The sequence below is a fragment of the Adiantum capillus-veneris genome, chromosome 1 (assembly GCF_014529385.1).
Source record: "Adiantum capillus-veneris isolate H3 chromosome 1, ASM1452938v2, whole genome shotgun sequence".
Classification (NCBI taxonomy): Eukaryota; Viridiplantae; Streptophyta; class Polypodiopsida; order Polypodiales; family Pteridaceae; genus Adiantum; species Adiantum capillus-veneris.
This window is the reverse complement of record NC_140931.1, coordinates 46,759,195-46,831,283: the sequence shown is the minus strand read 5'-3', so window position 1 is coordinate 46,831,283 and position 72,089 is coordinate 46,759,195. Positions and strand designations below refer to the sequence as shown.

Here is a 72,089-nt window from a genome sequence, read left to right as displayed (position 1 = left end):
TCTCTTATTTGGGAAAATGGAATTCTAAGAGACACAAGACGGCGCTCTATAGCATTCAATTGTGAAACATTCTCCATAGTTCAATTGAAAACTAGCAACCCTTGCATGCAAAAAGGTGGAATTTGTTGACATTTCAATGCCCGCTTGCAAGCAACACATGCATGAGAGTCCATGTACGAAGTAGTGACAAGGACTCTCAACTCCTTCAAGAGAAGCAAGTCACCGTCTGATAATAGCCTCAAATTCTTATGAAAAAACAAACCATTGCAAGAGGCACATGGATAGCATGGAACATCTAGAATTTTTCTTGCGTAAAGAGTTGCTCGTGATTTTGACACCCTCACGTCACTGCTTGTTTGTAAACTCGGGTCTTTCCACATTTTATAAACCTTAGTTAAAATTTGCTTGCTTGAGAATGAATAAGGATAGGACGCTTGAAAGAGTTGAACAATATCTTTAGCACTTGCAAATGGATTCTCGTTAATCAACGTGGTCAAGCAAGCAATGTCATCTTTGCTCCAAACACAACGTGGCTATTTAAAATTCTTCGACGACATAGGAAGCCATACACATTTTGGTTCAGAAATAATGGAAGCAAGTGAAGGTATTGCAGATGTGGATTCTATGCTTATGCCTTCACAAAAAACAAATTTGATAAACTTCTTATTTTGGAAGACATGGACAACACATGTCACATTAAATTGTCGGCAAAACAAGATAACCAAGTGCATGCTCAAGAGCCGAGACGTTCCTCATGTATGTATCAAAGTGTTCAAGTGGTCATGCAATGTGGTGCTATCAACAACACTATTTGTCCATGGTGCAATCCATACAACTCGTGTTTCATTTTTATTGTTAGCAAGGTCAAGCATTATAAGGTCAAGAAGATGTTTTTCCAATTCAATGAGAGACATATAACAATTGAAGAGACAAATCAAAGCTTGCAAAACATCATTGTTACTATTATATGTAGACCAAAAATTTGGCAAAACATAAAGCTTTTTGTCATTTACAAAAAAGGATGAAGGATAGGCAGCCATACTACCGTTCTTCAAGCAAAAGGTTAGGAGGAAAGATACAATTTAGGGTGCCTTGTAATCAATCACAAAACCGTGCTTGTCTATAGAGTATGTTCCAGCTTTGCTAAAGGCAACAAGAGATGATTTCAAGTCTAACAAATTCTCATAAAACAGGCTGAGAAAAGGCTTGGGAAAATTTAGAACTACATCCACGATATTTCCTTGCAGAATTACTTGTACAGCTTCTCCATTTTGCAAACAGATTTTAGCTTGAAGAGAAGGCAACTTCACAATCTACACAGGCTTTCCCCGCGAGTAACAAAAGGGGTTGCAAATTTGACGACTAACATTTCTGCCTTTGCAAGAGTCACACACATATTCCACCTCCAAACTGTTGATGTTAACAATCTCCAAAGTTCCAAAGACCTACAAACCATTATGAGATTACAACTTGCAAGCAATGCTCACGCAAATAGATCTAGTTAAAGTAGATTACCTTCTTCCCAAATCCCATACTAGTGACTTGTTTTGAGAGATGCTACGAGAAAACACTCTTTAGATTTTTTGGCAATGCACAAATAAGAGTTGCGTCCCCCACAGATAATATGCTTGATGCTGATTTGAAGACGTTGATGTTGTGCGCAACACATGAAAAAGAACCCTTGGTTTTCAAAGCATCAACCATGAGATGATAATCGACACACCTGGAAGGAACAAATAGCAACTGCACAAATAATCCAGATTAGAGATAAGACTTAAGATATCAAGGCAAAATAGATCAAATTGATGAGTCACACTTGCTCTATCACTGGATGCAGGGCCATCTACGATGGTTAAACGATAACTATCACCACCATCGGACCTTGTGGAGGTCTCAACCTTCACAACAGTGAATGCGATAGTGGGAGCGAACTCAATCACTGCCTTATCAGTAAGCAACTCCTTAATTCTATGTTCACGGTAAATATGTACACAGCAATCAAATCTTTTAGCTTTTACAACAGTAGTGGCAGCATTTGCATAGAGATCCCACAAGCTAGTACCTCCATCTTTCCACACTTTTCTCTTGACATACGCCCCCTCAATACGCTGTCGTGCAGCTCTGCTGCCATGTAGAGAAACAGAGCAGACAAATGCAAGCTAAGCTTCTTTGAAGCCTACACATTTAATGGTCAATGATCAGGGCTTGTTAACAGGCCAAGTTTAATGATTAATGTATGCCAGATGCGGCTTTAAAAGGCCAATTGATACCTTAATGATTCCAGAAATGACTATTCTTGAAGTGATCACAGATGGGAGTTTATGATCTAGAACTGTAGTGCTTAAAGTGCTCTACTGGCCTGTCTTTACGGCTCGTCGATTGGAGCTACGATGAAGAAGTTATGGCATATTGAAGTTTGAGTCGATTGCAGATCCGTACTGGATTGGGCAACTGCAAGATCTGTACCGGATTGGGCAACTGCAACTGAGGTGACAAAAATAAAATGAATGCATGGGCTTGAAGTGCTCACTTTGTGGAGCACGTCGGTCTTTTCAGAGCAGTGATCGGAGTCTCGGTCGCCAAGATATTAGCCGTTAAAGATTCACCGGGGGCCGGCTTCGTACCAGTTCGGTCCGCTCGATTGGAGTGCAGCAAAGTAAGTGTTCGAAGAGAATCTTGTCCAAAATATTATCTCTGACAGTGCATTGATAGCAGCTACATGTACGTCAAATGTGGTGTATGTACGTCTCATTAAGTACAAAAACTGCTTGAAGAGCTTCATGTGATCTCATGGAAAGCATTGATTGCGGGATTGACCCCGAGGGGAGAGAATCCCTCATGAGACTGTTGACAAGGACTGCTCGAAAGAGATGTCGTGCTTGGCAGTGATTTGGCCGACATGTATGCTAAATGTGATGCCCTTACAAAGGCTATGGCCGCCTATACTCACAATTCAAATGGCCGCCCAAGGGCCACAACCTTGGCCGCCCACTTAGTAAACTAAGGGCTTTAGTGTGTAAGGGAAAAATAAAAAGCAAAGCATGGCGGGCAAGCAGACAGCGAGGGGCGCAGGGGGTGAGATGATGCTTGTAGCGCCTTCCCTGAGGCTCAGACAGGCACGCTCCTGAAGCGGAAACTCCTTGACATCCCAGGGCGACCACTTTCGGAGCCTGTCACAGCAAATTTCATGCTAGTCGAACCCCGGCCCTGCCACTTCATAAATAGGACTCCCACGCCATGTCACTGACGGCGCCGTCGTTGTGCAGGTTGTTGGTAAGTGAGACCGGGTGAGTAAAGAGAAAAAAATATAGGGTTACGAGGGGGGAGCAAGAGAGGCATGAGGAGGATATCAATTAGGAGAAAAAGAAACGATCTCTCTCTCCCTCTCTCTCTCTCTCTCGTTTGTGTTGGGGACAACACGGCAAGGAAGGCTCTCTCTCTCTCTCTCTCTCTCTCTCTCTCTCTCTCTCTCTCTCTCTCTCTCGTTTTCACAAGGGGCAAGCCAAGGCGAGGAGGAAGAAGTCAAGCAAGCGGAGCTTGAGAAGAGCTTGTCGAGGCAAGCAAGCAAAGCAAGGGAGGAAGCTTGTCGAGGCAAGCAAGTGGGTCGAGAAGAGCTTGTAGAGGCAAGCAAGCGAAGCAAGAGAGGCATGAGGAGGATCTCGATTAGGAGGAAAAGAAACGATCTCTCTCTCCCGCTCTCTCTCTCTCGTTCGTGTTGGGGACGACACGGCAACGAAGGCTTTTTCTCTCTCTCTCTCTCGAGTTTTCACAAGGGGCAAGCCAAGGCGAGGAGGAAGAAGGCAAGCAAGCGGATCTTGAGAAGAGCTTGTCGAGGCAAGCAAGCAAAGCAAGGGAGGAAGCTTGTCGAGGCAAGCAAGTAGGTCAAGAAGAGCATGTCGAGGCAAGCAAGCAAAGCAAGGGAGGAAGCTTGTCGAGGCAAGCAAGTAGGTCGAGAAGAAGCTTGTCCAAGCAAGCAAGCTTGACCAAGGCAAAGATCTCTCAAACTCTCTTTCGATCTCGTTCTTGAAGCTAAGCAAGGAAGAGCTTGGACAACTACAAACCCCTAAGCTATCGGGGCGAGTTTGGAAGATCTCTTAAGGGAAAGTGAAGGAGTAAAACTGAGGAATCTGTGAAGGGGGTGAAGACCGAGAAAGACGAGGGGGGGGGGGGGGGATGTTGAAAGATCTCTCTCAATTTTTCTCTCAATTAAGCATAAAAAGGACGACAGAGGCGATCAGAGGATGCTACATAGAGATAGCTTGCAGAGAATTTGGCAATAATTGAAGCATAAAGATTTAGGCAATGAGTAGAATTAGGTACATGAGACAGATAAAGCGACAAAAGGGAATCTCATCACCGACAATAGTCTGAAGGTTGATTAAGCATTGTATTAAGTCCGGTGTCGTTAACGGCCCGGTTAATCCGGTAAACGGGAGCTTAAACTCCTAGTTAGCAGATGATCCAAGTGACGGTGCTGTTAACAGCCCGCCTTGGCTAAGAATTCAATTGTACTCAAATCTTTAATCAATTAATTGAAGGGTACGGTGATTTCCAGATTCAGTTGCATCTATTTCTCTCATTCTCTCTCTTTCACACCTCTCACAGCCAGAGGCCCGGCGCCTGCCCGGCTCACGTAGCGAACACTCATTGACAAACACTTCTGTGACAACAAAGGTGACAGTGTTCTTGGACTCTCTGTCTATTAAGTCAGCCTTCAAATGTTGCGCATAGCTAGCTTTAGGTATTTTATAAGTACCATACTTGCATAACACTTTTCCCTCAAATGCAAAACGAAAGGTAATAGCAGCAGAAAGCTCTGATATGGAAAAAACCCTAAGAGAAGGCACTAATGCCAATTGCGAGCCAAAGTTGTCACTTATTGGTTCATCACTCTCCTTTGGTGCGACAAAAGCGGAGCTCGAGTCATGAGGCTGTACAGAGAGGCCTGTGACATAAATATGTTATTCACAACCTTAAACAAGCTTCAAATCATGGACATAATAGAAATACATTACCACGTGCATAGCTTAGAGCTTTTCTTAAGGCTTTAGAAGGGGATGACCTCTTCAACTTTGGAGCAAGATTTTTCAAAAGCTTTGGGGACAAATTGGATTTGAAAGAAGGAGAGAAATGTGTTTCAGGTAAATCTAACAAACCAGAGGAAGCAGGAAGGTCTATCGTAGCTTGCACACCCTCTTTACCCACATTAGAACACTCAAGGTCATCTTCAAAATCAAAAGCAAGTTCCTCCTTATTCAAGTTAGGATCGGTAAGAATGTATTATAAGTTTCGAGCAAGAAATCAAGGCAAAACGTGTAACAATAGCTCAAAACTCAATAGAGACGAGTTCAAAAGGCCCTAACCAGACATTGGATGATCCATGGAGACCTGGTATGTAGGTAGAGCTAAGACTTGATAGTACAAGTCCAAAAAAGGGAGAGCTGAAGTGAGGAAACAACAACACAGCAGAAATATCCCAGCACGTTATCAGGAAGACCAGAGGAGCAGAAAACGCCTTGCAAACTCTATATATAGCTGGATGGCTAGAGGCTTTTATAAAGAATGCAAACGTGATGGATATTAAGAAAATAAGTTGGACAATCATAAGCTAAATATCCAGGTCTTAAAAGCGGATCTCTAGAGAGAGAAGGCTACAATTCAGGTATTTTAAAAGCCACTTTCTAGTGAGAGAAGATAATAATAAACAAAATTGGCAAATCGAGGCAAACAAGTTTCTTCTTTATGGTGGGTGACAGCTGGCACCAAGATATGTGAGAATATCCAAGCTAAAAACAAAAGCCGATAAGATTTTTCACTGTTAACAAGGCATTTATCAGACATACAGAAAGATATAATACATCAAGGACCAAACTCGATTTAAAAATATAAACCCAAGCTCAATCAAAACACCATATGGTCACTTTCATATCCGCAACGAACCCACAGCAGAAACAACAATCCAAAATATTGTTCAAAAATAATAACAAGAAAATAGAAACTGCTTCTTCAAAATATTATCCGTTCAAATAAAGCTAGCTCAGGGCTAGACTTTTCCGAGTATCACAACTTCTATCTGCAGTGACGCAGACCTGCATATGCCATACACCAAAACTGAAGGCTGCAAATGAACACCAAATTACATTTCTATATAGCATGCCAAATCACAAACGCCAGAAACTTGTTACAAAATTCACAGAAAAACCAGAGCATGTTAAGCATAACACAAACCATACACAAATTTCACCCAGCAGCTAGCTTGCACGACATCGAATATATAAACAGTGTTAATTGACAGATATGAATGTGAGACTTTCACAAAAAAAATCCATATTACATCAACAAGCAGCAGACAGAGTAAGAAACATAGATACTCCAATCCTGTTTATTCTGCCAGCAACCTGGAAAAGGTACAGATAACCCTCCATCCAGAAAAGAACCCAATATTTGCAATAATAATCTGTATACAATCATAGAACAAAAACGAAGCGAAAGTTGCACCATCTTGAAAGATTTCCATCCACATGATTTCTGCTGTTCCCGCGCATTGTAGCTGATACCCAGCAATTCACTGCCAATATACAAACATGTATACATTCAGATGCTCAAACCTTTTAGCAACAACCAAAAAGGACTTAAACAACCACCTGCATCAGCCTATTTCACATGATTTCCGCTATCTAACAGAGCCGGCACCGTCCTCCTCACGGGTAGAATACATCAGACGAGTAGAGGTCAAGCATGACATGCCTCCCATCGCATGGAACAATGGGGCACCATTCTTCTCACGGGTAGCACACATCAGGACGATAGAGGGCAGGCATGAATCGGGCCGAAGCAGCATTCTTCAGAGACAGTGCTTCGACAGAGGGCAAGCATAAATTGGCCGGAAGCAGCGAGTCGCAGCACCAACAACAGTGCTTCGGGAACAAAACAGGGGCGAAACCATCGCTGTCCACATGGCAAACCAAAAGTAATGCAGACACAGAGGTCTCGCAAAGCGGGAGTAGGCGAGCGAAACGAGGACTCCAGTTATGACCTTGAGGCTACCTTGCATTTTTCACATTCAATGAGGGATTTCCATTACATAAGTGTAGTAGAGCGGCTAGAGCCTAGAAGGCAAGTAGATATGGCTATCTCCATTGGGAGCTTTAGTTGGGATACGTGCACTTAGAGTAAATACATACATAAAAGGTGTAGGGCCGTAGGCCACAAACGAAACCATAATGAACCTTTTGAACTAGAGATCTGTCTTGAGAATATAGCATGAATCACTAGGCTTGTAAAAGAGTAAGCAAACATTGGGAGTTTTGAGTAGCTAAGGGAATAGTTTTGGAGGAATAAATAGAAGAGTCCATGCAATAAAGTATGTTTTTATTTTGATCATATAATTGCCTAGGGTTGACTTTTTAGACGGGCACACGCCTTTCCAATTTCAAGGTCTTCAATAATAATTTTTAAATAGTTTAATATATGTTGTAAATGGTAGCGCACATTTTTACCCACAAAGGAGGGGCAAACATCGTGCTTGACATGTTATCCCTTAAAATAAAAACAAGAAAAGAGCACAAAAGCACCTTTATGAGTACTCCTTACAAATGCTAGCAAAGCCTTTAATCATGCCCAAACTTGCTTGTTAATACCACCCAACTAGGTCACGTGGTTTTCCCTACGCTCACCATCCTATTCAATCATGCGCCTCTTTGTGATTTTAATGAGAGATGCTATGGTTGGGTTCAGGCGGTGCGGAGGAAGTCGAGAGATCAAGATTTGTCTTCGAGCCTGTTGCTCACATGAGCTGCAAGTAAAGAGGTAAATCACTAATGACTCATGAAAATATTTCATTGGTTTGCAGTTAAATGCTAGCCTTGCTAGCTGCACACAATGCATCATCTTTGTTGAAGTTTGTCTTCTTCTTCGTGGCACTTCGTTCTTTCGGGGGGGGGGAGGGGTCCCTCTCCATAGGTTTTGTTCAACTTATCTTCCTTTTATTTACCCCTTGTCGGACACTCAGTCCTTAACTGAGATGTATCTCACAACCCCCTCGCTTCGAAGAACTCTCTATAATGTTTTGTTTGCAGTCCCATAGGTCATATCTGACCTTCGTGGATGATAATTGATCTCTCTCTCTCTCTCTCTCTCTCTCTCTCTCTCTCTCTCTCTCTCTCTCTCTGTGTGTGTGTGTGTGTGTGTGTGCAATGAAAAATCCTACTTTCTTCGCCATTGCCGATCCCCTCCCCCCCCAAGGTGTGAGGGGCAGCCTTGCAAGGGGGGTGTTAAGCATAAGTTTTATTGGTGTTGTACCAACATTGATGTTGTTGATAGACATACAATTATCAGGTGGAAATCCAAAGTGTTGCCTACATGACAAATCACATGGTGTTGATAACAATGCCATATGCCCACATGATTCATTACATTTAGAGGTTGATGGTGTGAGCATAAATGGTGATGACAATCATATGTGCCTAGCAGAGGTACCACGCAACCTTGTTGTTGATGTTTGTGAGCCATTAATATGACATGAGAATCTGATGAGCAGAATCTTTGCGTTCAAAAGAGAGAGGCATGATTGCGATCTTGAATTTCAGCAAGGCTAATTGCAATCTCAGGGAAGGCACGTCGACGCGCCCTCTTCCAAGTAATAAATTTGCAGCAATCTCAGGGAGGGCATGTGGACATGCCCTCCTCCAAACAATAAATTTACAATTGGAAAGTCCAATCTCAAGGAGGGCAAGGCGACATGCGCTCATCCAATGATGAAATATGGAAAGGAAAATATCAAAATTTCTTAAAGGAAACGTTGAGGTGTCCTTACAATGATGTTAACCACCGGCGTCCACTTCTAGTGGTCATGGGCCAAGCTTGTCGGTCCAATAGGAAAAGGGTTAGAGTGATCGGCGATGAGAGGTGCACTCTAACTGGAACATTCAAGGGTTAGTTGGCTAAGCATGGGCGCCCAAGTGTGAATGGGTGAGCTCATATAAAAGTCACCTAAACCTAAAAATCACTTATTCTCTCATTTGTGCAATTGAAAAGTGCTCTTGCTCCATCTCCATCTTCTTCTTCATCTCCTTGTGTGTGTGTGTGTGTGTGTGCGTGAGAGAGAGAGAGAGAGAGTGAGAGAGCATTGCGACAGCATGGCAACGGTGAGGTGGTTGAGCGTGGCACGACAGTAGCTCCCTCTTCTTTGCGGCGAAGAATTCTCCACGAAGGTGAGCGTAGGGCGGGAGTAGCACACCCTTGCTCTTTTGAGCTTGCTAGATTAGTGTTAACCCTCACGGCACACGGACACCCCATCACCTACGACGGACGTGTATTATGTATCTGGTAGAGTCAGGTACCGGGCTTGTCGGTCCAATAGGGAAAGGTAGAGTGATCGTCGATGAGAGGCGCACTTTAACTTGGACATTCAAGGGATTAGTTGGTTAAGCATGGGCGCCCAAGTGTGAATGGGGTGAGCTCCTATAAAAGCCAACTAAACCTAATTTTTACTCATTCTCTCATTTATGCAATTGAAGAGTGCTCTTGCTCCATCTCCATCTTCTTCTTCTTCACCTCCTTGTGTGTGTGTGTGTGTGGAGAGAGAGAGAGAGAAGGGAGAGTGTGTGTGCGATCGAGCATTACGAAGGCACGACGGCGGCGAAGCGGTTGAGCGCGGCACAACTGCAGCTTCTTCTTCATCGCGGCGAGGAATCCACCACGAAGGCGAGCGTAGAGCGGTGAGTGACACACCCTTTGTTTCCTTGAGCTTGCTAGTTTAGGCTTGTTGTGTGCTTGGAGCCATTTGTGGCTCGCATACGGTGTATTGGCAAGTCCCTTGCTTTGACAGTGCGGCAAGGAGTGCACATTTTTGGCGCCGCTGCCGGGGATATGCCCTACACTAAGCTCGGTTAGCACTTTACACTTCCTTGTGGTGCAATTTCTATCATAGGAAAGGCAGGGAAGGAGTGTGTGGAGATTTCTGTTTTTTGCGTTTTCTGCATTTGCTGTCAAGTTTCAATTTCTGCTATTGTTTGCGTTTTTTCAATTTCCGCAATTTCTGCATTTTCAAGTTCGGCGTTTTCAATTTCTGCAATTTTCTGCACTTCTGCGTTTTTTAAATTTTCTGCAATTTTTGCAATTTCTGTAATTTCTGCGTTTTTTTCTGCAATTTCTGCAAGTTTCTGCATTTCAGCATTTCTGCGTTTTTCAATTTTCTGCATATCTGCGTTTTTTCAATTTTTGCGTTTTCTGAAATTTTTGCATATCTGCGTTTTCTGCAATTTTTGCATATCTGCGTTTTCAATTTCTGTATTTTCTGCACCAAAAAGGAAAAGAATAAAAAAAATTTCTGGGGAAAAAAAAAACCAACCGGAAATTAAAAACGCGAGCGAGCGGGCAGCTAAATTTGACTCTTAAAACGGACGGGTTGGTTTGTATAAAAGATAGATCGAGATTGGGATCATAAGCCCAAGCCCAAGCCCAAGCCCAAGCCCAGGCCTCAGTCCTCAGTCTTGTGATATACACTAGACTCACTCTTATATATATACCCTACTCCCTCAAGAGAGAATGAGAGCATGTGGGACAAGTCCTCCACTCTTCTCCTTTCTCTTCCCACTTGCACCCTTAGACTTTCTAGTTTGAGCCTAGTTCCCTACTGGAAATTGACAGTTTTAGGGATTCCGAGGGCATAAAGTGACCAAACGGAGGGCTGTAAAGCACGGCACGACCCTCTGACCGATACGCTCGTTTCGAGCTATCACACGGCCCATTCCACGACACGCTCTAAAAAATCTAGCAAAAAAACAAACAAAAAACACGCTAAAAACTAGTCACAAGGCCTCCTAGAGCAGCTTTTTGACACCTTAGGGTATCAGAAGCACATGCACTTACGCTCTGGGCGGGTGCTAGAACACGAGCATATTGAGGGTGCCTCTGTTCATACGGACACCCATTACCCATCCACGATAAGCTCTACACCCTCAGCGGGGACACAAGGTAGCACCACCCAAGACCCTAAAATAGCCGCTAGTGATTCCTCCTCCGACTCAGAAATCATGGAAGCATACCCTACCCAAAACACTGAGAGAGAAGGCCATGCACCTCCCGAAGCTCCACAGCCTAGTACTAGTATGTTTAGCCGTTTCATGGAAACATTAGGTAGAGCTACTCGCTCGGAACTTGATGCAAATGAAGCACACGAAGGGGGTGGGGAAGTGGAATCTCCTTTCACATCGCACGTGGACCCCACACCCCCAAAGAGTGTCCATGTGGATATCCTACCAACTTCTTACCAAGAAGGCCCTGTTGAGCTGCCTCCTTCAGAAGTTCCCTCTAGAGTACCGTTGGTGACAAGTAAAACCACGGGGAGCCACATTTTTCTACCTCACAAGAAACCGTTAACACGTCGACTCTAGAAGGATTGTTCATTAATGATCATTGGACATACGACCTCCACACTGAGGTGTTGACGGATCTACACTCTGGCCACGCCTACCATGTAGGATGGATAGAGATTGTACAATCCACCTCTAGTGCCACGAGCATCGAAGATCAACAGAAAATGATATGTAATGTTATCCATGGCATTATTCAATCAGAAAGGCAAAACCGAGGGGTAAATATACTCTCAACTGGCCCCATGAGATTTCTGGATACGAGCAAGGCTCAATAGCCTACTCTATCACAAATGGAGACTCCTCTAATGAGCCCCATGGACCCATCTTACGTCATTTCACCTGGGGTCTCTATGCAATCTGAGCCTCCGAGCGACAACTTTAGCTTCCCTAACTTGGCTCAACCCTCTATTAAGGAAAACACAGTGCTCACTCCAGGGATAAGCCTAACAGAGAATGTACCGATGACATCTACGGTTAGCGCAGTGCCACTACCTAGTGTTGTAGTACCTAATATGGGGCCTCGACCATATGTACCTCTAGCCCCTTATGCACACATGGCCCCCACACCTCCAATTGTACCACTTGCTTATGCTCCTCGAGTGCCGCTCCCTAGCCCTTATCCGAGTGGACCTATGCCCGGTTATGTTCCATATCCTGCATCATCTACACATATGCCAAGACCGGTACCTGTTCCTCTCCCACATATGATTCCAAGAGTACCTCCAACGGCCCTACCTCCTCACATAGGTGACTTGGCAGCGTTTGCTCAAACCATAGGTCGATCTATCGCGGAAAATATGCGTCACGCATCTGATAGAGAGCCTAGAAGTAAGGCAATACAAATTGCCAAACTCACGCAAAAATTCAATGGGGACGAAGATGCTAGGAAACACATTGAAGTGTTTGAACAAGTATGTGATTCCTTAGGGGAACGCAACGAACTACATAAGTGCAATGCCTTAAGCTTGACATTAAGTGGGAAGGCTGGAGATTGGTATAGGACCCTAAGGGTGGACGAGAAAACAATCTACCCTACCCTTCGAAGGTTGTTTCTAAAGGAGTACATACGAGAAGGTGTGCTTTGGGGTGTAGCATCTCAGCTACAGAAGGCCGAACGTAAGGAAGGAGAGTCAGTAAGGGACTTCATTAGTCATCTAAAGCACTTAAACTCTCGCTGCCCTGTAAATGAGCGCTTCAACAATAACCAACTGCTTGATCGATTCATTCGAGGGTTGAGGAATGAAGGAATCTATAATGGACTAGTGATTAGAGGTATCACAACCTGGGAAGATGTCACTGCCAATGCAATCCAACTAGAGGACAACTTGATGATAGCAGGCATGAGGGTGTCTACTGACACGAGATCCACTAGCTCACAAGCCATTGAGTATGAACCCATGACTGCAAAGCCCATTGCCAATGAGCCAAAGGTATTTGAGACATTCTTGACAGACCTCACCAAGGCAATCCAAGAGTCTCTTAAGGATAATCGACCCCTCAAAATAGTCACATGTATCCAAGAAGGGAGCAACAATGGTGTTCCATTTGCTTAGGTCCACATAGCACTAGTGAGTGCCCTACGTTTAGAGTAAAATTTAATGGAACTTGCAACGCATGTGGTAGGTATGGTCACCAAGCTAAGGATTGTTTAATGATCAAACGTATGATGGCAAATAGACCACCTGTAGCCTGGACGGATGCACCTCGAGCTCCTGTATTGATGCCTACTCCACCTGTTGAGCAACTACCGCAACACATGGTCCCTAGATCTCAAAATGTTGTACAAGCTACACCGCTACCACCTCCTGTGCTAGGACCGCAGCCCCCGCATCCAAGAGTCGCCCCTATGAACCAAGTGGGTTGCAAGCCATCAAATGCTTATGCAGATGGCTGTGAGGAGGAAATAGACACTAGTATTGCCTACGGACTTGATACACTGGAAGAGTGTCCTATATACTACATGGAAGATTGTTGGGGACAAGTCAAGCCGGTTTATCAAGCTGCTGCTCTCGCATCCAGAGGTCAAAATATCAACACCCAGGCTAGGAGTCCACCTCTTCAATGCTACGAGTGTGGTGGACCACATCGAGTAGCGGAGTGCCCTATTAGGCTGCAAAAGAATGCTGCACAGATGCAAATGAATCAAGGGAGCACGTCTGCAATGCCAATACTCACATGTAATCGTTGTGGCATAGATCACTTGATTGCCCAATGCCCCTATAACCCAAATGCGCCTAAAATCACACCCCTGAATTTGGTCGAAATTGCTAGTGTGACATCGCCAATACCACCCGTCGCACCCGCTTATGCGATTACACGGTCCATGCTTCAAGGGCCAGGACATATCCTCAAAGAGAGAGATACCGCGTCAGTTATCCAAGCAAAGAAAAAGAAGACACGAAGGAAGAAGTCGCAGAATACGGAAAATTCAAAGCCAAGTTCCAAAACAAACATAGGAACAGGAGATGACCCCGTGTATATGAATGACCTCGAGGATGATTCAGATTCAATCGAGACAATGGAGACTAGAACGAATACCACAAAGAGAAAGACCGACAAAGAAAACCGTAACATGGAACCAAATGAAAACCGAATAAGAGAAAACCATAAAGAGCCTCTGAAAACACCACAAGTGTTTCCAAATCCAATCCAAGACCCCCAAGATAAACCGCAGGGGCAAAAAGGGAAGAATCGTAAAAAGAAGATTGGGACGTACCCAAACCCTGTAGACGAGATTAAGCAGGTGAAACATCTAAGAGGTTTAGTGGAGGAGACTCAAAGGAAACTAGAACCAGAACCCATGCAGGTCAAAATTCATGACACAGTGTTTCCCACGCAAGTTCATCCACCCCACATGAACCATAGACCGTTAGCCATATCTAGTATCATCCAAGAAGGGAGTGAGGACGGGACATCAGAAAGTGAGCATACACCCTTCTTGTTGGAAAGGATGTTTAACGAAGGAATACCTGATCCCATTGAGGAATATGAGATTCCATCCTCACCAGTTCCTAGTCAGGGACCTACACCCTGCAAAACGCCAATGAATGTTGCCAAACTTAGCATCGTTACAAAAGATTGTTGGGAATCCATGGGAAAACCCCGCCTCAGTGTTACTAACATTGTGGTAAAGATGGCAAATGGTACCATAGCCAAACCTATGGGGATGCTCAAGGATCTTAAGATCAAAGTTCTAGGACACAAGGTACGACATACGTTCATTGTAATGGATTTCTCTAAACACCTTATGTCATATGAAATGATTTTAGGACGACCATTCATGAGGGAAGCACAAATGGTTCACGATTGGTCAAAAAATCATGTCTATTTGCAATTCCAAGACTCTGTCCTTAGAGTGGATTTGGTGACTGGTAAGGTACACCCCTTAGGGAGTAAAACCATTATTGATCATCGCTCTGACACCACAGTTCACTCGGCCCCACTACAATATTGTTACACTTGTAAGAAGGATACAGACATTGGCCAAGATTCTCCTTACATGGATGTGTTACCGGGTATGACGGAATCAGACAATGTGGATTGGGTCCACCTAGCATCAACCATAGACACTTGGGGAAATAGGGGGACGACCTGGGTAACACCTGAGGGGGATGAAATGCGTATACCCTTAAATATGCTACAAGCAATGCATATCGCTTCTGACAAGACTCATCCTAATGTAACGAAGAAAACATACAAGTGGGTCCCTAAAGCTTCTTTAGTGACCATATCTAGTGCTAAAAAACAGAAGCCTTGTAAGAAACGTACCACTCGCTCCAAGAAAAGTAAGAAAATGTTGCGATGGATCCCTAAACGACTATTGGAAGCCCAAGGATACTATCAAGGAAATGATCAAATCTGGGTACCAAAACGTAGATTGTGCTCTTACCTATCACCTGACCCAAGTGAGCCCAATCCCGTAGCTCCAAAACGAATCAATGATCGTGGAAAGAAAAAAATCACAGAATGCTACACACCCGCTCTCGAGCTAGTTTGGGTACTAAAGAAAGAACGATTTTTTCCACCTAGCTCAGGAACAGGGAAATCAAATGAAGCTTCTTGCTCTTCATATAGTTCCTATATGCAAATAGAAGCTTCGACACAACCTCCACCTACCACTGTACATATCCATCCAAGCACGAAAGAGTTTGCACCTTCCGGGGTAAGTTCACCACCTACAACAACGTTGCAAATAAAATCCTGGGAGAGTACCTTACCACCCTTGCAGCTTGATGAGGCACCTAGGGTAATAGAAAACTACTGGCAAAAATCCTCACCTATTACCAACTGGAACAATTGGTTTCAAAGGGTGACAAGCTCATTTCAAACGGTATGATCTACCCAAGGAAGGGGGGAGTGTTTGTGGACATCCATCATTCACTTGCTTCCCTCTCAACCTTTTTCCCTGACCTCTCAATTCCAATCTTAGGGAATGTACATATAAAGCTTTATACTCACAAAGAAAAAAAAAAGAGCAAGAGCAATTAGCAAACGAGTATGCACATTAAAGTCAAAACATTGACTCAGACCTACACATGTCACATCTAGTACAGTGAAACAGAAACCTACGCCATAAAACACCTTTGATCCTCATCACTTGAGTGATGGAGGGTAGGTAAGATTAGTATGATAGGAGTGTTTCTGTTTTAGAGTTGAGAGATTAGCGAAGTTCTCTTTTCCCACTGATGTGCCTCCTGGAGGTATTCGTTTTGTTTCCTAGTGTGTACAGGAGCGTGTTGCTATTGATAGGATTTGGACCTTCATGGAATCTTTATCTCGACTCACTCTTCAGATCAAGCGCGACCATCAACACAAACAGGTGTTTCTTGTCCATTAGCATTGCCCTTATCTTTTTGCATCCATGTTTGTCTGCTTTGATTGTGATTGGTAGCATACTATTCAGCGCATTGGCTTAGTATCAAACATTTAATTCAATGTAATGTTTTGTCATAATCACTTGTTTAGGTGTAAAAATCAAGCAATCCGACTAAGCTAGTTTGACCAAGCTAGGTATTAGAAATCTTCTCTTGATACCATGGGGAATGCCTTCCTAATAAGCAATGGTTACTTAGGTTCTTAATCCGATTTAGGCAGCATTGTATGAAATGTACTAGGGCTTTCTAGTGGGCTTAACACTAGTGACCTTTAGCTTAAGTATTATAAAGGGAGTTTACTAATGTGATGAGCCTGGGGAATGTAACAGTGTTATATGACCTCCCAAAGTTACAAAATTTAAATGCTGAAAATGAACAAGCAAAAAATCAAAGTGCCACAATGTAAAATTTTAAGCTGGAAGAGAAATCTCAGCTTGATTTGGTACTTCACTCACATGTATCGCCTATGGTACTAGAGCCCTAGAGGTTCCCAGTGTGGGCGCTTTTCCTTGAAAAGCAAAAAACCCAAGGCATACAAAATAAGCACACATCATAATTGAATCAATGTGAAAAGACTTTGAGGGGTCAAAGAAAAAGTAATCAGTCAGGCGATGATTTCATGAGAAATTCCTTTTATGGTAGCTTAACTACAAGGTTTTCTAGATATAGCCTCTAGTCAGCCCTCGAACATGAATACTTGGCTCTCGCGATTAAACAACTTAATTGACCACAGAAAATTAAGAAGCTTACCCATGGTATTAATATTCGATCTCTAGTGCTTTTCGACCGTCAAATTAGCGACCCCAGACTTGTTTAATTTTCTACCTTTACATCTGTTTATGCATTTGATTACATTGCAATTTAATGTTCATTGCTACCAAATTGTTTGAAATTCTTTGACCAATCAATTTGTCTACCTAAAACTGCATATGCTTTTTAAGAGAATGTCATTACTGTGCCAATGTTGTTTGATTTTGCAGTGACTGAAGAAGGCTAAGGACATTCATCTCAAATGCTCTTCCACCTCGATGACCCAGCTTCAACTCAATAGCTTCCGAGGACGGAATCTACATCAGGATGGGGGGCATGTTAACCCTCACGGCACACGGACACCCCATCACCTACGACGGACGTGTATTATGTATTTGGTAGAGTCAAGTACCGGGCTTGTCGGTCCAATAGGGAAAGGTGGAGTGATCGTCGATGAGAGGCGCACTTTAACTTGGACATTCAAGGGATTAGTTGGTTAAGCATGGGCGCCCAAGTGTGAATGGGGTGAGCTCCTATAAAAGCCAACTAAACCTAATTTTTACTCATTCTCTCATTTGTGCAATTGAAGAGTGCTCTTGCTCCATCTCCATCTTCTTCTTCTTCACCTCCTTGTGTGTGTGTGTGTGTGTGAGAGAGAGAGAGAGAGGGAGAGTGTGTGTGCGATCGAGCATTACGAAGGCACGACGGCGGCGAAGCGGTTGAGCGCGGCACGACTGTAGCTTCTTTTTCATCGCGGCGAGGAATCCACCACGAAGGCGAGCGTAGAGCGGTGAGTGACACACCCTTTGTTTCCTTGAGCTTGCTAGTTTAGGCTTGTTGTGTGCTTGGAGTCGTTTGTGGCTCGCATACGGTGTATTGGAAAGTCCCTTGCTTCGACAGTGCGGCAAGGAGCGCACAATTAGTTTGGTTGTGTGCTTGCATCCATTTGTGGCTCGCACAAAGTGTACGGCAAGTCCCTTGCTTTGACACGTGCGACAAATGCGCCCATTTTTGGCGCCGCTGTCGGGGAAATGCCCTGCACTAAGCTCGAATAGCACTCTATGCTGCTTTGTGGTGCAATGTGAAACGTAGGAAAGGTAGAGAAAGAAGGCGTGTGGCTGTTGAGAAGGATTTGTGAAGTTTGTTTTTGATACAGTGTACTATTTTTTGTTAATAAGGTGTTAGTTTTTTGCTGCAATGTACTGTTTTTTGTTCATAAGGTGTTAGCTTTAAGGTATTAGTATTAGATCTCTAATGTTAGATCTGTAAGGTACAGTAAGTAGATCTATTAGTTAATTAGTTGTGTGCTAGTGTGTAACGGTAGCTCTATTAGTTGCAAATAGGTAGGTTAAGTGTGTGTGTGCTCACGCGCACAGTGCGACCGCGATAACTTTATTCCAAAAAAAAAAGGGTAGGACCGGAATCAGGAACATTCCCCAGGCCCAAGCCCAAGCCCAAGCCCACGCTCAGGCTCAGGCCTTAGTCACTCTTTGCAATTACTTATTTTAGCCTCACGTCTAAGTAAAAATTGACCCTTTTGAGGAACATAGGAGCTCGGATAACCAAACGTTGCGCTGTAAAACACACCACAACCCCGTGAGAGATACAATCATTTCAAGCTATCACACGCTCTAATCAAAAAATCGATCATAAAAAGACATTAAAAAACATCAAAATGAGTGAAAAAGGGGTGCAAAACGCCCAAAAATCCAAGCGGTTAACCTTTGAGGGTATTCGCCGACGCTTGTAGGGTGCCAAAGGCACATGCATCTGCACTAGAGTCGTGTGCTAGAGGCCAAGAAACTAGCGAGCATTTTGACTTACGCAAGTTCTCGATACCCACCTACCTTAGGTTCCGGGCCCTAGCGGGAACCTAGGTAGTACCACTCAGGACCCGCATATTACGTCTAGTGACTCTTCCTTTGACTACAATGTCATGGAGGGTTACCCAATGTCTAATCCTGATAGCTCAAGGCAAGACATGCATGCCATGGGCCCATGGTCCGGGCCGACCGAGCGTGCTTAGTCACTAGAAGGAAACCTTTAGTAGAGCCACTCGCTCCGAACATGGAGCTAACAATATAAATGAGGGGGGTGGGGAAGTAAATTCTCCATTCATGACCAACGTAAACCACATGCTCTTGCAGAGTGTGCATGTAAATACTCTATTCACTGCACCCTTTGACTCTTCAGAGCTATTCCAGATTATATTACCTGATGGTAGAAGCCTTGCCAAAGTGCAAGAGGTTGAGTGATATATCATTGCGGCTAGGGAAAAGGAAATTGAGAGCTTACGCAAGGTGGAGCAACAAAGAGAGTTAAAATAAAAATCCCCTATGTCCATATCCTTGCTAGGAGAGCAATCGAGTGCTCTTGAATTAGTGACCATTAAGGATCAACCCATAGAGAGCCACATTGCATCTAGTTCAAAGGACACCCATAGCACCTCAATCCTAGATGGAGCGTTCCTAAATGAGAATTGGGAGTACGAACTACAAACTAAAACTCTAACCGACCTATACACAGGTCACATCTATCACGTGGGTTGGTTAGATGTCCTACAATCCACAACGGGTGTTGCTAGCATAGAGGAAGAACAACAAAGAGTGTGTGACGTCATCCATAGGGTGATTGAGCTGGAGAGGCAGAACAAAGGAATCCACATGTCTTCAACGGGTCTCTGTTACCATATACATGTGGTAGTGATGTGTGTGAACACACTAGGACCGTCTTTAGGAGGTTTTTTCCCCGTGCATTGTATATACGCCCATCACTCTAGGGCTATCAATTTTTTAATTGCACACTAAGTAACACACTCTCTATTGTGTGCCTTGAGCTTCCTTCATCTTCTCCAAGCTGTGTGTGTTTCTCTGCAACCCTAATTCCAACAATTGGTATCAGAGCAGGTCACGTCCTCCCGGGCTTAGTTGCCAGCTGCTCCAGAACATGCCTGCTCACTTTCTCCGATTTCAGTGAGCTTTGGCAAGCATTCACAGGTCGACAAATATTTTGGGTAAGCTCATAGAGCTTGGTCTGCTCAGAATTTTGATTTGGACTCATTTCGGCCTCCGTTTCCACTACAGGCAGTACTGCACATGCTATTTCCTCATTTTGTGCAAAATTTATGTCAGTGCCATTTTTTGCATAACAGGTGCCTTATAGTCTTCTATGGTTTGTGCTATATAGCACCGGTTGTTCTCGCTCCATTTCTCCTATTTTCGGGCAGTTTTCACATCAAGTGCAGCATTTACCATGGCTGACAACAACAACACAGATGTGTTCAAGATGTTTGCTGTTGAGGATAGGTTGGATGGGGACAACTACCCTATGTGGGCTTATATGATGCAACATGTTCTTGTGTCAAAGGGTGTCTGGAACATTGTGCAGGGCATTGATGTACGTCCTGGTTTTGAGGATGTAGGCGATGTTGAGGATGTTGCAGGTCTTGCTGCAAGGATTGCAGCTGTTAGAGTTGTTTTTCCTACGGCAGAAGAAGCTCGTTGGGATGTTAAGGATGCGTAGGCTCATGCATTGATTGCGTTGTCTGTGAAGCGCACCATTGTTCCTCACATCCGTTCAACAAAATCTGCAAAACAGGCTTGGGATATTCTAGCAGGTCTTTATGCAAGACGCAATGAGGCTAAAATTGCTTTGCTGCGTAAAGAGCTGGAGTCGAAGATTATGCATGAGGAAGATGATATGGACACTTTCCTTGCTAGTGTCAAGGATATCAATGAGAAACTTATTTCTGCAGTAGAAGTCATTTCAGACAGTTCCCTTGTGCAAACTGTTCTTGATGCCTTACCAGATTCTTACCAGAATTTTGCTAGTACTTGGAGACTTATGACCCAAGGAAATCCAGAAGTTGTCAAGTTTGATGCATTATGCACATTGCTGTTGCAAGAGTCACTTTCCAGAAAAAACAGGACAAGGCAGCATGCAGTTGAATAGGCTTTTATTGCTTCTCAAAGAAAGGGTGGTAACAGCAATGCAACCACTTCTTATGGTTCTGCTGCGACTGGAAAAAATTATGTTCCTAATGCTTCTGCTGGCAGCAATTCGTCTGGAAATTCTGGTGATAAGGGCAAAAAGAAGATGCGTTGCCATTATTATAAAGCCAATGATCACTTGATCAAGTCGTGTCCTAAGTTGAAGGCCAAAGAGGCTAAGAAGAAAGAGGGTGGTTCCACTGCAAATGCTGGTTCCACTACAAATGCAGCCATTGTTGAGTCTTCTGTGAAAGGAGACTGTAATGCTGATGTTGATGCAGAATGGGATTTTAGCGCAGAGTGCACTTACAATCCTTCTGTCCATGATGCATGCTTGTCAGTTGCTGCAGATTCACATGTGTGGTATTTCAACAGTGGTGCTACAAAGCACATTACCTCACATCGTGAATTTGTTACCTCTCTTGAGTCTGTCCCTCATGGGAATTCAGTCACTTGTACCAACAACGCCTCTTATCCAGTTCAGGGAGTTGGAAAGGTTGTGCTTACTGCTGCTAATGGCAGTTCTTTCACACTTGTTGATGCACTTTATGTACCTGGGATCGAGAAGAATCTCTTGTCTATATCCGCACTGGCTAGACTTGGACTTCTAGTCAAATTTGTGGATGACAGATATACAGTTTATGATCTCAATTTTGGTGATGAAATTGTTGCATCTGGGCTTTTGTGTCGTGGGCTGTATAAGCTCACTTTGTATGACAAGTGTGGATAAAATTTTGCAAATGCTGTTGCAGATTCAAGGGCTATTTCAGATGCAAAACTTTGGCATGCTCGTTTTGGTCATCCGAATTTTGCCAGTTTGCTGTGTTTGCAGAAATCTAATATGGTTGCTTCTTTGCCGCCTCTTGAAGCACCTGTCAAACATGTTTGTGAAGGCTGTATTTTGGGTAAGATGCAGCGTTCTAAATTTCCAAAGGATGGTTTAGTTCGGCCACATGCAGGTTGTAGCTTGTGCATAGTGATGTTTGTGGGCCCATGCAAACTCCGTCCTTGGGCAATTACCTATACTTCGTGACTTTCATTGATGATTACTCCAGGCATGCATGGGTATTTCCACTTAAAGCGAAGTCCGAAGTTTTTATGTGCTTCAAACAATTTTTGGCTATGGCTGAAAATGTCTCGAAATGTACTATGGGCACCCTCCGTTCAGATCGAGGGGGGGAGTATATGTCTCATGAATTTAATGCATTTCTGGCTAGTCGTGGGATAAAACACCAATGTACAGTGCCTTATACACCTCAGCAAAATGGTGTTGCTGAGAGGAAAAACAGGTCATTGACGGAAATGGCACGATGTATGGTCAAAAGTCAAGCTTTGCCGCATTCTTTTTGGCTTGAGGCCATCATGTGTGCCACTTATGTACTTAACAGGTGTCCTACAAAATCTTTGCAGTCTATTACTCCATATGAAGCATGGCATGATAGAAAGCCTTCTATTGAGCACATGCGTGTTTTTGGCTGTTTTTGCATATGCTTTGGTGCCACAAGTGCAGCGCAGAAAATTGGATGATAAGGCTGTCAAATGTATTTTTGTTGGTTATAGTGCTGAAAGCAAAGGTTACAGGTTGTATCATCCGCACACAAAACGTATTCTGGTTTCTCGGGATGTAGTGTTTGTGGAAGATTCTGTTCAGCACTTACTGTCATGTACTAGAGACAGTAATGTAAGCTCACGGGACATTTATGACACTTTGTTGCCTCTTTTCAGTGGTAGAAATACGAATGTAAGTTCCAATGAGGCAAATGTACAGCCTATGGGGGTTTCTGAAAATGTTACAGATCAGCCTATTACTGATGCAGATGTACATGATGTACTTGATGAGGAAAGGGCTGAAAATGAGCAGGCTTGAGGTATGCCAAAATGGCTAGTGCACACTTTGCGTGACAGTAAATTGGATGCACCTTTGTCTATTCGTACTCGTTCAAGCTCTCGCCATGCATCTTATGCATCAGATTGTTATTCTTTGGTTGTGTCTAGTTTACATGATGTTGAGGAGCTTCTGTCTTTTGATGAAGCACAAAATTCAAAAAATTGGATGGCTGCCATGCAATCAGAATATGATACACTTATAAAAAATGACACATGGACTTTATGTGATTTGCCTCCTGGCAAAAAGTCCATTGGTACGAAGTGGGTTTACAAGTTAAAACGCAAGCCGGATGGTGAGATCGATCGCCATAAGGCTCGACTTGTTGCAAAGGGTTATGCACATCAAAAAGGCATTGATTATGAAGAGACTTTTTATCCCACTTATCGTATGACTACTATGCGTTTTCTATGTGCATTGGCAACTCATTTTGGTTGGGATGTACATCAATCAGACATTGTTACTGCTTTCTTGAATGGTGACATATTTGAGGAAGTTTATGTAACGCAGCCTCGCGGTTTTGTCATAAAAGGACAAGAGGACAAAGTGTGCAGATGTAAGAAGGCTTTGTATGGGTTGAAGTAATCTCCTCGTGCTTGGTATGAGAAAGCTGACACTCATTTGGTTAAACGAGGCTTTCGTAACAGTCCAACAGAAAGCACATTGTATGTAAAGCGTGAGGATGATGTATTTCTCATTGTGGTTATTTATGTTGATGATTTGATGATCACTGGACCAAATGAGAGACATATTGCTGAATTTAAGGCTGATTTGAATGCTACTTTCAAGATGAAAGATTTGGGGCTGTTGCATCATTACTTGGGTATAGAGTTTAAGCAGTGTGATGGTGGTATTGCCTTGTGTCAGAAAAGTTACAAAGAGACATTGCTATGTAAGTTTGGACTTGAGGATTGCAAACCTATTGCCACTCCCATGGAAACAGGTTTGAAGTTGAGTCTACATGATGCTGGTGATCCTGCTGATGTCACTCTTTACCAAACTGCTGTTGGCTGCCTCATTTATGTATGCAACACGAGGCCAGATATTCAGTTTGCAGTCTCACAGGTCAGCAGATTTATGCATAGCCCAGGGTCTAAGCATTGGCACGCTGTCAAGAGGATTTTCCACTACCTTAGTGGCACTTTACATCTTGGCTTGTTTTATCCCAAGGGGGGATCATTGCCGCCAGACTTACATGCTTTTTCGGACTCAGATTGGGCTGGTTGTTTTGACACGCGAGTGTCCACAAGTAGTTTTTGTTTCATGCTTGGCAGTTCATGTATATCATGGTTGAGCAAGAAGCAACCTACTGTGGCCACTTTGAGTTGTGATGCTGAGTATAGGGCAGTCTTCACAGCTATGGTTGAGTGTGTATGGCTCATACGCCTTATGGATGATTTGGGTGTTGGACAGGACACTGCCAACACTATCTACACTGACAGTCAGAGCACATTGGCAGTTTGCGAGGAAACCAGTTTTTCATGCTCGCACAAAGCACATTGAGGTGCATTACCACTATGTCAGGGAGAGGCTCTCAGCAGGAGAGATCAGCTTGGCTTATGTGCCAACACAGGACAACCTTGCAGATCTTTTCACAAAGGAATTGTCTCATGAGAAGCTTGAAGCTTTCCACAAATCTTTGGGCTTACTCCCCTTTGTGGACGGATCCTGTCCTCAGGGCATGGCACTTCCCTTTACTCATGTGCCAACTCTCGTTCACCGCATCACTCCAGGGGGGATTTGTTACCATATACATGTGGTAGTGATGTGTGTGAACACACTAGGACCGTCGGGGCATTGTTTTCCTCTTTAGGAGGTTTTTTCCCCCATGCATTGTATATACGCCCATCAATCTAGGGCTATCAATTTTTTCATTGCACACTAAGTAACACACTCTCTATTGTGTGCCTTGAGCTTCCTTCGTCTTCTCCAAGCTGTGTGTGTTTCTCTGCAACCCTAATTCCAACAGTCTCATGAGATTCTTGGATACAAGGAAGGCTAAACAACCAACCTTATCGCAAATGGAGACTCCCTTGGTAAGATCAATGGATCCTCCATATGTTGTTTCTCTAGGGGTCTCAGTGCAATCTAAGCCCACAAGTGATAGCTTTACCTTTCCAAGTCTAGCTCATCTTTCCCTTGATGACACCACGGCTACCGTGCCTACCCCAATGATAAACATGCCAAGAAACACGCCATGGACCTCATTTGTTAGTAAAGCACCGCTACATGGTAGCTCAATGCCCGCAACAGTACCTACAAGTGTGTACCAATTGTATACACCTATAGGTCCTCGTACTCATGTAGTTCCTACCCCTCCCATTGTTTCAACAACCTATGCTCCACAACCACAACACCCAAGCTCTTTTTTCCATGGGACCATACCGGCTAGCATTAGCATCTTTCCCTTGATGTCACCACGGCTACCATGCCTACCCCAATGATAGACATGCGAAGAAACATGCCATGGATCTCATTTTTTCGTAAAGCACCGCTACATGGTAGCTCAATGCCTGCAACAGTACCTACAAGTGTGTACCAATCGTATACACTGTATAGGTCCTCGTACTCATGTAGATCCTACCTCTCCCATTGTTTCAACAACCTATGCTCCACAAACACAACACCCAAGCTCTTATTTCCACGGGCTAGCATTAGCATGTCACATCCGACGTCTACTATGCCTAGGGCCACACATATGAACTTTGGGCCGCCACATGGCACAACACCGTACCAAACGTGCATAGTGGGAACGGAAGCTAAGCCCTACACTATTATAAATTTTATGTGTATACCTTAAGTATGCATAAGTATATGCATTTTCCATTTAGCATGCAAAAAGCTAGTTGAAGTCTGATGTGTCACTCTTGTTGGGAATGGGCTTCCATCCCGTGCTTCTTTGTGAACCTCTTCTTGGAGCCATGATGAAATGAGCCTATAAAACATACCTCCTATCTACTAGGAATCCTAGTTGGCATATGACATGTATAGCATGGCCAAAAGTGGCCTTAGTCATACTATACCCCATGAGGTGTCATTCTACACATAGTAGGTGCACTTTGGAGTGATTATGGACCTAGAAAAATCCCTTAAAAAAGTGGCTACGAGTTTGTTTGATGTCATCCATGATGTATGCCAAGCTCTCTCTCAATTTTTTATGAAGCTACTTTATGCACATGTTCTCACCATAGCTCAACAACTCTTGACATGTGGCGGCAAGGAGAAGATATTTGGAGAAAGATCTAGAAGAACCTCTAGATATTTCTTGAAGAGAAAGATCTAGAAACTTTGAAGATAATTTTGAGATATTTGGAAAAGAGAGACACTTGTCACACAAATCCCTTGGATATTTCTAAGCAAATATCTTCTTCTAGAGGCAACTTCACCTATAAATAGAGCCTCTTGCCCCTCACTTGGGCATCAAGCAAACCATCAAGCAATCAAGCGCTCAAGCAATCCCCATAATCAAGCCACTCTATCAAGACATCACCCAACCTCCTAGCCATCTCCTTGAAGAAAAATTTCTCTCAATTTCAGCCCAACACATCTTGAGCTTGCTACTTCGTGCCTCAAGCCTTCTATCTCCTCACTTGTAATACTCATACACTCTATGTAACTTTCTTTCGTCAATAAAGACGCATTGTTGATGGCTTGCAAACGGTGTTGGGGACTACTACGCAATATTTAATTCATCAAGTTGGCTACAATACCACAAAGTCTTGGTTGTGCTTCACTTCTTTGGCTTGAGCTTGTGTGGGTCTTTGTGTGTTGGTTGTCTCTCGTATCTCTTTCCTCCATTGTTTGACTGCTTTTTGAGCTTTCTTAGATGAATAACCCCAATGGTGTAACTTTTCAGCCCTTTCACTTTGTGCAACATATTAGAATTAACGTTTGTATTAGCCGTAAAATCCACTTCCAACAGAGAATTGTGTTACTCTTTGGGCCGGAAAGACTGCAAGAGATTCTCTTTCTCCACGTCCTCTTATTTTGCCACTACTAGACTACTCTAATTCTTTTGATGTGCACATATTTATTCTCCTCTAGGGGTTGAGTCTTGCTTTCTTAATATTACTATGAACCAAGAAGACTTGTACACATGGCTCACTCCTATCGCTAGGCAAAATATCTACATCTTTGGAAGCACTAAGTTACAGTTTCAAAGAATCATTCGCATTCTATTTGGAGCACAACGACTTGCTGTTATAAATGCATTGGTGAACCCTTTCATCTCACCTTTGATTAGATACGATCAAAGCCTCGATGTTTTCATCTTTGTTTTGTTTTGAGGGTTTCACGTGTGCGTATGTGTGTGTCTGCATGTAAGATTCCAATGGCTTCACACAATGTATTTTCTACAAACACTAAGCTTGCTTAAGTGAAAAGCTTCATAGTCTCCCCAAAAACCCTCACAGCTAGAGGCCCGGCGCCTTCCTGGCAAGACCGCCAAATCTTTGACAACGTGGAACCCAAGGGCTTTCTATGTGCCAAGCCCAATGCCAATACCTACTCCACATGTAGTCTCTGGAGCACCTTCACCCATGGTGCCTGCTCACTTAGGTGACTTGGCAACATTTGATCAAGCTATCGGTCAATCTATTGCTGAGAATATGTGTAACATGCCTGATAGAGAACCTAGAAGTAAGGTAGTACAAATAGCCAAGATCACACAAAAATTTAGTGGAGATGGGGATGTGAGAAAGCCTATCGACTTTAGCAGATCTCACCAAGGCCATTCAAGAGAGACTTAGAGACAATCGTGCTCCACAAAACAATCATATGTATCCAAGAAGAGAGCAACAATGGTGCTCAGTATGCTATGGTCCGCATAGTACCAGTGAATGCCCTAATTTTAGAGTAAAATTTAATGGGAATTGCAATGCCTGTGGTGGGAGGTATGGTCATCAAGCTAAGGGTTGGATAGTATTTAAGCGTGCGATGTCCAATAGACCAATCTTAGCATGGATAGACACACCTCAAGTGCCTGCATTGATGCAGGCCCCACCTCTTGAACAAACGTCACAACAAATGGTCTCTAGGGCCCAAAATGTTGTTCAAAAAACACCCTTACCACCTCTAGTGCTAGGATCGCAACCACCACATTCGAGAATCACGTCTGTGAATCAAGTGGGTTGTGAGTTATCTATTGCTTGTTTGGAAGGCTATGAGGAAGATATAGACCCTAATATTGCCTATGGGATTGATGCGCTTGAAGAAAGTCCACAATACTACATGGAGGACTATTGGAGACAAGTCAAACATGTCTATCAAGTAGTTGCTTTTGCTGCAAGAGGCCAAAATATCAATTACACTGCCAAGAGACCACCTCTTCAATGCTATGAGTGTGGAGGTCCACATCGCGTGGCCGAGTGTCCTACTAGGCTACAAAATAATGCCACACTAATGCAAACCAATCAAGCGAGCACGTCTACAATGCCGATACTCATATAAATCGATGTGGCATAGATCATTTGATTTCCCAATGTTCAAATAATCCAAATGCGCCGAAGATCATGCCATTAAACTTGATTGAGGTTATTGAGGAGCCAACACAAAGTACACCTGTGGTACGAGTAAACCTACTCACATGATCGATGCTCCAAAAACAAAATTATATTCTTGAAGAAAGAGACACGGCATCAATTTCCCAATCTCAAGAAAAGAAGAAAACACGAAGGAAGAGATCGCAAAAAGCAACAAAGCCAGTCCCCAGTTCAAAGATAAACATAGGGACTGGTGATGACCCTGTACATATGAACGACGTTGAATAGGATTCTAATTCACGTGAAACCATGGAGACCAAAACGACCACTAAGCAAGAAACCAACAAGGAAGATCATCATGAGCCACAATGGCTAGGACCCAAGAAGAAGATAGGAACTTACCCAAACTCTACAGATTAAGCAAGTCAAGCAATTAAGGAGTTTGGTAGAAGATACCCAAAGGGATCTAGAGCCAACACCTAGGCAGATCCACATTACAGACACAGTATTCCCTACACAACAACAACCTCACCAAGTCCATAGACCGCCATACCTAATGTCATCCAAGGAGAAAGTGAATTAAAGTCATGGGAAAGTGGACATACTCACTTCTTGCTGGAAAGAATGTTTACAGAGGGACCACCTGACCCTATTGAAGAAATGGAGATCCCATCTTCCCCATGTCAAGGGATTGAAGCCCAAAAGGTGCCTTTAAATATTGTTGATTTCATGGCTTCAGAAGTCAAAACCACCATCATGTCCAAACTATATGGAGACCCTGAGCTATTCTTAGCTCTTTGATCTTTCCTCAATGGAGAACTGAAAGTTGGCCTACCACAGTTTGCACAGATGGATGGAGCTAGGGAGATGCCAATAGAGGAGGAACACTTAGATCCACAACCCAACCTAGATGAGAACCTTGTTGTAGAAATACCTGTTAACAAGTTGGGACGATACTTTGAGGGTGATGAATCCAATGCAACCATTCCAACCACTACCAAGGGATTAACTGTGAAGGGAATCCTTGATGGTGGCGTTGAGGCTAGCATTGTGACTAAAAATTTCTGGGAAACTATGCGAGGACCTCACCTTGAGACCACAACCATAGTAGTAAAGATGGCCAATGGGTCTATTGTTAAACCTATTGGGATTCTAGAAGATCTCAAGATCAAGGTCTTTGGACATAAAATAAGAAATACCTTCATTGTTATGGATTTCTCCAAGCACACTATGGCATCTGAGATGATCTGAGGACTTCCTTTCATGAGGGAAGCAAAAATTGTGCATGACTGGTCTAAAAACCATGTCTACTTGTTGCAGTTCCAGGGGTGCTTCATCTCAAAAGAAAAATCCATCTACGTATAGGATGTCTTCTCAACTACGCGTAGGATGTCTTGCTCTGCCTCCTCTGCTCTACTCATGCATGCCCTGCTCACGTCCGCTCTACTCTGCTCGCGCCTGCCCTGCGTTGCCTTGCTGAGAGAGAGAGAGATGAAATGAAATTTTATACTAAACATCTTCAAAAGGCAAAAATGACCTATGAGATCAAACCGATACAATCTTGGTGGATCTAATACAATGTCTGGGTACAAAAATAAAATGAAGTGAAAAACTAAAATCTTCACTGATAGATGTGAACTAAGCAGCTAGCTGGAATTGTGTAGGATATGAGTAGGGGGGTGAAAGTAGTGACTTGGGGCTATTACAACACAATGTGGGTGTGCGTGTGGGAATATAGTGGGTAGGAACTGATACAAGATGATGAGCAAGGTGTACAATCCTCAAAAGAGCTAAAACATAGGAGATCCATCATTGTTCTTCGCTGGCGGATCTCATCAATCTCCTCCATGGTAGAGAGAGAGAGAGAGAGAGAGAGAGAGAGAGAGAGAGAGAGAGAGAGAGAGATAATGGTCCATTATTAATGCACTTTTGAAGTTCGAAGCCATAATTTGCAAAGAATTCTAGTAAAATACATGAACTTAGAACGTTATGATGATGTAGACAGGTTGACGAGTACTTTGGATGACAAGGGCTTTCCCCCTGATTTTGTAGCATGCACTTTGTTGATTGATATGAATTGCAAACTAAAGAGGCTTGATAAAGCTAGAGAGATGTTCGATGGAATACGTTCAATGAGCATGCAATAAAATGATTGAGTTTTACTCTGAAACTGGGAATCCTGAAGAGGGAGAAACATTGCTAGCAAAAATGGAGGAGGAAAAGCTGCATGTATCTGTTGATACTTACCTTACGGTTCTTAATGGCTATGGGAAACAAGGTTAAGCTGTAGAGGCCTTGAAAATTTTCTCAATTATGAACGAGGATGCCTTCTTAAGGCTACAGATGGCGCCTGGTATCTACTCAGCTCTTATGAATGCTTATAGTCACTCAAATTTGCTACCATCTGCTGTCCTCAAAATGGAAGATATGATGAATTCAGGATTTGCTCCTTTAGATGAGTCAGTCAGCATGCTTACTGCTGCCTTCGAGAAAAAAAATCAGTTTCAAAGGGCGGTAGACGTGCTGCTAAAGCTAGAAAGCATGGCGATAAGGCCCGGGGTGGAGACTCTATTGACGCTAATTGGATGGTTTGGAAAGCTGGGCTTGGTTGAGGAGGCAGAAACTCTTTTCAAGAACCTCAAAGAGAAAGTCGATGTTCCGGATTGCAAAGCTTACGCTAGTCTTTTTTCAGTGGATGCTAGAGCAGGTTTCGTTGATAAGGCGAAGGCTCTTCTCGCTGAGGAGGTTGAGATTAATGCTTCAGCTTACGAGCTAATGATTGTTTCCCTGCTGGATGGCAGATCGGATGATTGCCCAAGGTCTCACCCCATCTGATGAGGTATTAGGAATTCAAGCAGAGAGCTTTCTTGCAGGTGTTAGCGAGCCTTCAGAAGGAGCAACACAAAGCTTAGGGATAGAAACCGAAAGTTTTCTTGCGGGTGTGAGTAAGCGTGCGGAGGAGGCACCCGACACTCTGTGAGGAATAATCACCACTCTGAATTTCATGTCAGCTTCTTTGAAGTCTTTATTGTTGCTATGACAGAGTGGTGCTCTTTTTTGAACCTTTTTCTTGAGTAGCAAGGTATATCTTCAATCAAAGTGCGTATACGACATCTACAAACAAATGTTTGTGCATTGATTCCACATATTTATCAAAGATTGGACAACGTTCCAACTGTTTGAAATGCTTATATTGCTTGGTTACAATCGTAGGTAGTTGTGATCATGGCAATCAGCTAAGATTCGGGCAGAGATAAGCCTGAATCATGCCAGATTGTCAGATAGCAAACAGGTGGTTCTTTTATTGATTTTATTTTTTTTTTGCAAAACTCACAATTGTGAGTGAATTATATTGAGCAGACGAAAAAATTACAAGGTTTTGTCATACTCATGTTAAGCCATGACAACATCCAGGAATCATAATTACAACGGCTATAAGGGCAGCCACTCCTACCGATGGCCAAGGTTTGCCCCCGGTATTCCGTCTACTTACAGCAAGGCACAAGTAGTCCTAGACCACTCCTCCAACTGATGCTTGCGCCCGAGTGCCCATATTAGCGCTTTGCTTTCCTGTATAATTTCTGCGAAGCTTGCCATGTCAAATCCTCCTTCAAACACACGGCAGTTCCTTGTTTGCCATACATTATGAAAGAAGAAGTATCTAACAATCTGAGTGCTGACGAGGACTACCTGAGTTTTTACCTCCAAAGCATAGGTCAGTCTTGAAAAAACTAATTTTCCATGTTCTCTGGACCCACTTGCATACTTTCCCTGCGAGGCCTTTTATAGCTGGGCAGTCCATGAAATGGTGGGCCAGATCTTCACTAGTCAACCTGCACCCCAAGCATCGATCTAACCCAATCCCTCTCTCCTGAATCTTCACCCCCGTCGGTAGAGCACCCCAAATAACCTTCCATAAGAAAACCTTCATGTATTGTGGAACCTTTGGCTTCCATATGTTCTCCATTACATGTTCCCACCTTTCCTCCGGCCATTGCTTTTTCCATATCTTATTAAGGGGGCTAGACCAATTCTTCTTTTGCATCATTGTCTGATAAATGATTTTATTATGGGGTCTCCACTAGAGACTGCTTCCAGGCCATTTCCAGGCTTTCCATTCCAACTCCGAGTCATAGATTTTGGCATCACTAGACTGTCAAGTTCTTTCATCACTTTGTGGACAAGCAAGACCTCCAAGCTATTGAGTTGGTACTGAGAAATCATAAGGTCAATGGTTTTCCAACTCTTGTTGGCATTGTCCCAGAAGTGCTCAAGTCGGATCAGACCCTTATTATTCAACTTCCTTGCTGTCTCAATCCAATAGGGATTTTGTGGAGGATATACAACTTTGGAGAGCCAGGGGGACCAATGTAAGATGGAGTTCTTAAAGTATCTGGCTTCTTCCCCCACTTTAAGACTCTTGCTACTCTATTGGATTTTCTTACCAATTCTCCTGAGCGCCCCCCAGTCTTAAGGTAGACCACGCCGGGGCAAGCAGCATGTCATGAATCTCCACCCCTCTCCACTTTCCTCCCTTCAAGCCAAGTTTAGCTGCTTCTATCATATCTCTGATCATAACTGCCCAAACTTGATCCTGTTTAGCCAAGGAAACCACAAATTTGGCGCAACAAGCTTCTGCATGGGTCACATGGTTAAGAATCCCGAGGCCTCCTTGATTCCCCAGCCAAGCAATAGACTCCCAACTGGCCCATTGGCATGGCCTGGAAGATTTCGTGTTATTTTTCCATAAAAATGTTTTTACTGGTTTTAAGAACTCTTTCCAGTGACACTTAGCCATCTTGAGAAGCGGGCTAGTGAAGGCAATATAAGGCATCATGAAGGCATTCATCACTTTTTTCCGACTTGGGAATGGGAGAAGAGCATACTCCCACCTACTCATTTTTGTTTTGATTTTTTCAAGCACCCACTCGAATCTTTGCTTGTGAGTTACGTCCACCCCCAAGGGGCTCCCAGATGTCTAAGGATCTTTCCTTTTGTGACAATCTCCCCTGATCAGACAGAAGGATCAAATGAGTCATTTTCTGATAGGGAAATCATCCTTGACTTCTCTATATTACACTAGGACACCGAAGCTACCAAGAACATTTGTACAATCTCCATAGCTTTTTTGATGACCTGGGGGCATGCCTTCAAGAAGAGGAGACAATCATCTGCAAAAAAATTTGCCAGGAGTTGTCTATTTCCTAGTAAAACAAGGCCTTGCACCTCCCCGCGCTCAGCACTAGCTTCGGGCGTCGTGATTAGAGGATGTGATCCTATGGCGAAAAGTAGGGGGGCAAGAGGGCATCCCTGTTTAATAGACCTTTTAACCTCAAAAGAGCCCACAATTCTACCGTTAAATAGGAGCTCTGACTGGCTTCCAGCCCCCATTACACGAACCATCCAACAGAGGCGCGGCCCAAAGCCTAGAGCTTCCATGATGGCTTCTATATATCTCCATGTTATTGTGTCATAGGCCTTGTCCAAGTCCAACTGCATTAGAATGCACTCCTGCTTTGTGACAGTTGCGTACTCTATGCCCACCATTGCTGCCAATATGTTATCGTATATGGACCTTCCTTTAATGAAACCATGTTGATGGGGGGAGATGATCTTGGTTAGTAAGGGGGCTAGTCTGAGGGCCGCTGCTTTAGCTATAATTTTGTAGGCCACCGACATCATCATTATAGGGTGCCAATGTTGTAGTTTAGAGCAGTAGATCTATTTTGGGATGGGCTTGATAAGCGCTCTCTTCACACTTGTCTCCAACGACCCATCGAACATGGCTTTATTAACCAAACTTGTGATTGGGGCCTTGAGATCATCCCAAAATTCTGCATAGAATTCCACTGTCATCCCATCCCGACCAGGGAAATTTTCCTTGCCAAGGGCTTGCAATGCTAGTGAACATTCGTCTTCAGAAAATGCCCATTCCAAGTTATTAGCTTCTGAGTGGGGAATTTCCTTTTTAACACTCTGTAGTAAGGTCCCTCTGGCTTCCTCCACTTCTTGGGACTGGGTCTCCAGCCGTCCAATGATTTGACTGAGATAGCTAGCATCATACCAGCCATTTCATCCCGGTTATGAACTGCTGTCCCTTTCTCATCATCGAACGAGCGGACGTGGCCCTGGCTCTTCTTGATTTTTTTAGAGCCCTAAAAAAATGAGCTTGATTGGAGGCTTCCGGTTGCAAATAAATCTCCCTAGAGAGAAGTCTAGCCTTTTTTATATCTTCTATCTACTCATTAGCGAGGTTCGATTTGGCTTCAAACCATCGTTTGTGTTTGCCCTCAGTAGTCTGCCCATTTTATAGTGGTAAGCAATTGTACCTCAACTGAAAGATGCAACAGGTGATCCTCCCTAGCTTTCTTGATTTGGGGGCCCGAGGTTTTGATTGCTTTCTGGATCCTCCGAGAAAAGAGGTCCCACGCATTTTGCTTGTTGAGGTCGACATATTTTTTTAGCTTACCCAGTGCTTTCTTGGCTAGATTCCTAAAAAGAGGGTCTTTGAAGAGGTGCCCCTGTTACCAACAGTTTTTTTTAACCTCTTGGGGCCTTCTCCTCCTCTTTATTCTTCTTAAATTGAATGCGCAGAGGAATGTGATCCAAGAGGATTGTTGTTGGGACTACCTTCATTTCCCATCAGCGTTGGCATCCAGTCAGCTTGGAGGCGAGCAATAGCATTGTTCAGTCTGGAGGCAGTGCGGGCATACTGAAAGGCTTGTGTAGGTGAACCAAGAGTGCTGTTCCATGGGCCAACATCCCATAAGTGGATCATTGCCCACTTGCGCACAAACTTTTCCATTTAGACTTTCTGAGCCAGCCACCAGCACATTGGAGGATCCTGTTCTATCCTTGATCTTTTCTACCATGTTTAGTCACCAACCAAAAACCACTCCTTCAATAGGGGTATCTCTGACATGCATCCATAGTTTGGCTCTATCTTTTGCATTGCAAGAGCTATACACATTCACAATGGTGAGGGGACGCCCTTCCCATCTGATTCTAATCGCAGGATCTGCCGGATGGGGGTGTCAAGAACCAACTTCCGCTCCAATTCTCTGTCCACAATGCTAAGGACGCCACTGAAGGCGTTATTTCCTTCTCTATAGAATACCAGTTTCTTTCCTAGCATCTGCTTTCTCTTGCTATGGGCGTCTAAATGGTGTTCCTGAATGGCCCAAAAGTTGATTGTCTTTCTCCTTTTTTATTTCCTCCCAAAAAAAGTACTCTTCTTCTGGGTTTTCAACCCCTTTACGTTCCAAGATTGGATAGTGAGAGACTCCATCATTAATACGGAGTTCATTGGGATAGAGGAACGAATTCTTCAGCATCCGAATCATTCCCCCTGGTCTCAGGAGAATCGGGGGTTCCAAGTCAGAGGATTTATTTTCTTGCTGTGTTGCAAATGGATTGTGCAGAGGGATAATGAACCCCCCTTATTTTGAAGGGGTGGAGGATGCATTAGATCCTTTCACCTCCAGCGTTCTGACGACTTGCACACTTTGGAGTCTCTTACTACTGCCTACACTCTTTTGGCTCTTTTCAGACCCGGGACTTGGACAGCCATCGCCGTTGTTACTGTCATAAATTGGGGGTAGCAAGCGGGAGTAATGATCCTATTAATATTTCCTCTACCTTCAGAAGCTTGTTGTATGGGAACCGATTCTTCCATCATCTTTTCCTTCATCTTTGTATCCATTTTCTCACACACCATCCCTCCTTCACCCTTCCCTGTATTTGTCCCTTCATTATTGTCTCCCTGCTTCTCAAGCCCTCCCATCGGGGATTCCATTTTATTGGGGCCCTGTACTGCCGGAGCTGTAGTACCATTAGAATTCAATGGGAAATCCTTGGCAAAGTGACCAAAGTTGTTGCATTTAAAACATGCCCAAAGTAAGTTTCAAAGTTTAGCGGAATGGTAACAAGCCCAACTCCGACATTGATAACCATGCTTTTAGGTGGCGTTTTAGACAAATCCCATCCTATACAAACCTGTTTGAAGTTCTGTCAAACCCTCTCTTACTAGGTATAAATAAGGGAGTGCCCAGTTGGCTAGCAAGCATCCTGAGATTATCCCACAGCCAGCTAGGCAGTCCCACAAACTCTACCCAGACCGGATGAACCGCTTGCAAAGATTCAGCCGAGTCGAACACTAGCTCCCAAGGCACCACACACCGTAGTCCTATTAAATACTAGGGGCCCTTTGTCGAGGATCTTATCCACATCAGAGGCCTCTTTGAATCTCACTGAGCAAAACCCGTTAGCTAGGTATGAAGTACTTTCAACTGCTCCTCCATGACCAAGGATTTGAGGGCCTTGCAGCCATTGGATCATCTCAAATCTGTTCGGGATTCTTCCACTGAATCCAAATACAAGCGTCATCTTAGCTTGGATGGCTAGCTGTTTTTTTATCCGTGCTGGTGGAATCGCTACAGTAATAGCCTCGACAACCTCCACATGTTGTGGAGGAGGGATTTTTAAAAGCAGAGAAGGCTCGATCTACCAACCCGTCTTCTACCAGCACACTGAGTTCTGAATGGGAGCAAGTTCTTTTGTTGTTGTTAGGGCCGGACTCAAGCATCTTGTTGACTTCCAAGAGCTCTTGTTGCAGTCTAGCTTTTGTATTCTTTAGGTTTTTGATATCCCCTGCACTTGACATCCCTTCTGCTGAGCTTTTTCCATTATCCCTAGAGTTAGGCCCCTTGAGTATGCTAGCAACGATATACCTGGCCTGCAAGTAGCCGATGAACTTGACGCTTTATTTACATTCACACAGATTGGTCCCTGAGGAACCCGTCTTTGATGGTTTTTTACTTCGAATTTGAACCCTTGTGCTGAGCCCATTTTCACTCCTGTTTCCTCAGAGGGGACTTTTTCGGTCGGAGCAATTTGAGCTCTTGCATGGTTGATACCTTTGGCGAGCTGGGGCCTGACATTTCCGTGTCATGCTCGATCTCAAGACCAAGACGCCGCCTATATTCATTGGCACCGCTAGCTCCGTTTCGGACATTTTCCTTGCCGCTAATATCTGCGAGAATTTGCAAATGTCCTCATTTACGGCGAGACCGTCGAATTCCATTAGCATATAACCTTTAGTAGCTTATCAATCGCTCAATTCCACAATTGGGCCAACCGCAAACTCCCGGCTTTAAGGCTCTGGTGTGAAAGGGGTACATGCAAAAGGGAGGTCTTAAAGAGCAAGGGTGATAATTAACTAAAGCTGCCAACGATTATTAACACTTGCTACCAACGATAATTAACGTATGTTGCAACGATTATTAACTATGATGCCATCGCGATTATTAAGTGCTGAGGGTATTGTGCAGCAGGTTGAGTGGAGGTGGGCGTGCTTGGAGTGGGGGGGGGGGGGGGGAGGATGCGGTGCACTAGCATCTTGGCGCTACCCTATTCATCTCCTCCAAGCCGCTGAGGCTGACGTCCAAAAGCTCCCTGTTTTGTGGGTCCAGAATGGCCTCGGCGCACAAGGAGCAGACTCGCAGGTGAACAAACCTCACTCCGGAGTATGCCACACACTCATGCACAGCGAGACCTAGTCCAAGAAGCCTGCACGCTTCTTCTACCCTGCTACCGCCATCGCCACGCTACTATTGAAACTTTCTTCTGTGTCATGCATTTTTCTTTCATCATTTCACTTCCTAATCTTACCGGAATGCTCATACTTTACTCTTTTATTGAAATGTTAACGGAAGTCATTGTCATACCAATATTTTTGGTTTTGGGGCCCCTCTCTCTCTCTCTCTCTCTCTCTCTCTCTCTCTCTCTCTCTCTCTTCACTACCGGTTGAACAAATGCTAAGCCTTGTATTGGCTTAAGAGTAGCAGAGTCACATGCCATATTTAACTTATAGGTCTTTGTTCTTTTTTATCTTGCTTGCCCAATGCCTTCTTCAATTCATAGCCCATGGGGCAAGCGCGTGCACGCACACCGTGTTTTCCAAAACTTGGAAAACCTAAAAATAAGAGTCATATTGAATATATTTAAGGTTTTTAGATTTATTTTCCACAATTTCAAAGGTCATCTCTTATAGGTCTTTGCTCGTTTTGATCTTGCTTGTCAAATGCCTTCTTTGACTCACAGCCCATGGGGCAAGCGTGTGCATGTGCACGAACGCACACCCTTGTTTTCCAAAACTTGGAAAATGTACAACTAAGAGTCATATTGAGTATATTTGAAGGTTTTAAGATTTAATTTTCCACTATTTAAGAGGTCGTCTCACCTTCAAATGTTTAATTTGGCAGTAAATTTCAAATTTTGTAGGTGCGAGGTTTATTTCGAGCATGTGCAGTATGCAAACACGTTCTCTCATAATGATTTTCACACTTCGCAAGGAGTACCAAAATGTCATCCAAAGAGTTTCATAAAAAAGTCACTAGGTAATTTATTAAAAAACAATTTTAAACACTAAATTTGTTGTCCATCTTTCCCACTTCAAGTTGGGTGCCATGTGCACACACAAACTTACACACCTTTCTTTGTTTACCGATTTAGCTCTTCACTTATGGGTAAGGTCATTGAAACCTTGCCCATGATTCTTCCATACCCGTGTGAACAGTGTCTATGATGAGATTGCCTCACTCCATATTCTCTAAGTTTAATTTTGCCAAGAATCCCCATCAATTTAAACTTTTCTATGGAACTTCTCTCCTAGATTTCCCCCCTTACTCACTATGTGATATGAGGCACACTTGCTAGTTGGCCTTCTTTGACATCGCTCATACCATTAGGGTTGCACTAGTCCTCTCAATTGAGCAATAGATCTGAGTTCAAACTATGCAATCTATAAATCATGCCGAATAGTGAGCGGTAGTATACTTTTGGCCGAGGAGGGGCTCGCCCAAAATGGAGGTGGGTGCGTAAGGGATGGATAATAAATCATACAAAACACACACACGTTGGCGTGCACGTGCACACATGTTTTATGCAGTCATGATTTCAACCTTGTAGAACGAGTCCAATACTTAAACACCAAGCTACACATTCATTACTCCCTTTAAATAACAAGACAACAAATGAGTGCCAGTTTAATTGTCAGCATGTTGTACCTTGAGGCTACCCATCATTTTTCACATTCAATGAGGGATTTCCATTACATAAAAGTAGTAGAGCGGCTAGAAGGCAAGTAGGTTGAGAGACATGACTATCTCCAGGGGGAGCTTTAGTTGGGATACGTGCACTTAGAGTAAATACATGCATAAAAGGTGTAGGCCACAAACGAAACCATAGTGGACCTTAAGAACTAGAGATATGCCTTGAGAATATAGTATGCATCACTAGCCTTGTAAGAATGTATGGCACACAAGGAACCGCCGTGTGTTTGAAGGTGGATCTAAGGTGGCAAGCTTCACAGAAATTATACACGAAAGCAAAGTGTGCTAATATGGATGCTCGGGCGCAAGCAAAACTTGGAGGATTGGTCAAGGACTATTGGTGCCTTGTTGTCAGCAGATGGAATGCCTAGGAAGGGGGAAAACCTTGGCCAATGGTAAAAATAGAAGATCTCAGAAGGACATGGTAATTGACCTTGTGTATCAAGGATAGGGAGCGGTTCGTAAGGGGTGGCTACCCATATAGCCAATGTAACTGTGGTCCCTGGATGATGTCATGGCTCAACACGAGCATGGCAAGACCTTGTAATTTTTACAGATGATCAATATAATGCACTCACAATTGTGAGTTCTGCTTTTTTTTTTTTTTTTAAGGGCTTGTACAAGAGTAAAAAAACATTGGGAGTTTTGCGTAGTTAAGGGAATAGTTTTGGAGGAATAATAGAAGAGTCCATGCAATAAAGTATGTTCTTATTTTGATCATATAAGAGCCATTATTGCCTAGGGTTGATTTTTTAGACGGGCACACGCCTTTCAAATTTCAAGGTATTCAATAATAATTTTAATATATGTTGTAAATGGTAGCCTTCAAAAACAAGGTGAGAGATCACAGAGGCCTGCAACATGATGAATAAATGGGGAGTGGCTATGTCAAAGGTGGTCAGAAGGTAGCATAATGTATGTCGCGGAGTGATCGGTCCAGTACATGTAGCTGGATCCTGATTCGTATTCGAAGATTGCAGAGCTCGCCCAAATATGGTCCAAAGAAGATCCGTACATAGTTGTAACATCTTTTACCAATTGTCGGATGTTATATTTGTTTAGGAAAGAGGAAAGCTGATATTAGGAAGTATTAGGAACTTTAATGTCAATGTTGAAGTCACCCAAGATAATGATTGGAATTTCCATAGTGTGTTGTTGAAGCAATGTTTTTAATACGTCTATTAAATTTGTTAGCCTTGTTGAAGGTGAATTTTAAAGGGAAACTATTTTGATGATTTTGTTGTTTGTGAACTTGATTTTTGTATGCAACATCTCAATTCCCGGACGAGAAATATTCCCATGGTCAAAGTGGATTAGTGTTTCTTGTTGGAGAACTGAAACACCCAGCTTTGCATTAAATTGGTGTTGTAGAAAGCCTAGTATTGGATGTGGTATTTTTTTTTTAGTCTTGTCTCTTGCAAACAAAGTACATGCGATGTCATGAGGATGGAATTTGTTGTAATCTTTCTTATGTGTTTATTGAAGGACACAATGTTGAGAGATTGAATTATAATATGTGTGTTTGAGTAAGCTTTTAATGACTTTTGAGTGGAGATCCATTTAGCTTGTGCTTTTAGGCGATCTAGTTCTTTTAGTACAGGTTGGTAGACCTTGATATGGGAAGGTTGTATTCTTTTGAGCAGGTAAAGATTAGTTGGGTCTCGGACGCATGACAATGCTGTGTATGTGAGACCATGTGTTCTTATGTGTTCAGGATTGAAGGTTAGTGTTTGCAATATAAGACCCTGGGAGCGATGAATTGTTCGAGCACTAGCTGGTTGCAATGGGAATTGGTATCTGGAGATGATGTTCAAGCTTTTCCGACTTGGAATTCACGAACGACTCGTTCTACTGGGGTCCATTCTTTGTTAATGGTCGATGAATACAATGCTTGATTTTCATAGCGTTTTCTCTTTCCAATGAGAGAGTTGGAGAAATGAACCTAAATTATTGTTTTTTTGCTTGTTTTTGTACTCCCCTTCTGCTCCGTTAACCAATCCATCAAGAATATCCAAGTTCCCTGCGCATAACTCGACAACAATGCCTGCTTTTAGGTTGAGTGTGGAATGCAATCCTCTAGTGGATTTGGGATCTGCAAGAATGCTAATTGTTTTGTTGCATGAGTTATTTCTTTTGTCAATAGCGATGAAAGTTTGAGGCGTTCCCTCCATTTGATTGAAAATGGCAATATTATGAGCGTCCTTTTCTTTGTTGGAGTAAAACAGATGAGAAACTTGACGGTTGGTTGGAACAGGTCTATAGTAGTTGTTGTTAAGATATTCCAAGTCCTTAGAAGTATGTTGTGCAATTCGAAGTCTATTAAGAATATCTATGAATGTTCGATCATTTTGTCGCATTGTTAGTGTAAGTTCGTAGCATTGTGGATGAGTGTGCCAATATGATGGGAAAATTGCTTCTAAAAGCGTATGTTTTTGCGAGAGTATCCTTAATAGAGCTTGCCTGACACAGATCACCACAAAGAACGACATCCAACCCACCTAACGATTTATCGTGATTGCGCTTGATTGCTTGCAAACAAGAGTCAGTCATGGAGAATACTCTTGAACCTATCAAGGAGACCTCATCAAAAACTACAAGTCTCAAGTCTTTATAAAGGAGAGAAAGCGCATTCAACTTTTCAGCACTCAATCTTGTTTGTGTAGAAGTAATTAGAGGCAAGTAAAGTGCTAAGTGGATTGTGGTGCCACCAATATTAAAAGTTGCCTTTCCTGTGTATGTCATTAGCAATGCTTTTGGAGATTCTGGACTTGGTGCGCTTCTATGGTTGTAAAATCGTTGCAATGCTTCCACTAACAATAGTAATGTGAATTTTTTTCCTGTTCTTGCACCTCCTATGAGAAAGAGGTGTATTTGTTTATTGGGTTGAATTCGTTTTTTCAACATTATGTCGTCAAATATGTGTCGTTGTTGGTCATTTAATTTGTCAATGCCTGCATGGAAGTCATCATTTTTCATGGAGGTGTACTTGAAATGTTGCAAGTGGAAAGTATTTTTAGAGTGCATATTAATGTGCAGGTCATTAAAAATGTTTGCATCATGCGAGGCATGTGAGTCATTGTTGGTTGTACTAGTTGTGGTCGGGGAGGAAATGTAATACATTTGGTTTTTTTCTATTGGGCTTGGGTCTTTATTGAACTTGAGCTCATTTGATTTTATGGCTTGTATATGTTCATTATATACATCACTCCATGTACAAGATTCTGTCAAATGTTGGTCTTCGTTATTGTCCAAGGAAGGTATAACAAGCATTGTTCTCTATAGTGGTCTTTTGGGTTTTTAAGGATGTTATATTTCATGAATCTTATGATCTTAGCTTTGCCCAATGGTTTGTAAGTCGTTCCGTCTTGTTTAATTGTTGATGCATATTCAGCCAAGCATAGATGATGGAGACTTTGTGGTCTTTCAGCATATTTATCAATAATGTTTTGGAAGAATATGTTTGTGTCAGATGAGTGTAGTTTTTGTAGAGATGCTTTTCTTTTGAGAACTAATGCACATTGATCAGGAGGGTTAGTACTTATGTAAACAAAGTCACGAGTTGTAGTATGGAGTGGTAAACGATAGCGCTATGTAAGATGCTTGTTGTGCACTAATTTGTTGTGTGTTGAGAATAGTGTTGCCGACCTTACGTAGCCGCTCAATTGTTGTTGCGTTGTTGGCCACACAAATATCAAATTGAGATTTTATTGCTGCTATCAATGTGTTGTCGATTTTTGTCATGTATGATGTGCAATAACTTGCTGCACCATGTGCGTTCAAGACGAATTGAATATCAGTGTTTGCATCCCATAGTGTTGCAATTGTGGGGTTGAAATTGTTTGTATAAATGTCCTTCATGTTTCATTTCAAGAAGATTGTTGCTGCAGATAGTGAGTTTGTTATTGCCAAAGTATATTCTTCGAATGTCAAATGCACGCTTTGTAACCATTCCTCAAAAGAAATGCTAGTTTCAGTGGGAAGTGTATCGAGGCTATTCTGAATGCATTTAAAAGTTTTCTTGCTTCTCATCTGGTTGTCGTAGTCATTGCTAGTCGGTCTGAGAATGATTTTGAATGGCATGGGGAACCTTGGGAAGGCAAAACAACAGGATTTGCCTTTCTTGAGGCAAGTTTTTCTATGATGGTGCGTTTGTATTTCATAAAGGTCTGATGGAAGCTTGGAGCCATATATACTTATGTACCTGTCTACGAATGCCACAATAGCATCATCTGTGTCATGTTCAAATATAGGAGCTTGTTCAACCCATAAAAGACCATGATCATGCTGGCGTGGCCACGACTTTGAAACTCTATCACGAAGAAATAATCAAGAAGTTTTCCGCATAATTTGCTATCGTTTAGTGTTCTTTTCATGGCTGTGAAGCGGTTAAGGTAGAAGTGAGCTGTTGTTATTGGATCTGCTCGCACCAAACGTCTACGGAGGAGCTATCGCTATCTTTTTACGCTATCTTGTTTAAAGCGTCACTATTTGTTCCAAGGCATCAACAAGTTTTTTTCCCAACGTTTTTTAGCTGAAGAAAATGTCACAAAGAAAATTGGTGCCCTAGTTGTCGAATCATGCCGAAAACAATTTTTTTAATAATTTTCTTTGTAATTTGGCAGGTACAAGCACTTCGAAGTCTCTGATCCTAGTGTGACGAGACTACTTTTCTATGTTTGTGTCCTGACAAACATGTCCACAAACAAGGATCCTCCTCAAGTTTTGCTTTGCGTAGGCATATCCAAATGAGGATAGTATTTTTTGCGTCATGATTTTCACTGATTTGAAAAATATAGTTTTCGATGTTGAGGAAAAACGTCTATCTTTGTGCATAAGCTCCCATTTGGCTACTGTTTGGTAATTTTTAGATACGTATTGGTGGTATTTTCTAGGCTCTCCAAAGTAGATCGTAGGAAAACTGAGCTCCTCATAGAAACACATCAGCAAATAAACCAAGTGGATTGTTCCCCTCTAATGTGCGACATACAAAATTTTATTGTTGTAATCAACAACTTGCTCAGCAGTAGTGATGTTGTGCAAGCACATCAGTGTCAATAGCTTCCTCGTTCTCCATCTCGTATGTGTTTGTGTCTAGGGAAAGTGATGAGTGTGAGATTTCTTAAAAGTGTGCAAGCCATTTATCATTTATGGTTATTTTTCCTTCTTGTACAAAGAGGTATGAAGAAGAGGTGTGTGGCCTTTAGTGTCAGCAATGGTCTAACAAGGCCAGATAGTAGCAATGTGTGTACTCAAGCTTCCTTTGAGCCCTATCAAGACTGAAGCCTCTTCTTGGATAAATCAAGGAAGAACTTGTTGTGTTTTTTTTTATATTTTCAAGGACATTCATGACACTGCCTCGCAAACCATATTGGCCATCATAAGTTAGTTCTCAAATCTTTGCGAATGGTATGCGGATGGAGACCAAGCATGCTTCGACATTGTTCAGTTGTTGCAGACTGGCGGTAGAGGTCGTTAAAGCCCAATGTATGCAAGCTCTCAAACAGCAGCATAAATCTTTGATTTGCGTTTGCATGCACGACAACAGAATAGAAGAGACATCTTTTTCGTTTTCCACCTCCAGCATGTAAGCACAGTGGAGGAGTGAAATGCATGACTTGCGAGCGAAAAACAACCGCCACACTTTTCGCATGGATATGTAGTATCATTAAGCCTCTTTAGGAATTTGTTTACAATCTTGTTTTTTTGTTGTGAATGAATGGAAGGATGTTGCTGCAATGAGGCAGTCTCTGTGAGCTTTATATACCTTAGTCGCTTCAATTTTGTTGTAATTGCAGAGTGTGTATGGACACAAAGTGGTTGCTTTTCAATAAATAGATATGCGATTTGAGTAGCTGGTTTGTGCATGTTCTCTCTCCATAAGTGGGTTAATAAATCACACTCTTCAATTGTCCAATAGACAAGTTTACGACGTGATTGTGAAGTCGTGAAAGCATATATATATGAAGCCGATAATAGATCCATCTATAATTAGAAGTCCTTTTTTGAACTGCTCATTGATTTTCCAACTACTTGTTTTTGTTGTGTCCACTTGTAGCATTGTAAAGGATTATGGTAAGTGTTTTTTCGAATTTGTGAGCGAAAATATTGATGACTTCCATTGTGAGACTCATCGATGTTTTACAAGTATCGTATAAAGCATACAATTGTATAGCTCTTTCACTGAATGACTCTAGCTGTGATCCAAAGAAGAATGAAGCTGAAGAGTGTGTGATAGAATTTGTTAAGTGGTTCTCAAACAAGCATTGTTGCATTATAAGTCTAAATGACTCAAAGCTTAAGTTTATTTGCGATACACTATGGAGTGCTAGAAACAATTGTTGATTAAGAGGATGTGTTTGCATAAATAGCATGTCAATGTCTATCTCTTTGGAATATTGAAACCAGTAGGATTTTCCATTATAGAGAGAGAGAAGAGAGTAGTGTTTGTTGTTTTGCATATAATTGATAGAGAGAGAGGAATTGAGGATAGACACAAAGAGAGAGAGAGAGAGAGAGAGAGAGCTTGTGTGTTGCTTTACAAGCAATGGACACACACACACACACACACACACACAAAGAAGAAGTGTGTTTGGTGTTGTGTGTGTGTGTGTGTGTGTGTGTGTGTGTGTGTTGAGAGAGAGAGAGAGAGAGAGAGAGAGAATGTTTTGTGTATCTATGTGTGCATATTTGTATTTGATTCTAGATCGATAGAGAGAGAGAAGAGAGAGAGAAGAGAGAGAGAGAAGAAAGAGAATACAGAAATGTTTTGAGTTCTCAATTCGCGAAGAAGCGAACAATACTTACAAGCATAACCACAATACTTAGAACCACAACCAAAAGTGTGCAAAAGCATGTTACAAAGAAGTAGAGGATGGAAGCATTGGTTTTGTTTGAGATAGTTAGAACAAGCAAGAAAAATAAAGGGTAGCTAGTAATGAAAAGCAAACATTCACAAGACTAAGATTCAGTTTGATACGCCACCACATGGCCACTCGCGTTGATTTTGAAACGCCAAACCGTGAGTTGTTGCTAAGATATCTCTTGCCTCGGAAACGGACTCAGTGTAAATTTGGTTGAAGGTTCTATTCAACGCAAGCACTAAATCGGTTGCTGCACCAATAACTTGCACATCAAGAATCTTTTTGCTTACAGCTTCGGTGTTGTGATTATTGTGGTGTTGTTATTGCAAAATCCACAATAAGGTGCCTGCCTAAGTCTACACACTTTTGTGGATTTGCAATTTGAACAATGCTTCTCCAACAACACATATTGAAGTTGACGAATCGGAGGGTGCCAACAACCTGGACAAGGCAACTATGTAAGAAAATGAGAGAAGTCACTTCTGATATATCACTATATGCTATATGAGTACACCTCACGATTGTAGCCCAAATTTTTGGTTTGAGCCTGAAAGACGGCGGCAAGCTCCTCTCTGAGGCGTGCACTACGAACAGGCACTAGAATTGTAACATCCAGTATTGACAAGGTATTGGCCTTGGCAAGGAATGCACCGATGTTTCTTGCAACGCACATTACAGGGCCATCAACAACCATTTCTTGAAGCAATTGTTGGCAATCATCTTTGCGAGAGTTCACAAAACTCAGCTACAGGAAAAGATTAAATATGGAAACAAAATCAAAAAGAGCATCAATATATCATGGAAGATTTCAAATATATAATAAAAGAGAAAAAAACAATAAGCAAGATAGGTCAATTCTTACAAATGCCTTATCTGATGGAGAGGACCATCTGCAATCAGAAGGTCACCAACAGACCCACCAAATCTTGACTGCGAGTTGTGCTTTTGTAAAATAACAAAAGCAAGTGTGCTCAATTGAGAACGTCCACTCGAAGATTGTTGTGCACCTATCTCATCAAGAAATGCACGTATCTTGCAATCAGGGGTAAATGTAAGAGACACGGGAAAGGTTCCGTTTGCTTACAGCAGTAGTAGCATCGATGTACAAGGAATACAGTGCTGACCTCCCATCTGCCCTATTTTTGCGTCTGACAACTGGGCTGTCAATGTGAACAAAGTCAATGAGGTGGAGCTTCTACGTAGAGCTATATGTATGGATCATTGATCACCACCGTAATAGTGTCGATGCATTCTTCATCAACCAAGTCGAGCTTCAAGTAACGTTTGTATTTTAGGTCAAGACTTAACTTTGTAGGTTCCATATAGATTCAATATCTGGCCCTCAATACAGAATCGTGGGCTTAGTCAGAGATATGAGTGATCAAGAATTGTGGGAGAAGACTTTGAGGAAATAGAACAATGCTAAGATCAATAGGCTTCTTATCTAGTTGAGATGATTCACCCAATCCATACAAGCCAGAAGGTTGAACAGAAGGCTCAATTTCAATCGGGCTCGGATCGTTGGCATTGTTAAGAGGTATGTCCTTAATAGGGTTTGGGACAATTGTTTCTTGGAGTGGCAAGGGAGCTCAATAGAAAAAGGCTCAATATCAAGAGGTGTTGGCTTGTTTAGCGCATGGGATGGAACAACTGTTTCAACATATGGTTCCTTCTTGATATTAATGTGCTCCACCACGGGTTGCTTGTCTACATAATCCAAAAGATAGCAACAAAAACAAACAACTCTATGAGTTGATGAAATCGCTCTCAGAAAGACATGTTTTTCGAATAATGAATACTCACATGCAAGTTCACCGGGTCGTTCAAATGAAACAATGCGCGTGCAGTAGGCTTGTGAGGCCTATGAAGGTCCTGCTTCGATCTTTTGTGAGACACTGCTGATGTGCAAGCAGTTGGGGGCACGTCGAAACGTTTACCGCTTGAGATAAGCGTACCTTCTGCCAACCTTCGAAGCTCTGTAGAAAATTAATTATGAGCACCTAACACCTTCCATATACAATGAAAATTTTAATAATGATAGGTAGAAACACAAGCAGTCATTTGTCACACGAACTGTTCAAGGTGACAACCTTGCCGTATAACTACTCCTTGTATATCAAAGCACCTAGAAGACAAAGAGGCGCTTTCAATTATAGGAAGGTGGTAATCATATGAGAGTGGCAAATGTTGTTGCGATACAAGTGTATGTATGTCTGTGTGGGTTGTAGAGAGAGAGAGAGAGAGAGAGAGAGAGAGAGAGAAATGACACATGACACAAGACAAGATAATAATTCTTATCCTCATATATTACATAAGTAGCTTAGTTATGATGAAAGGAAGTTTAACACAAAATATGATGACCACAAGTCCATAGATGGCCTATTGAAAAGAGAGCATGTTGACCAAGTATGATTACTCAAGACTGGCCTACCAATTGGCTTCTTAAAAGATAGCAAACTTAAGAAACGCTTGTATACACGATAGATGGCCTATTGAAAGGAGAGCATGTTGACCAAGTATGATTACTCAAGAGTGTCCTACCAATTGGTTTCTTAAAAGCTAGCAAACTTAAGAAACGCTTATGTATCCGCAAATATGACCTAGAACATTGATCTTTGAACTACATATTAGAAGGATTGTAGTCGTGCAAGCCTATATTCGTGGAGAAAAGCCACAATGCGGGGACGCGAAAGAAATCTTAGGTGTGTCGTACAGCACATGCATATGAAATGATCAAGCCATTTCGACCTTTGAACCATATAGTAGAAGGATTGTAGCCGTGTAAGCCTATGTTCATGGAGAGAAGGCACAATGCGACGATGTGAAAGAAATCCTAGGTGTGTATGCTCATCGCTTAAACATGTCGAGGGTTATGAAAGCTAGATTTTAAAAAACCAAGAACGGCTTGGTGGAACGCGAGCAAAAAACCAAGACTACACAAGCACTCAATAACAAAACAAGACGACAAGAAGAGAATCAGCGAAGCAACCATCACATTTCCATAACAATAATCAAAGTAAGCATGATTAGACAATAATATCGAACAATCTCACAATGAGTAACACATTCATAATGCCGATCAACAATAGATTCGATGATACAAATTCTTAAAGAGTTTGGCCAAGAAAAAATAGTAAGTAGAACAAGACAAAAATCTTCAATAGGTCTCACCGCCTTCAAAATCCATGCTATCAGCACCATCAAAATCTCCACTGCTTACGTACCATTCTCGACCTTCACAAAAAATCTCCCACTATTTGGAAGCCATTGCCAAGCAAAGTAATTTTAGCACAAAGTATTTTCGCACAGTTCTTCAGATACACAAAGGCACAACAATGCCTGCTTTTATAGAATTTCACAAGAGGTCTTCAAAAGTGACATTCAATTCAACTTCAACAAAGGCATTTGTTTATTGTAGGCTGAAAGAGCACGTTTGCCATAGCACATTTGTTTATTGTAGGCTGAAAGAGCACGCTTTTCAAATTCCTCTTGGCAAATTGAAGCAAAGGAATTTCCTCTTGGCAAAGTCAAGGTCATGGCATCGTGAAAAGAAAGGTCATGGCATAATGCCTTGTAAGGCTATGCATCCTCTCCACCACTGATAAGATTGGACAACCACCTTGTATTTTCTATGGATAATCATATCACATTCATGGCATTCCTAAAGGCATGGCAAATTTTGATTTGTCATTCCAAGCACTTTTGTCACCTATACTTCCATTTAGAATGACATTGTTAGAGTTGCGTCCCACTGGGCGCATGCAATGCATAGGAGGTAGATCACTATACGCTGCAAGCCCTCGACCTGTGGGACGGCTCTCACATGCCCTCTCATGAAAGCATCTCAATGAAATAATGCGGGGACCTACCACTTTTCGTCAAAAATAGCAGAAGTCTCTCCATGCACTATACAATGAAGCAATTTTTTCAAATTTTGGCATGGACAGACAGAGAGAAAGCACGAGTAGCATGGACAAAAAGGGAAAGATTGAGAGGGCTTACGCGTCCTCTTGCAGGTGTGTGTGGGGGGGAGGGGGGGACGCCCTCCCTTTTCCCTCAAGGCATCCCCTATGATTCTGCGTTTTTTTTTAATAAAATTAAGTTGTAAGACATATTCAAATGTATACGTGGGCATTGGTCCAATTGTCTTGGCCCTTGGGAAAATTAAACCTTGACTCTCATAAGCTAATTATTATGAAAAATTACCAAAATACCCCTCTAATTTGTGAAAATTCCCAAAATACCCCCAATATTTGGTTATAAACCCAAAATGCCCTTCAAATTTTCCAAAATACCCCTGGTCGTCAGATTGAATTTCTCCAAAGATAAAAACATTTCTAGCTTTTTATAAGAAGACTTATTGTGTATCAATACAAGATGCTAAAACTAGAATTTGACTTCGTACGTAGGCTTTGGAGATGAAATGCTTCATTATTTTTAGATATAATTGTCTTTTTTTGCAAGGTAATTTGTGAAAAATTACATGTTAAGCACTAACAAACGGATGTCAATTGTCAAAAAGGAATAAAGATTAGAAAATTTTGAACTATTCAACCAAAATAGAAACAAGGGTATTTTGGGAATTTCCGAAATTAGAGATATTTTGGTAATTTTTCCTAATCATTAATATCTTGCAGGTAATTTGTGAAAAATTACATGTTAAGCACTAACAAACGGATGTCAATTGTAAAAAAGGAATAAATTAGAAAATTTTGAACTATTCAACCAAAATAGAAACAAGGGTATTTTGGAATTTCCACAAATTAGAGGGGTATTTTGTAATTTTCCCTAATCTTTAATATCTTGCAGTCTCCCTATCGACACCTGAGCTGCACATGTTGGTCATGACCCAGCATGTCAACAATATATTACACAATATGAGGAGTCCCTAGGCCATTGCTTTTGTTATGCCCATATGCACAACTGGTTTTGGCAAGCAATATGTTGTTTATCAAAGTTGAGATTCATGACGGGTTTATGATGTTGGGGGTGGTTGCACGGCTATTACAATTTCTAGGGTATTATACTCTATTTTAGGGCATTCTTATAGATTCGATCTTCATGCTCACACCTTTGGGCTACGAACGATGCACTCTTGATATGCTTCCACACACTATGCATAACTTCAATCTACATCCAAGGGATGCAGGTTTAATTGCGATTTGCTACATCACATTATGGATTATATGGAAGGCTCAAAGTGTTCACATTCTTGGCTCACACCATTTCTTGACGTGTACTTCCTTGATTGCTACGTGTTCAAAGTTGTTGCATACTCTTTAAAAGCTAGTGGGATACCTTTAGATATAATTGTCTTAATTTGTGAAAAATTGAACTCCCATCACTGAAGTACAACGTGGGCAGTGAACTCGCTGCGCTTGTGGAAAAAATCCCATGGCATTCAATGCCTCAATTTCCATCAGCCTTGTAAGGCGCAGCAGCCCGATAGCAGGTCCCAGGACGAAATTGCGCAGCCTGCTGCAATGGCCCTCCATTTCGGCACGCCTTCCATATGCGCTGCAGGGCGTCCCCTCTTCCAGGCGCTGCAGGGCGTCCCCCTCTATGCTCACCTTCCTATTCAATCATGCGCCTCTTTGTGCTTTTAATGAGAGATGCTATGGTCGGGTTCAGACGGTGCGGAGGAAGTCGAGAGAAGCAAGATTTGTCTTCCAGCCTCGGGCTCACAGGAGCTGGTGGTAAAGAGGTAAATCACTAATGACTCATGAAAATATTTCATTGGTTTGCAGTTGAGTGCTGGCCTTGTTGGCTGCACACAATGCATCATCTTTGTTGAGGTTTGTCTTTTTCTGCGCGGCACTTTGTTTTCTTTCGGGGGGGGGGTCCCCTGTTCATAGGTTTTGTTCAACTTATCTTCCTTTTATTTACCCCTTGTCGGACACTCAGTCCTTAACTGAGATGTATCTCACAACCCCCTCACTTTGAAGAACTCTCTGTAATGTTTTGTTTCCAGTCCCATAGGTCATATCTGACCTTCGTGGATGATAATTGATCTGTGTGTGTGTGTGTGTGTGTGTGTGTGTGTGTGTGTGGTCAAAAATCCTAGTTATTTTCGCCATAGCCGTCCTCCCCCCCCCCCCCCCCCCCCCCCCCTCCAAGTTGAGGGCAACCCTGTGAGTGTGTTAAGCATAAGTTTTATTGGTGTTGTACCAACATTGATGTTGTTGACAGACATACAATTATCTGGGCAAATCCAAATTTTGCCTACATGACAAATCCCATGGTGTTGATAACAATGCCATATGTCCACATGCTTCATTACATTCAGAGTTGATGGTGTGAGCGTAAATGGTGATGACAATAATATGCGCCTAGCAAAGGTACCACGCAACCTTGTTGCTGATGTTTGTGAGCCATTAATATGACATAATTCTATGAGCAGAATTTGGCCGTTCAAAAGATACATGATTGCAATCTTGAATATTCACCAGGGCTAATTGGAATCTCAAGGAAGGCACGTCGATGTTCCCTCTTCCAAGCAATAAAATTAACAGCAAACTCAGGAGGGCATGTCGACATGCCCTCCTCCAAACAATAAATTTACAATTGGAAAGTCCAATCTCAGGAGGGCACGTCGACGTGCCTCATCCAATGATGAAATATGGAAAGGAAAATATCAAAATTTCTCAGAGGAAAACGTTGAGGTGTCCTTCCAATGAGTTGAATTTCTCTTTCCCTATTTCATCCATGAGTGAGGGCACGTCGACGTGCCCTCCCTGAGATTGTAATTTTTCAATATTAATTAGTTATTTTAATTCTTAGTGGGTGGTTTGAAGGCTGCTTTTGGCAAAGAGGGTTATGTGGCTGAAAAAGGTGCTTTTTATTGTTTCTTTGTGGACTTTTTCACGCTAAGGGTGCTTCATCTCAAAAGAAAAATCCACCTACGCGTAGGATGTCTTCTCACTACGCGTAGGATGTACAATCACCTACACGTAGGATGTCTTGTTGTGCCTCCTCTGCTCTATTCGCGCCTGCCCTGGTAGCATTTACTCTACTCTGCTCGCGACTGCCCTGCGTTGCCTTGCTGAGAGAGAGAGAGAGAGAGGAGAGAGAGAGAGAGAGAGAGAGAGAGAGAGAGATTAATGAAATGTTATATTAAACGTCTTCAAAAGGCAAAATGACCTATGAGATCACACAATACAATCTTGGTGAATCTAATACAATGTCTGGTACAAAAAAAAATGAAGTAAAACTTAAATCTTAACTGCTACTTGTCAACGAAGCAGCTAGCTGGAACTATGTAGGATATGATTAGGGGGGTGAAAGTAGTGACTGGGGGGCTAATACAACACAATGTGGGTGTGCGTGTGGGAATATAGTGGGTGAGAGCTGAAACAAAGGATGATACAAGATGATGAGCAGGGTGTACAATCCTCAAAAGAGCTAAATCATAGGAGATCCATCATTGGTTGCTAGTGGATCTCATCAATCTCCTCCGTGGTAGAGAGTGAGAGAGAGAGAGAGAGAGAGAGAGAGAGAGAGAGAGAGAGAGAGAGAGAGAATGGTCCATTATAAATGCATATTTTTGAGTTTGCACCTTTTTTAGGACACTTTTGAAGTTCGAAGCCAGGATCTGCAAAGAATTCTAGTAAAATACATGAACTTAGAACGTTATGATGATGTAGACAGGTTGACGAGTACTTTGGATGACAAGGGCTTCCCCCTGATTTTGTAGCATGCACTTTGTTGCTTGATATGAACTGCAAACTGAAGAGGCTTGATGAAGCTAGAGAGATGTTCGATGGAATACGTTCAATGGGTTACATGCCTAATCTTGGTGCATGCAATAAAATGATTGAGTTTTACTCTGAAACTGGGAATCTTGAAGAGGGAGAAACTTCAGCTCTTATGAATCTTTATATTCACTCAAACTTGCTACCATCTGCTGTCCTCAAAATGGAACATATGATGAATTCAGGATTTGCTCCTCCAGATGAGTCAGTCAGCATGCTTATTTTGCTGCCTTCGAGAAGAAAAAATCAGTTTCAAAGGGCGGTAGACGTGCTGTTAAAGCTAGAAAGCATGGCTATAAGGCCCGGGTGGAGACTCTGATGACGCTAATTGGATGGTTTGGAAAGTTGGGCTTGGTTGAGGAGGCAGAAACTCTTTTCAAGAACCTCAAAGAGAAAGTCGATGTTCAAGATTGCAAAGCTTACGCTAGTCTTTTTTCAGTGGATGCTAGAGCAGGTTTCGTTGATAAGGCGAAGGCTCTTCTCACTGAGGAGGTTGAGATTGATGCTTCAGCTTATGAGCTAATGATTGTTTTACTGTAGGATGGCAAGGATCGTGAGGAGGCTCAATCCATGCGAGATCGGATGATTCCCCAAGGTCTCACCCCCATCTGATGAGGTTGAAAGAGCTTTATTAGGCATTCAAGCAGACAGCTTTCTTGCAGGTGTTAGCAAGCCTTCAAAAGGAGCAACACAAAGCTTAGGGATAGAAGCCAAAAGCTTTCTTGCGGTGTGAGTAAGCATGCGGAGGAGGCACCCCCTCTTAACTTCAGCGACCTTCCTACTCCCACACCCACTGCTTCCTACTCTCATCACCTACTCAATCTCCTCTAATTCCATTATGTGGAATCTTCACAAGATGCTCAAAATCTTCACCCACTCTCTATTTCAAAGACCACAACAAAACCACTTCTTATATCACTTTTCATTACTCACATTTGAGCCCATCACGTTGAATGTCCAAACCACTAGACTACAAGCCTACAATGGTGTGTAGGGTGATCTTAATCATCCCCCGCCCCGCCCTCCCTCTTCTTCTTCTCCTGTTTTTTCCACTTATCTTTCAGCACTCCCATTAAAACTTTTCATTCAAAATTAGCCCCACTAACTTTTTTTTTTTGTTGCAAAACTCACTATTTCTGAGTGAATTGTATTAAGCACAGCATGACCAAAATACCCCTTTTATTTGTAGAAATTCCCAAAATAGCCCTCAAATTTTAAAAATTCTCGATATGCCTTTTCATCTATTTTGGTTGAATTGTTCAAGATTGTCTAAACTTTATTCCTTTTTTATGATTGAGATCCATTTTTGAGTACTTAGCATGTAATTTTTCAAAAAAAAAAGGCAATTATGTCTAAAAATAATAAAGCGAGGATATTTAATCAAGTATTTTAGGAATTTTGAAAACTTTGAAAGGCATTTTGGGAATGTATGAGAAAATATTGCGGTTTTCTGGGAATTTTTTAAAATTAAGGGGTATTTTGGGAATTTCCACAAATAAGAGGTATTTTGGTAATATTCTCTTTTTTGAGAGAGGGGGGGGGGGGGGGGGGGGGGGGGGGGGGGGGAAGAGTATATACAATGGTTGTGATTTCAGTTGTCACCAACTGAAATCACACACAAGAAGTATTGAAAACTAAGAGTGTGTGAGTAAAGAGCCTCTAGCCATAAATGCTAGGATGTATTTTAAGATCCAAGAAGCTGTAGAAAAGTAGAAAGAAGCAAAATGAGAAAGAGTATATACAATGGGTGTCACCAACTGAAATCACACGCAAGAAGTATTGAAAACTAAGAGTGTGTGGGTAAAGAGGTAAAAACTGCCACAATCTAAGACTACTATCATCTTTCAATTAGAAAGGATATCTTTTTTTTTCCCCTCGAGAAAAAGATCCTTCTATTTGTTAATAAAACTGCCCATATGGCTACAAACCACCTCTACTAAAGGGCTACATCATAAGCATGGGGAGACTCCCAGAGTGAGCAAACAAAATATATACAATGAGGGGTAAATCGCAAAATGGGAGGCGGAAAAAGCCACACTGGTGGCCGGTAGTGCCATCTAGGCACACCCTGAACCATGGTGAAGAAGGGCCCTGTGTGCCAGAGTCGTAGGAAAGCCTCTTTGCGCTCCCGCATGTGGTCGGACCTGCCCTAAAGTCTCTCAAACCTACCCCTCAGAGTGTGAATTAGCTCCAACCAAAAGTCACGAACAATCTCTATTGGTGGGACAGGGCATGCCTGGAAGATGCAAAAGCAATGGGCCCGCCAAATAAATCAGAGTGCCAGGTACAAAGGAGCTCCCAACACACCACTCTCGAAGGATAAGCTCTATGGAAGGCTACAGTGTAGGTTGACCCCCCTAGATCACTGTCATCCTATTGGTGGAAGCCAAGTCAAAATGGAGCGCACGGCCCATGAGAGTGGACCAAGCTACAACACCCCAAGTGTATTGTTGAGTTGTGGAAAGAGATGGCATCAGTCAAAGAACCCAAAGCCAAACCTATTGTGCCATGGAATAGTTCCATAGACAGTGTCGCTGACTCTCCAAAGGATGGCCACAAGCTAATGTGACACCCCATTTGAACAGATCCCAAGGTGATTGGATGAAGAGAAGGGATCCCTGTTGTGCCATGGGATAGTCCCATAGACAGTGTCGCAGACTCTCCAAAGAATGGCCACAAGCTGATGTGACTCCCTAGTCAAACAGATCCGAGGGTGATTGGATGAAGAGAAGGGATCCCTCCAGAACCACTCTCCAGGGTCGCACTGTACGTGTGCTAGAGGGCAGCTCTCCCAAGTCCAAAGCTGCCAGTGGCTTGTCTCAAGATCTACTATGTCTGGATCTATGTCACAGGTCCCCCCACATATACCCACAACTTGTATCCTTTGAAAGAAACACTCTACAAACTGTGGCACCTCTACTCAGACTCTGTGAAAAAGACTCTCTCCATGAATCTCAAAGAACATGTGGGGTACGGACTCCAAGCAAGCTCAAACAACAATGAGAACCTCTAGTCCCATGAAGGGCCCCATCCATCTTGCAGTTGTTGCCACTAGAGGGGTGATTCACTCAGCTACTGCCACTAGAGGGGTGAGTTACTCAGTTGGTAAATCCTCTGTAATATCCTGATGCTCTGCACCCCCCTCATGCCTCGTAGCAAGATGCTCTGAGCCTCCTTGAACAATCCTAAAAAATGTAGCCAGTCGTTGAGAGTGCGGGCTAGACCCTCTACCATGGGACACCAAGAAACATGAGGCCTACTACCAACCAGGTGGCCTCTCTAAGTGCTACCCATGGGGTTCCAAATAAGGGGTTGCCTCAAGTGATCCTCCGTGAAAGTGGGATGATGCTACTCGAGGCCACTCCTCAGCTGCTCTCGAGACCTAAGCAGGCTCACAACAAACCGATCCTCCAACCTCTTGTTCAAACCAACACTGCGCATCTCTGTAGAAATCCACCTGATGGAAGGGCTCCAAGGGCGGCCCGCATGGGGGACTCAAGCTTAAAGATGGTGAAGCAACAACTACTTCCAGAGCTCCTCCCTTGGAAGCAGTGCTCTGACCACAAACTTCCCAAGGAGGGCTCTGCTGTGCTATGCTGGGACAATGATCCCCAACCCCTCCTGAGAACATGGTAAGGTGATGACCTTCCATGCCACTTTGGCCCACGCTAGCCAGGTGTCGTGCCGTGACCATAAAAACTTCCTGATCAGCCTCTCTAGCTGGCTAATATAGGAGCTTGAGAAGACCCAACAAGACATGATGTACCACATAGTATCCAACAGCACCTGGTTGACCACGACAATTATGACTGCCAAAGAAAGCCGCGTCAATCTGCAGTGAAGCAGTTTCCTCCTCATGGACAGGAGGAGGGGAGTAGTTTGTTGCTGAGGGGACAAGTCCAAGACAACCTGACAACCCAGATAGTGTACTGGAGTCCCTAGGGGAATCCACTGGAAGCCCTCACTTGGAGACCAATTAGGTGTAGGAGCACTGCCAAATCAAAAAGCCGATGTCTTCCTTTGGCTGATCAGTGCTCTTGATGCACATTAAAACACCTCAAGAACCTGCTCACACATATGCAGATTGGCCCCTTGGCACTCCAAGTACATGGTTGAGTTGTCAAAGCAAAGTCAACATCAAGTAGCTTGTCCCCCCTATAATAGGGATCTCTAAACCAGGTAAGCCAACCTGCTGTGAATTCAAAAAAAATCTCATTGGCTTAGCATAGAAAAGAAAGAGATAGGGGGCTAGAGGACTACCCTGTATGACCAAACGTAAGAGCATGAAGCGTTCCCCTCTCCCCCCTGCCAAGGGCACCTGACTGTGTGCACTTGGAGATGCACAAGGGCAGATGCCTCCCAAAAGGTGAAAATGTTGTCAAGTATACTATGTTCCTTGACAGAACCTGTCTAGGTCCCATGTATAATACTCTCAAGAAATGGTTGGATCCTCAAACTCAAAGCCTTTGCTAGAACTTTGTAGGCCGAGTTGTGAATGGTGATGGGTCGCCACCACTACCGAATCTCATCATAAGAAGCCTCCATCCTTGGGAATACTATAGATCGATCCCTCACTCTTGATGTCAAGCATCTCTCTAGTGTGCAAGATGTACTAATAGGCACTCTAAGACCAAGCCAACCAAGCAAAATCCAAAAAGAAGCTGGGAGTCAAACCATCCTCCCCTAGACAGCTACCTCGGGGAAATGCCCATGAGGGCCTCATGGAGGTCCTTTAGCTAGAGAGGAAGCTCTAGTGTTTGATGCATCTCCTCAGTAACAAGGCTAGGCATCTCCAAATTTGCTCTTTGCATGCAGCTTGACACTCTACTGACTGAGGCTCAACTAACAACAAGAAACGATAGAAGTCAACAACAACTGCACGCATATCCTCAGGCTCTTAAGCAACTGACCTGTCAGATCTCGTCAATTGGCCCCAGCGTCTCAAAGAACTCCCTTGTAAATCTATCACCCACCTAGGTCCATTGAGATGCCTATCAATGGAAGGCAAACTCATGCCGCTACTCCTCAATGCTAGTCATCTCCTATCGAGCCTGTTGCATCTGCTCCTCCAACCAAGGACTGTCAAGGTGGTGCTCCTATATTATTTGTAAGGAAGAATGCCCCGTCGAGGACACTTCTCCTCCTCCCTGGCTATAGCCAAGCAAGCTGCGAACTCTTGGAGGAAGAAACAACTAAGCTCAACAACTCTAGACACTCAAGACTCCCCTGCTAGTAGAGTGGTCGCTAGAACGATTTGTAGAGTTCCACACTCCGTGTGTAGACGGAATTGAGACTTGCCTCTCGGATTTTCCCGCATGGCAAGAATCGACCATCGAGTCTAAGAATTAGAATGGAGGGGTCACTTCATTTTTTGTGCTCGTAAAAAGATTTCCCTAATAAAGATTCTCTCGAGGGAGGGTTACCAGCCCATTTTTTGGTCCCTAATAATGTGTCGATCTTCTCCCTCATCTCTTTTAGTTGAAAGTTTATTTATTTTCAGCTTGTTGATTATCGTATGCGCATTTGTATTGACGCTTGACACAATTTCGTTTGTGACTTCATACCTTATGCGAGTCCTCAAGATTTGCTATCGATATGCATCATTAGACTCCTGATGTCGATACATGTGATGTCTTGACACATTGAAAAGAACTAGCACTAGATGAAAGAAGGAAGACAAAAACAAAAGCGCACACGACACAACCGAGCTGACACAACACAACACAACTAACACATCAAAAAAAAAAAACCACAGACATAAAGAGAACCAACAAACAAGCAACAAAAGAACACAAGCAGACAATCAAAAGAGATAGAAGACAACAAAGAAAAAAAAAGAATGCTAGTGGAAGCACCAAAAAGCTGTGAGGAAGAAGAAAAACTATCTTGACGCCTCTATAGCTTCGCCTTCACTTACTTTGCAAATACACCAACACAAAAAATCCTTACCAAACAAAGGAAACCAAACACTCTTTTTCTCAAGTCCCCCGAATTGTGATACAATGTAGATAAGCTAATACATAGTTAAGCAAAGAGAATAAGAACTTAATAGGGGATTATAAGATGATCCTCAACCAAGAACCCTCAGCTACAATAATTCATATAGATAAACCCGACAAAAAACCTCATAAAACACATTAATAAAGATAGAAAAACTCTTGAAAAAGCTTTTATTTACTGTTATAGGCTGTTGCAAAAAATTCTACACTTGAAAATCGAGAAATCTGAATACACAAGCGCATACAGAATGTGCCAAAACCCCAAAAAAGACTCGTGGGCTGCAGATTTCCAATGTTGATGAGAAATTTGTGAGGAAAACACTAATTTCTAGGTCCAAAACTGAATTTTGACCTCTTCTTGCTTCTCCTTTGTCATGCAATCCCAGAACGTGGCTTCTCTCCCCTCTTTCACTTAGAAACTCGCTTTCCTTTCGTAAATGGTCATTTGTCCTCAAACTACCCAACTTACACACCAGAGCTGCCACTATTTTTTACTTACTATATTTACAATGCATAATGTTACAAAGTGCCTCTACCAAGGCTTTAAGATCTTTTTAAACAAGAGCCATCCGTACATTTTATACAAAGAAAGAAAATCGTTTTCTAAAAACGCCCAACAACGTTTTTGAAACCTTGCGTTTCTGATCATCGCATTCCCTAGAAGACAAAAATTTATACTTCATTGGTTCTCATCTATTCTATTTCAAGTTTCAAACTTCAAGTAAGCTATCAATTCTCTAGCAACATAATACACCTAATGCATGTCTTACTCTAAAGATTGACATGTTGTGCAAAGTGCATGAGCATATAGTTTCCATCTAAGTATGTGCATATAGTTTCCATCTAGGTATGTCCGTATATATACAGAACTTATAAAACCTTTTGGAAGGCATTTCAGAAGTAGGCCAAAACCTTTGAAATTGATCTAATCAAGAGCTAGGATTAGACTTTTTTCTATGCTAAAAAGGTTCTTATACCACTTGTTACATTATGGTGGAGACATTACAATATCACTTACAATGATAGAGAAAATAAATCATTGCATCCCTTGAGAAAATATAGGTTTCATTGACCCTCATACATAAGCATTGCAAGAGGTTACATCATGATATGATACATCATTCCATGTCTCATAAGTCCTGGGTGCACTCTAGCACGTGGTTTCACATAGGTGCATATGGGCTATCACATCAATTATGCCAAGTAGACATCAATGTCATAGCCCCAACAATCAAAAGAATGAATCTATCTTCTTGTACTAAGCTCAAGGAGCTTGCTTGGCTGCAGAGTCTCTTCTCACAACTTGCAAATTTTGTCTCTCAATCTTAGAGCCTCACAATCGTGAGGTTATCTCTCATATACCTTCTGCAAATCACCGTCAAAAAACGTGGGTTAGGTCCATACCAGCAATTATCACTTGAGGGCAAGAATAGGTTGTATTCTATCGCTGAACAATGGGGCAAGATGTCAGGTGCAGCGGAAGTGTTTATGGATTTAGCTCGAATCTAGGTACTCGGCACAAACACAAGGGAGACTTTACTTCACTTGAAAGAATTGAACTGAACTGAAAGAAAGAGACGAGAGAGAGAGAGAGAGAAGACACGGTATGTCCGGTCCCAAACCCTCAAGGGCGCCCTTGCTCTATTGCCATAGCAAGTTCTTTCTTTATTCTTGCACCATGGGTCATGATGCTATGATGCTAAGTGAGGACTATGTCGAGGACGACGGCAAGATCTGTTGGGTTGATGGGTGAAATCTGAAAACGCTAAGTCTTCTGGCCGTGGATCATAGTAACATGGAACGGCAGGTCGGGGTCGGGAACAAGGACGTGATGGCAAAAGTTAGGAAACAGGGACGGGGCGAAGCGGCAAAAAACAAAAAAGAAAAGTTTTTTTTGGCATTTTTTGACCCACACACATAGAGCATAACTTGAACCACAAACTTACACTAAATAGACCAAAGACATGAGTCATATAGACGCAAATGTGCTAATAAAACATCGATGGCACGAGAATCGAGATGGACACAAAATGAAAAGTACATGCCACAAAGGCTCAAAATGAGTCAAATTTCAATGTTAGTTTTTCAAATTTTAAAAGTTGACTGTTGACTAATGTTCCCTGCCGTCCCCGGACGTTCAGGTTGCGTTCCCATCTGGCAGGCAGTCTGCCATCCGTCCCCGTCCCGGATCCGGGCGTCCCCCGTCTCCTCCATCCCTCTCCATCCCCTGTTAATATGCTGTGGATCTGCTACTGCGGAGCTAATCTGCAACTGCCGAGTCGTACAAGGCTGGGAATGCGAAAACGCTGGCTAATTGGGGCTGAAATTGCAAAACACTAGGACTGTTTTGGGCTGAAAATAAACTGCTGAAAGATCTGCAACAAGGTGGCACTTGTGGCAAGGATTTGCTACTGGATGGGGTCGGGCTCAACGAGGCTAAGGGCTGAAAACTGAAAACGCTAGCAAATCTGGGCTGAATCTGCAAAACGCTAGGCAACCGGCGAGGATCTGCAAAAACGCCAAGGCTACCGCTGGATCTGCAAACGTTGATGAAGGCTGAAAATGCTGATGCTGTCAACTTCAAAAAATACTGATGTCGATCGTCCTTCAAAGACATGGCGATGAAGATGGGCACTGGTTCTGGATGCTCCATACTGAGGGTACTAAGAGGCTAAGAAGTCCGGGTAGGGACGCGAAGCTTCCTTCAAGGTAAAAAAATAGGCAGTTCTTGGGGTTCCTTGGTCCTTGGTTCTTCTTGGATTCTTTAGGTTCTTCTCTTGAGTACGTGAAGCCGAAGCACACACAAAGCTCTCATACCAATGTCAGGTGCAACAGAAGTGTTAATGGATTTAGCTCGGATCTAGGTACTCGGCACAAACACAAGGGACACTTTACTTCACTTGAAAGAACTGAATTGAACTGAAAGAAAGAGGACACGAGAGAGAGAGAGAGAGAGAGAGAGAGAGAGAGAGAGGACACAGTATGTCGGGTCCAAACCCTCAAGGGCCCCCTTGCTTTGTTGCCAGAGCAAGTACTTTCTTTATTCTTGCACCATGGGTCATAATGCTATGATGCTAAGTGAGGACTATGTCGACGATGACAACGATGATGTCAACGACGACGATCATGAAGGTGTTGACGACGACGGCAAGATCTGCTAGGTTGATGGCTGAAATGTGAAAACGCTAGGTCTTCCTGCTATGGATCTACTATTGTGGCGGTACTGCGGGGCTGATCTGCAACTGCCGAGTCGTGCAAGGCTGGGTGGGAATGCAAAAACGCTGGCTGATCTAGGCTGAAATTGCAAAACGCTAGGACTGTTTTGGGCTGAAAATGAACTGCTGGCAGATCTGCACCAAGGTGGCACTTGCGGCGAGGATCTGCTACTGGATGGGGTCGGGTAACACTCGGGTTCAACGAGGCTAAGGGCTGAAAACTGAAAACGCAGCAGATCTAGGCTGAATCTGCAAAACGCTAGGCAACCGGCGAGGATCTACAAAGACGACAAGGCTACCTCTGAATCTGCAAACATTTAGGAAGTCTGAAAACGCTGATGCTGTCAACTTCCAAAAACGCTGGCTGGCTCTATGAGAAAACGCTGGGGAGGGTCTGTGCACTGCTGCCTGTGCTCTCCTTCTATCTCTTCTGCCTCTATTGAGCGATTCTGTGCAAGAGAGGGTATGCAACTATGACCGGCCTGGACATGCACGTCCTGCTAGAGGCTCACAAAGGTGCCAAGATCAGTCCTAAGCTAAGACTCGTGCTAGACTATGGCAGAAGCATGTCCACGTGGCGCAAGTGAAGTGCCCACGTGACACAAGAAAGATTTACATCACGGCAATCCACACAGTTCGGAACCAAGGTCTCATCATTCTCAATTTTGAGCCATTGAGGTAAGCCCTTAACTACCAATCAAGTTTTATGCATATTCCACAAACTAATCAAGTTGTACTCAGCCTTGCAGACCCACTTGGAACCAATGACCTTTTACTTAGCTGCCCTAGGAAACAACTTCCACATACCATATCGCTCAATCGAGTCCAACTCACCTTGCGGACATCAAGGCACAATTCACTTGTAACAAGCTCTACATCCATCTCAATAAATCTGTCCTAGTGATTATCTTTAGATTTTAGATTTACAAGTGTATACAGTATTTTGCAACATAAAAAAAGGTCTAAACTTACAAGCCTCAAGAAAGGATACAACACTTAAAACAAAACGCACTACTAAGAGAGTCTTAACACACACAAAATGCTATAAAATATCAAAAATCAAAATCGAGAAACTTACTTTACTGAAACTTCATACAAACTCTCAACTTTAGACCATTTTAAATCAAGAATAAGATACTGCAAAAACTTCATTCCTAAATGTCAACATCATACAAACGAAGATAAGACAAAAGCAAAAATTCTGAAATCCTACTAAAGATAACAGATTCGAATGAGATTCTACAACGTTTAGAACCCAAACGAGGAATTCCATGGCAAAGTTAATCACAATTTCAAATTTCAATACTTGATAACATGCGATCTTAACTTCACCTGCTTGTCCAAACATGAAGTAAAGACCATCACCTTTGCCATGCATAGCTTGGACAACACCTACACCATGCCTACTCACACCATTTGTAGATGCAGGTTTGTATGGAGTTAGTTCCTAATTAGAGCTTATTTTCTTAAACCAACAAACCAGGTTTATGTCCACCCCCACTAGTTTGAGCCATTTAACCACACCAAAAAAGCCTAAAAGTACTCCATGGCAAAGGTTATAAAAATCATCACACTCTACACGCTTACTAGCTCAAAAAAATTCGTTTACCATGATATAAAACTGTTTTGGAAGTGCCACTTACATCTACATTGGCCACAGTTCTGAAAAACTAAGGAAGTAAAATTATCATGTGCTCTCAGACCCCAGACAGAAGAACAAAAGCAATGAAGGGTTGCAGCCAAATAAATTCTGATTAAAACAAGAGAGACATACCAAAATAGCTCGATGAGCCCTAATTTTGGAGCCATCAGAGCTCTCAAGAACAAGGTCTGAGAATTGCTCAGACATGGCTTCAGGTGCCCAAGTGCGGAGGAAGGCAATGCGGGCATTGAGCTCTTCAATCTCTTTCTTGAGGGCGGCCTCTGCTTCAGAAGCTTCCTCATAGCACTCATGGACAGGTATCACCCCCCACGAAGAGGACATAGAGCTCCTTGCAAGAGACGCACAGTTTTCCATCCCCTCCATGATTCTGGTGATGATGCTGATGCTGCTGGCGTCCTCTTGACCTTAACGCAGCCCTGCACCTTGCCTGTGAAGGTGATGGTGGACACGGTGGAACTGTGTGTGTTCTTGTAAACGGTGATATCCATCTTCGTCTTCCTCCTCCTCATAACTGTTCTGATGAGGATCCTGCTCATTGTCTACAGAATGGCCATCATCCTCATCGTCCTCGTCTTCATCATCCTCGTGGTCGTGGTGGTATGGAAGCTTGCTGGCTATGGCTATGGCTGGTTGCAGGCACTCTGGCACCCATTCGGCCCAGTCCACAGAAGAGGATGAAGAGGCTGATTTTCTGTGCGAGACACGCTACGAACGCTCCATTACATATACACAAGAAGATTTAGAAATTTTCTCATGTAGGAAAACGGAGTCTTTCTTAGTGTTTTTCATGCAATGCATAACATGATGAGCTTCTGCTCGAGAGGCACCGCATACCTAGCTAGGTACGATTGGGGGCAGGGGACCGCCGGTGGTCCGCCCCTCCTCTGCCCCCAATCGTACCTAGCTAGGTATGCGGCGCCTCCCTCACAGAAGCTCATGATGTTGAGGTAAGTCACAATGTGGGAAATATTGTGAGAATTTGTCCAAAACTTCCTGTGATAGCTGAGTGAGAGACAAAGAGACGTTCTTCATATTTGATGAATTGGACCTGCGCCAGGGGCGCTGACATGTATTCACATCTCAACATTCTACTCCTCAAAGGCGTGTCCAATCAAGCTTTTCCATGTACTTAAAAACAACATGAGCAAGAGCTACTTGATGTTGTTTTTTGTAGCAAATTGCACACATCCCGTGCGAATCGATACGAACGTCCTTATGAGCGCACAAGGTCGCTTGGCCGCCTTTGAACCCATGTCCCGGGTCACAAAAGAATAAAGACTCAATCGACCAAGCTAGCTACTTGATGTTGTTAACACATTTTGAAGTTTGGCAACAAGAAATTTCCATGAATACATCATCCCATCTAACCCATACCTAAAGACAAAACCCATACGACAAGATGAAGATTCATAGTGGCCTACATGAAACTTACAAAGAGAGACAGAGAGAGAGACTGCAAAGATCCCGTAAAGGGCACGCATGCAGGGTACACCCTTATACAAAAAAATGGGTGGCTTGTTTCTAGGCAAGCATTTCCTAGCAAGCATTGTTTCACCCATGGCAAGCTTTTTTCCAAGAAAAATTATGTGTAAAAGCTCATAATTTACTGGAAAAGTGGATAAAGTAGGACTTCATCAAATCAAGGAGCCACCTTCATAAATTCAACATGGCTAAAGCTGGTTACATGGTCGTGGGGCAGCATGTACTCCACTACTGCATACAAGGGTAGGTCAAATATTGGCTGAGGACATTGTGAACCTCCTCAACGGAGAATAGGTTGATGAAAAAGCATATGCTCATTTTGTCTCAAGCCTAGCACACAAAGAAAAACAACATACAAATGTTTACTAGAAGATAAGGCTTTTCTTGCTCTTCAAGCTCTGCAAAGTCGGGACAAGTACAAGATGGCTCTTTTTTAATCTCCACATTGTAGATGTGGCCCTCTAGTGCATTACTATTTAAAAGCAACTTGAAAATCTTGTGAGCTTTCTCCACTCACATCACTTCCTTTGTGATCTCGCTTTCATCTCAAGTGCCTTTCTTATTCGCTTGGTTGCCTCCTTTGAGATTGATAACTCGTATCTCACTCAAATCCCATTGCAAATACTTGTAATTGTGTTACTTCCACCTCCCTCATAAAGGCACCTTCATTGGTTGAATATGTTGTGGGTGTTGCAACATTGGTTGTCTCCACCATGTGCCACCTCTCAAGCAAGCACTTGACTTCTTCCTCTATTAAATTAGTCTCTATAGCTATTGGCCATATGCTCGATGTAGGATGCAACCATGGACATGTTGTGTTCCATTCTAACAATGGATCACATGAAGGGCAACACTACATAATTTCTCGTTGAAGTCCATTAGGATGCTTACGATAGTCCTCAAATGAAGGTGTGGGAATTCCTTTGACACACCCTACAATAACCATTTTTGCACCTGATTTTTCCACTCTTTGTGCCACCACATGTTACCTTGGAGGCAATTGGGATATGTCATATCATACAAAAAGCCTCATTGTCTTTTGGCTCTACCACATACTCCTCCTTGCTCTCCGATTTCCTAATGGGAGTAATGTCAAAAAACTTGATCTTCCTAGGGATTCCTTTAGATTGTTCGCTTTGGGTGTGCACATTGTACTTTAGTCGATGGTTGGAATCATCCTCGATATCCTTTGTTTCCTCTTGTGGTGGGCGGACTCGCAATCATCCATCAAAAGGACTTGCCTTCGATATACAAGACGTCCTTCAATGAATTTTTTTACCATCCTCACAACCTTCATTGGAGTTATGGTTTCATTGTTCATGAACTAAGACCCAAGTCAATGTGCTTTCCCAAGCAGTGATAAGAAATAGTCTTTGTGCTTTACATTATAGAATTTTCCATGTTTGTTGTGCAGTGTCATATAGTGAGATCTTCCTTCAAAACCCTTCCCATGTCATATAGTCATATAGTATTTTCCATGTTTGGTGTGCAATGTCATATAGTGAGAGTTTGCTTTGATCTTTGACCTCCTGAACAGCGGGTGCCACATGTTTTTTCAAAAGGGAAAACAACGCCTCCCAACAGAGAAAGAGCGTTATAAGAGAAGATTTAGTAGAAGGTTGTGCGGTCATGGCTCCACACCCCAAGGATCCATAGGGTTGGAGGCAGGTTTGCTCCCCCACGGAATTAGATCTTCCTTCTAACCCTTCCCATGTAATCCAACTACCATGCTTAAACTCTAAGGAGTTCATGTGTGGAGTGTCCATCTCTTTCGGGCCTCCCTTTATTTGCTACAGCCGAGAGCATGTGAAATACCCAAATAACATGCTACAAGACATAACCAATCAAACTGCATACTTGGCATTACCACAAGCACATAATCGATGACGTATGCGAACAGAGAGAGACCGAGAACGAGAGAGCGCAATAGAGCGCGTGCAAGCACACCTCCTAGAGCAAAGTTCTACGTCGGCACTGTGAGAGAGAAGAGAGGAGAGGAGAGAAGAACAACGCAGACACTGGGTGCAATCTCCCCCCGTGCAAGAGTGACCATTTCCCTCTTGCACGTATTTGTTTTATAGATTTCTTAAATGGTCAAAATGAGTACAAACTGTTCGGCCGGTCATAAATGGCCGAAGCACTTGAATAATAAAAAATATACATAAAATGTGATATCCTTCTGCATAGTCCATTATCTGCTGATGCCTTTTCCACCTGTCAGCTGTAATAAAGAGTAAAAAACAATTCCATTACATACCTCTCCGTTGGAAAGCAACTGTCCTCAGTTGCGAAGATAAAAATCTGCAAACCATACTTGTCAAAAACAGTGATTAGAAATCTGTATCAAAACTACAACATAGGAAAAGAAAAATTCCTAAAATTAGACAATATTGCTTATGCCTGCCGTCATCCACATACTGCCTATTCTAGTGTCCCATACCACTAGAATAAGTAGTATATGTCATATCCTGATAAATCAAGATATCATTGGTCACAATCATCATTTAATAAATCAATGCCCATCAATCTCAAGTGTACTTCCACAAAAATTGTCGCGACAGAAAATCATCAGATATCCTGTTCCAAATCCAATTCCAAATCAAAATCCAAATCCAAATATTTGCCAACATATACCCAGTGTAAATCCAAATATCCTTCAATTTGTAAACCCGGGAACAGAAGGATGCTAAGGACAGTGGTGGCCAACCACTGCAGCATGAGTCTGTGATCGGTGTTGCCTAAATTGGCGAATCGACACCAACAAAATCTGCTGCCTAAATCGGTGGATCTGCACTAATGCTGCCTAAATCGGCGAATCTGCATTTGGTATTGTTTAAAATCATGAATTTGTAATTTGTCATGTGTTGTCTGAATCGGTGTAATTGTACCAAGATGAGTATTTACATACTACCTAAATCGGCGAATCTGTGTGCCTGTGTGAACAATGGACTAGACAAGACATAAAGGAGAAAAAAAAATATTTACTATGTTGTTGACATCACAGTGCAGTATATCAAAGCACTTACAAATTGTTGTGCACTATCCCATAGCACCGTAGCTGACATGAGTAGCTGCATAGCTTATAGACAAGTCATGTTAGTAAAAATTCCTTGCAGTACAATTAGAAGCCATGATCTTAGTATTGGTTGGAGTATTCAGCTGAGCAGATAATTCAGAGACAGGAAATAGGAACAGAGGAGTGATGTATTTGAGGTACATACCAACAGGATGTAAGAAGTGATTCCATTTAAGAAGTACTAGTGATGACATGAGAGATGTTTGGTTTCCGAAGACATTGTCGGTAAAGCAAATATGAAAAGAGGAGCGAGGTTAATGTACATACCTTGAGGGTATATTGCATCAGAAATATATAAACCAGTGTGTGCGTGGATAATCATAACTTGCATCCCAGGCTTTGTCAAACATAACTTCTTTGTACAAGCTATGGAGAACATGACTATGAAACTTGCACCATAGTATAATTAACAAATCCAAAATATGTTAGTGTTGTGTGAGTAGTTTGAGTTGAAATAAAAGAATATCCCGCCTAACGAGAATTTGCTTCAATATTAGTGTTTGATCACACATTTAAAACGTACAGTGTGGGCACCTTGATTTGAAAATTGCAAAGTTAAAAAATAAATTAAACTGGAACACAAAGAAAAAGTTATCCAGTACCCTGCGGTAAGGGAAATGTGAGACAACTTAGCGGAAAGAAAATTTTGCAACTGTAACGGAATAACATAGATAAACGAAAGTAATAATTAAGCAAAAAATTTAGGAAAGCAAATCTGATTTGTTTGTATAGCGCAATGTAGGAGACAACTGTAACGAGCAAAAGTCATTTACAATGATTAGCCTTGGAAACTGAGATGGAATTTGTAATGGAATTGATATTTTATGATTTAATGCAGCTAACTGGTGGAAAAGACTTGATCGGACTAGCCTATGTGAGAGGATATAACATTTATATTGTACATTTTATTATTCAAGCGCTCTTTATGAGCTTCGGCCATTTATGTCCGGCCGGCCAAGTTTGTACCCACTTTGAGCATTCAAGAAATCTATAAATTAAATACATGCAAGAGGGAAATGCTCACTCTTGCAAGGGGGAGATTGCACCCATTGTCTGCGTTATTCTTCTTCTCTCTCCCCTCTTCTCTCTCGCGGTCCCGGCGTAGCACTCCGCTCTAGGAGGTACGAATGCACGCTCTCTATTGCACTCTCGCTCTCGTTCTCTCTCTATCCGTGTATCTTGCGATTATGCGCTTGTGGATGTGCTAGGTATGCAGAATATTCTGTTTTATGCGATTTATTGTGTTATTTTGGGTATTTTGCAGGGAAGCCACGGTTCCCCGCTGTAGCAGTGATATCAGAGCTTTAGGCTACGATTTGGATAACGAATAGCCGGTCATCCCGAGTAGAACTCCATGATTTGCCTCCAACAAATCATGGATCATTACAATTTTATTTTTTTCTCTTCAGCTAAGTTACATCACCTCTTCTACGCTATTAATTTTTAATTTTTTTTCGTCTCTAAGCTTCTGCTGCAATATTCAAAAACCTGAACATTAGTCTTTCATCATTTTAAGGGCATTGATGTAATCATACTACTTATATATAATAAATATCCGTATTATTTCATATTATAAGCTTGGCAATCAAGTGGGAATATGGGAAACTTAGTAAACTAGTTTAATAAATCAATAAGATAACTATCAATGCTAGAAAACATTGTTAGGAACACGGGTAAATATCTTAGAAAATAGATAATTAGTTTATCTATTTAACAAGGCAAAAAAGTGTGTAAAATTAGCTATAAATTTAAAGAAAAATTAGTTAACTAGCTTAGATAATTTACATAGTAATTACCAAAGTTAAAAAACATCATTAGTAACCCGAGGTAATTAGCACATGCACAATTAATTAGCTTATCTATTTAATTAGGCTAAAAATGTCTAAAAGTAGCTTTAATTTTAAAGGCGAGATTAGTTAATTAGCTTAGATAATTATAAATAAATTACCAGAGTTTAGAAACATCATTAGTAAGCTGAGGTAATTAGCACATGCACAATTATCTAGTTTAATCTTTTTAATTAAGTAAAAAACATATGAAACCAGTTGTAATATTAAAGGGGAAATTATTTAATTAGCTTAGATAATTACATACTAATTATCAAAGTTAGAAAACATAATTAGTAAGGTGAGATAATTAGCATATGCATAGATAATTTGTTTATCTATTTAGTTAAGCTAAAAATGTTTGAAAATATCTATAACTTGAAAGAAAAAACTAGTTAATTAGCTTAGATAATTACACAATAATTATCAAAGTTAGTATACATTATTAGTAAGCCACGGTAATTAGTATATACAAGTAATTATTTTATCTATTTAATTAAGCTAAGATATCTAAAATTATCTATAAATTAAAAAGAAAAATTAGTTAATTAGCTTAAATAATTACACAGTAATTATCAGAGTTAGTATAACATCATAATAATCCAAACTAATTAAAATACACAAATAATTAATTCATCTATTTAATTAAGCTAAAAAATGTAAAATTAGCTATACATTAAAAGAAGAAATTAGTTAATTAGCTTAGATAATTACACAATAATTATCAAAGTTATTATAAATCATTAGTAA

The 72,089-nt window shown here is 42.3% G+C and overlaps 4 pseudogenes across 1 annotated transcript; 2 read left to right on the top strand and 2 right to left on the bottom strand.

Annotated features, from left to right (window-relative positions):
• Window positions 1-1,082: 1,082 nt before the first annotated feature.
• Window positions 1,083-5,605, bottom strand: LOC147464661 (uncharacterized; annotated as a pseudogene).
• A 24,679-nt stretch (window positions 5,606-30,284) lies between these two features.
• LOC147464660 (putative pentatricopeptide repeat-containing protein At3g05240) lies at window positions 30,285-31,336 on the top strand (annotated as a pseudogene).
• Window positions 31,337-51,721: 20,385 nt separating this feature from the next.
• Window positions 51,722-56,683, top strand: LOC147464659 (uncharacterized; annotated as a pseudogene).
• A 4,605-nt stretch (window positions 56,684-61,288) lies between these two features.
• Window positions 61,289-66,208, bottom strand: LOC147464658 (uncharacterized; annotated as a pseudogene). Its single transcript, XR_015188350.1, has 4 exons — window positions 66,111-66,208; window positions 65,946-66,003; window positions 65,067-65,660; window positions 61,289-61,442 (listed from the first exon to the last, which is right to left on the bottom strand). The product of XR_015188350.1 is annotated as an uncharacterized LOC147464658 (transcript).
• Between the last annotated feature and the right edge of the window lie 5,881 nt (window positions 66,209-72,089).